The 69941-nt window shown below is 39.4% G+C and overlaps 3 protein-coding genes across 4 annotated transcripts; 1 reads left to right on the top strand and 2 right to left on the bottom strand.

Annotated features, from left to right (window-relative positions):
• Nucleotides 1-9614: 9614 nt before the first annotated feature.
• Nucleotides 9615-29356, bottom strand: rnf128b (ring finger protein 128b). The gene is made up of 7 exons (XM_039694116.2): nucleotides 28885-29356; nucleotides 19364-19611; nucleotides 19127-19198; nucleotides 18956-19038; nucleotides 15430-15517; nucleotides 15208-15337; nucleotides 9615-10790 (listed from the first exon to the last, which is right to left on the bottom strand). Exons 1-7 carry the CDS (start codon nucleotides 29354-29356, stop codon nucleotides 10660-10662), a joined length of 1224 nt encoding a protein of 407 aa, XP_039550050.2. The 3' UTR covers nucleotides 9615-10659.
• Nucleotides 29357-36900: 7544 nt separating this feature from the next.
• On the bottom strand, nucleotides 36901-39852 carry hmgn6 (high mobility group nucleosome binding domain 6). Of its 2 annotated transcripts, XM_039694225.2 has the most exons (7): nucleotides 39394-39596; nucleotides 39184-39257; nucleotides 38934-38960; nucleotides 38781-38810; nucleotides 38147-38194; nucleotides 37844-37957; nucleotides 36901-37660 (listed from the first exon to the last, which is right to left on the bottom strand). In XM_039694225.2, exons 1-7 carry the CDS (start codon nucleotides 39455-39457, stop codon nucleotides 37616-37618), a joined length of 402 nt encoding a protein of 133 aa, XP_039550159.2. In that variant the 5' UTR covers nucleotides 39458-39596; the 3' UTR covers nucleotides 36901-37615. The 2 variants fall into 2 exon arrangements, with proteins under 2 accessions (XP_039550159.2, XP_039550160.2); XM_039694226.2 differs by lacking the exons at nucleotides 39184-39257; nucleotides 39394-39596 and adding an exon at nucleotides 39690-39852.
• An 886-nt stretch (nucleotides 39853-40738) lies between these two features.
• sh3bgrl (SH3 domain binding glutamate-rich protein like) lies at nucleotides 40739-53453 on the top strand. Its single transcript, XM_039694199.2, has 4 exons — nucleotides 40739-40939; nucleotides 51411-51596; nucleotides 52084-52164; nucleotides 52385-53453. Exons 1-4 carry the CDS (start codon nucleotides 40895-40897, stop codon nucleotides 52418-52420), a joined length of 348 nt encoding a protein of 115 aa, XP_039550133.1. The 5' UTR covers nucleotides 40739-40894; the 3' UTR covers nucleotides 52421-53453.
• The last annotated feature ends 16488 nt before the right edge of the window (nucleotides 53454-69941 follow it).

Below are 69941 nucleotides of genomic sequence, written 5' to 3'. Positions count from 1 at the left end.
TAAAGTGGAACACGTTGGACTAGTTATAAAGATGTCAGGATGACCAACACAGTCTCATGAAGATGCGTATCTATACCACGAGTGTCATTTCTCGTGGCATTTATACGCCAAAAGTGTTTTTTTCGTGTATATGGTACGCACTAAAAAACCCTGGGTTAGGTTTAGGGGGGAGGGGGGTGGGGAGTTCGTGCGTATTATACGCAAAAAAGTGCGTATCATATGTACGCGAAAATCGCGTGCCAAATACACGCAAAAACTGTTTTTGGCGTATAAATGCCACGAGAAATGACATTCGTGCCATAGACACGAACTTTCATGAGATCGGGCTGGGATGACAGGTTATGATTTCTTGGTTAATTTCGAGTTGTCATAACAAAGACATTTTAAACAATGTCAACTTTGCATTAAAAGTGTCATAATTTACCGAATGACACTTAATGACAACAGTCATAAACATTCATAAAGACTCCTTCATGTTCATGACAGGTGTTATGTCATGTTTATGACAGTGTCATGTCAGTCTTATACATTTTTATATAGGTATTACCAACTGGCCAGAATTTTGAGATCACAATAGACGTGAAGGACTATAATGTGTTAAGAGCACGCTTAAGTACTGGGGCCCAAAACTATTTAGTGCTTTGTAAGTAATCAGCAATATTTTGAAATTTATACAATGTTTAATAGGCAGCCAATGCAGTGTTGACAGAACTGGGCTAATATGGTCATACTTCCTTCTGGTAAGAACTCAAGCTGCTGTGTTTTGGACCAGCTGTAGTTTATTTATTAAGCGTGCAGGGCAACCACCCAGTAGAGCATTACAATAATATAGCCTTGATGTCATGAAGGCATGAACTAACTGTTCCGCATTTTTCATTGAAATAAGCAGATGGTAAAAACGTGACTTTCAAATGAAAGATTAGTATCAAAGAGCACACTCTACATTTGCCTACAATAGCCTACATTTGCAGAATACAAATAATTTCTGCGTAAAATAAACTTAAAATGCAAAATAAAAAGCTAAATTTAGGATAAAGAGTCATTTTTAAGAAGTTTAAAAAGTTGTAATTTCTGTATACAGTAAAACAGCTTGGGAATATTAAATACAAATATAAAATGTTACATTTTTTTGTTAAATAGTTTTATTTATCATATATTTATGTTATTGTGTTTTTGCAAAGTCATAATTTTGTTATAATATTGTTTTGAACGTCTTGCTATTTTCAATGATAAGACTACTATTTGTCAGGGATCAGAGGACACAGACTGGTGAGTTTAACAGGTTTATTGCAAACGTGAACAATGGAGAATGGCAGGTGAGTAAATGGGTTGAAGAGTATTGTAGATATCTGGAAACCGTCTGTGATTAAAGTCTCTTATCTGACGTAGGATGAATGGAATCAGCAGGATGATGGCAGGCGGAACACTGAGGAACGGGAACAGGACTGAAGAGCAGGAAGACGAAGGATCTGAAGATGAACTGGAATCAGGTAGTTTTTGCAAATGGAGGGAGTCTCAGGTCATATGAGTCGACGAGACCAGACAACTGAGGAAGTGCATGGGTGAGTCCTTTATAGTGCTGGTGAATGAGACGGGGATTGGGTGCGGATGGCGGTGACAGGTGATGGTGATTAGTAATCCGGGGATGCCGATCGGGTGGGCGGAGTGAAGGAATCTGGCACTGAAGCAGATGTATCCGTGACACTATTAAGTTCATTATGTTGATTTTTATTCATTTTATTTTATTTTGTATTTTTTTGCGGATGCACTAAATTGTATCAAACTAATGTAATCAAACTAATTCATAATAATTATTGTTAATACTAATACTAATAACAATTAAAAAACATTCAAAGAATTACTGTCCCCGTTTTTTCATTAATAGATAATAACAAATGAGATTTCAGTGGTATTTTGACCATTCAAATAGGAAATATCCCCGGTTTCCATCTCCGAAATCTGGTCACCTAACATTGAGTGCAGCGGAATGAAAAAACCTGGTGGCCAGACTACTGATTTGGGGCCTGCGGCCTATTCATTTACTTAATCGAATTGTTATTACTTTACATTGTTGCACACCCTATGAATCCGCTACACTTGACTTGCAGCACTATAGTTACGTATTTAATAAAGCCTATCATCCACCTCATCTAATGGTGATGGAATGGCCTCTTCTAAAATCTAGGTGTGTTCGACCTGATGTAACGTGCAAACCGATCGGTGCATGACATCAAAATACTGCAAGAGCGATTATAGACCAAAGGTTTTGTATGCTTTCAAAACGCTCTCATTGTACTTTGATATCATAAACCGATCGGTCTGCGCAGCACCGCTTCAAGTCGAACACACATCGGCTGCGTCCAAAAACGTAAAAATGCTGCCTTAGGAGGACAGTATCTCTAACTCTGACTCTCCAAGATATCCATCACCACCAGCAGCCATCTCTCTACCAGCTCCAGACAGGATCAGATTGCATAAGACCATCATGCACCTGACCCTGACACCTGACCCTATACGTGTGAGAGTATAGGCCTCCACCCACGGAGCCAGAGCCTGTCCCGGAGCAACAGCGAGAACCCACCTCCATCTCAAACCCTAAGCTCACTGCCAGGTCCATCCCGGAGACCCTGTCAGAGCTCTGCCCTCGCTGCTGACTTCCTCTAGTTCTCCCGCTCCGCCCTGGTCCGTGGGATCGACTTGGACTTCCGGGCCTGGCAGCGCCGCTCAAAGCCAAAGTCCCGTTGGTTTCGCTGGGGTCTCCACCTGGTCAGGCACCACTTCTATCTCCTGTACCCCAGGCTCCATCCATTGCCAGGCTCAATAGAATGAACTACACACACACTTCTATCAATTAAGAAGGTTGAACAACAGAGAACAACAAAGTAGGCTCGGTGGAACAAGGGGGCAAACGGGGGAATTACCCCCTCAGTTCTGATGTGTGCCCCCTCATATGACATTTGTCTCTCTTATGACTGCTGTAATCCATCTCTTGATATTTTCTCTCTCTTTTGGAGACTCTTTTGGAGAGATTCCAGTTCACATGGATATGACAAAAAAATACTGTATTATGAACTTTTAAGGCGAGAAAAGCAATTTGGTGAGGTCAATTTGTAAAGAAAGACTACGCGCCTGCACACATATATATTCAAACTTGCATACCTATAGACTGAACATGTAAAATGCATGTGTACGCCATTAGCGTTTTCACAGATTGGCGTTTTTTAAAGGAGAACTCCGGCGAACAATTAACCTTTGGTCTAATAAAACATCGGTACCTAGTCAATCGTTCTCTGAGATTTGTTTTCATGATAATCGAATGTAAAGAGTTTTATCTCTAAAAACTGTTTAGCGTATATGCTTGTAATGGGGCCATTGACTAAGTAAAAAGAAATCGCTAGTTTATACCACTAACAAGGCTCAAAATAGCCCCACACTAACACAGTAACATAATGAGGGTCCATACATGCAAAACGAAGCATTGAGAACAACATTGTAAGTGTACAGACCGTTTAATAAGAAGATACTTTATGAAGACAGTTCACTTCACGTATACAGACAGGAGCCATCCTAAAAAATAGTCTCGATAAGTCGATCCCCGAACGCTGTTCATACAGTTCAGAAGTTCGTTGAACTTCATACAGTTCTGATCGGTTCTGATCACTCAGCGCGACATTCGTGGTTTGACTTATCGAGACTATTTTTTAAGATGGCTCCTGTCTGTATACATGAAGTGAACTGTCTTCATAAAGTATCTTCTTATTAAACGGTCTGTACACTTACAAAGTTCTCAATGCTTCGTTTTGGATGTATGGAGCCTCATTATGTTACTGCGTTAGTGTGGGCCTATTTTGAGCCTTATAAACTAGCGATTTCTTTTTACTTAGTCAATGCCCCCATTACTACCATTATACGCTAAACAGTTTTTAGAGATAAAACTCTTTACATTCGATTATCATGAAAACAAATCTCAGAGAACGGTTGACTATGTACTGATGTTTTATTAGACCAAAGGTTCATTGTTCGCCGGAGTTCTCCTTTAAGTTTATGCGGAGATGATAATGTTTTTAAAAGATTTTCAGTGCTTAAACCTTGAAACCAATATTGCAAATGAGCGGCCGGAGGGCATTAAGGGTTTTCTGTTAGAATGGTGTCGGGTTAGAGGCCCCTAAGTTAACAACTAATGATCTTTGCAACGGAAGTGAATCAACCAAAACTAACTTTAGCTGGACAATAACTTTATTCTAGAGCTGCTAAAGCCAAAACAATCTTTTGTTTGTTTCCGATATCCCAATCTATATTGTTAAAAGCGCTATATAAGTGAAGGTGACTTGACTTGAGAGTCATGGAAATGCTATGATGGATTTGTTTTTGTTTTGTTTTTTTGTTTTTTTTTGCTAAATGGTAATTAGAAAATTATCGATGCTGTAGTAGTCTACCGTTCACCACAAGAAGTTTAGCAAACTATGATGACATCTGCTTCAGAGAACCCTGGAAATGTAAAAAGGGCACATTGACTAAAAGCTCAAATTCAGATTTGCCTCTGTGGGTTATGGGTAATGAACTCCAAGATGAAAATGGCAATGAACAAGGAACTGCCCTCTGGTGGCTCTCAAGGGCACTCCAACACAGGACCATAACAATTGCCATTATGTCAGCAACCCCTCCCCTTACCAATGCTTGCTGTGCATACCTGCTGTATGTTACTGATCCCTATAGTAATGCATGGTTAAATTAGTGATGATTCATATAATAGTTAAAGTCTATTTGTAAGGAGTTGATTAGAAATGCAATGCTGAGAACACAAGAATCCAAATGATTTTTTTTTTAGATTTGACATGTAATCTTTTGCTGGAAAATTCAGAGCTTATACTGCACATTATTTTTTATTGCAGAGTAATGTTTCCTTTATAGAGAAATGACTTCTGGTCAAATGCTTTAGACTTTTTAGACTTTAACCTTTTATTGTTATATAGGGACAATTCTGCATGGAAATAACCACCACATACAAAACAAACAGTTACACAACTTCAGTAATGTGTTAAGAAAGTAAATAAAATAAAATAAAATAAAAAATATTTAATGATGTGCACCTCCATGCTTCTGTTTTTGGAACCAAACGTTGAGGTTATCCGTTTACTTATGTTGCATAACCTGCTTTCTGGAATACACAAGTAAAGGATTCAATTATTTAAGGATGATGATGTTTTGCTTTTTATAAAATAACTGTATGTCATCCATAGCAGGCTAGTTATAAACATGTAGTTTATTCATTAAGTTTTTTGAACATCATATTTATATTTCGGGTACATCGCATTGCTCGGTAAATGTGTGTAATCTTTTTGATTATCAGATAGCAGTAATGTTAATACATTTTTGAGAGCCTCGTTGCTTAAGAAAGCTTTAATTACAAATAATCCTGCCATACCTGAGGCAGCACAGCAGTGTCATGACCACATTTGGCCTTGGTTTTCTGTGACAGAGTCATTTTTTCTCTATGAGAAAAACTGAAACAAACACGTGCAAAGAGTAGACCTATGGAAATTGTTCAATTGTTTATTTTTATTAACTTTTTACATTATTTTTTAACAGAAGAGTGGGCATGGTCATTTTAAAATAGAATGTGTTAGGCTTTGTAATTGCTTATGTTGCTTGCTATTGCAAACTGGTATCTGTTATATTATTTTAATTTATTATCCTAATCATAAACCGAATAGTTTGTAGAAAAAAAAATTCTGCACTTACTTCTTCTAGTTATTTTCCTATAGCAAATAATGAAACAGTCTCTTACAAATACAATAATAGTTTACTTGCATATTGAAAATTGAATGGTAAGTACTAAAATATTATAGTCCTAATATATACAAAATAAAAAAAAGGTAGAAATGTGGTCCTAGGAGGTCCAATATGTCTGCAAGCTGAGACACAGACACTGCGTGTGGCTCTGCAGTTGGATATTTCTTTGCTATTTTACATTATGCCTGTCACGATTCATGTTTGTGGTTCCCTGTCCTTTCATGTTCAGCTATTTACCGTTTTGTTGATTAGTCTCCCCAGGTGTTTCTGATTAGGGTTGGGTATCGTTTGAATTTGAACGATTCTGATTCCGATTCCGATTCCTTGTTTCGATTCCGGTTCCTAACGATTCTCGATTCCGATTCTTTTAAGAGGCAGGGTCAAAAAAGTTTAGCCAACAGCCTTTCTGAAGGAAATACTCCTTCTGTAAAAATACTCCTTTTGTCACAAATTTTGCATTTTGCCGAGATATCGTTATTTTTAGAAAAGTGAAGCCACACTTTGCATCGCCGACGTAAGGTACTCATGTTCGACTCGCGTGATTATGCCAACACTTCCGGTAGACGCTTCTTCGTTGGTATTGTTCAGCGGTTTCTTCTTCCGCTCGGCGGACTGTGAATATCGAAACTAGGAATCGAAATTTTAACTTTTGAACGATAATTTAACTTTAAAATTCCTGCATGTAGATCCTCAACTTCGCTTTCGTTCCTCTGCACGTAACAGAACAACTGACCAAAACATGGATCTAGCAGGTAGTAGCCAGAGCTCACTGAGCAAACTTTGCGCAATTTATCAGGATAATCGCCGCATCGAGGATTATGTGGAAGAATTCCTTTTGTATAGCCATCTCGTTCCTGATATTGAAAATACATTAATGGACTGTTTCTGGAGTGGACTAGATCTAGACATTAGTTTAAATTTACCAGAGGAGGACCCCAGTTGGACCCTGGTGCAGTACATTGATTTTGTCCTGCAGTTTTGTGGATCTCCCTTCACTGTTGGAGAGTTAGAGTGGGATGTTATCACGACCATCATGCCCGCTGAGCCCGCACCGCTGTTCCACATCAGCCATGCCGGGCCTGCGCTCTACGTCAGCCACGTCGAGCCAGAGCTTCACGTCCAGCCAGAGCTTCACGTCCAGCCAGAGGCGTTCAACGTCCAGCCAGAGGCGTTCCACGTCACTTCTGCCGAGCCAGAGATGCTCCACGTCACTTCTGCTCATCCAGAGACTGTTCACATCACTTCCTGCGAGCCAGCGTCTGCGGACAAGATGGCCGCCTCCGAGCCAGCGTCTGCGGACAAGATGGCCGCCTCTGAGACAGCGTCTGCGGACAAGATGGCCACCTCCGAGCCAGCGTCTGCGGACAAGATGGCCGCCTCTGAGCCAGCGTCTGCGGACAAGATGGCCGCCTCCGAGCCAGCGTCTGCGAACAAGATGGCCGCCTCCGAGCCAGCGTCTGCGGACAAGATGGCCGCCTCCGAGCGAGCGTCTGCAGACAAGATGGCCGCCTCCGAGCCAGTGTCTACAGACAAGATGGCCGAACCAGAGACTCTTCACTTCCTCCGAGCCAGAGTCTATAGACAAGATGGCTGATTCAGAGACTGTTCACGTCACTTCCTCCGAGCCAGTGTCTACGGACAGGATGGCCGCCTCCGAGCCAGTGTCTACAGGTAGGATGGCCGCCTCCGAGCCAGTGTCTACGGACAGGATGGCCGCCTCCGAGCCAGAGTCTGTTCCTTTTCCCGAGCCAGAGTCTCGTCCCGCCGAGACCGCCCAGACAGAGACTGTTCGTGCCCCGTCTGCCCCTAATCCGGGGATTCACCCCAAATATTTTTTTTGTTGGGGGGCCCAATGTCCCAGCCACGGCCGCCCGAGGGGTCTTCACCGCCCTGGTCCCCTGCACAGCCTGCAACACCCTGGTCTCCTGTACAGCCTGATCCGCTCTGCCCCTCTTCTGCTCCACGGACCTGGCCCTCCATCCCGCCCTCCAGATCCGCCTTTGCTCCACCTCCCACCTGGACAGTTTTTTTTTTTTTGTTGGGGGAGGGCTATGTCACGATTAGACATGTGCCGGTATTCGGTAATGCGATAAATCGCGGTAATGAATATGCACGATATTGTTATCGCGGGCTCTTCAAAATACCGTGAAAAATAATAGATTCGAATTTAGACTTTTAAAGCGCGCATTAGCTGCTTATTTTCCTTCAACCGCTCAAACACTGCGTGCTGCGCAGAACACGCGCGCACTCTGATGTAAACAATCCCCATTATGTATAAGCACTGTGTGCATGCAGCAGTGCCCACTAGTCTAATGTAAACAGTCCTCACATGGATCAAGCATGGCGGAATACTCCCGACGATTTATCCCCGCAGGGCTGCCAAACTCTCAGACATTCCGCTTTAGACTCAAGCTTGAGACTTTCAGACAGGACGCGAAATACGCGCGCAACGCGCAGGGTTGTTTTGTTGCTGCGTTGACCTGCATCGACCACGCCGGTGTTAAAGTTCAAAATAGTTCAACTTTTTATTTGTAAAATGGCAAATCGCGTTGTATCTGAAGGGCAACGTTGAACCAAGCGGCCGCAGCGTCGCGCATTCCGCAACACGCTCTCCCACAGAGAAAAATCACAGGGCAAAGAGGACACTGACACCGACAGACTAGACAGAGCAGGTTACTTTTGATATGAAAGTTGTTATTGATAAATTGAAGTTGATAAATCAGCTCTTCTGATCACAGATCGTTGCTCCTCAGTTCAAGTAAACCGATCATCATGTTACTTTCGTTTTTATTTAAAGATACAGTATAACTTACCGAAAGGTATATTTACTTGTACATAATAACGATCAATTAGTGTTTTCAAACATGGAAAGAGGTCAGTAACACTGCAGGAGAACAGTTGTGTCACAAAACGTTACATTTACCTCAGGAAAGCCATTTAATGACCAGCACATTAGTTGACTAGAAAAAAATATCAAGGAGTATTTTGCTAAATATTATATTTAATTTCTCTCTGTATGTTTACAGCATTATGTGAGGTTTTTTTTTTCTTGAGAAACATTAACAGACTGGGGCCTACCTAATATTTATCCAAATGAGTCAATATTGAATTAAGACTGAAATCAAATCCAATAATTTAATTGAATAATACAAACAGTAACCTACCAGTCATTGTAACATGTTGTCACTAAACTTTAAACAATTTGGTTTAGTTACCATATGTTTCGAAAATCACAATTACACATTGTGATACAAGTTGAGGTTTTTTTAGAGACTCACAATGCATCTGTTTTTCTTAAACATTAAAATATAATTTCATTAAAATATCGTGATAATACCGTATACCGTGATAAAAGCTCATCAATTAACCGCAGCATGAAAATTTGATACCGGCACATGCCTAGTCACGATTCATGTTTGTGGTTCCCTGTCGTTTCATGTTCAGCTGTTTCCCGTTTTGTTGATTAGTCTCCCCAGGTTTTTCTGATTAGCCCTGCCCCCTTGTTACCTTGTTTAGCCTGTTTGTCTGTGTATTTATAGCCCTTGTGTTTCACTTGTTACTTTTTAAGTTGTTGTACATGTTATGGTTGCTTTCGTTCCTCATAGTTTTGTTCCTTTTTTCTGTTTTATTCTGTTATTATTTCATTAAAATTCCTGCATGTAGATCCTCACCTTTGCCTTCGTTCCTCTGCATGTAACAATGCCGTATTATTCTTAGTTCGACTAAATACCACTACATGGCCTAACCTATAATTAGATTATATTACAACATATTACAAACATTTTTACTTTCAGTAACAATAATACTTCTCCACTCAATCGTCACATAATCATCATACTTTTTTATTATCAATAATGAATGGCATCATCTAGGTATAGGTTTCAAACAGCAACCTACACCATGCATGATGAAAGAAAACAATTGTACAATAAAAGATTAAATCAGGGTATGCATGCGATCAACAACAGAAAGAATACAATCAGCAATCAAATGAGTTCAGTACTGTCACCCATCTTTCCAAAGTGTTCAGTGTGTGGTGATATCTTATCTGTATTCATAACCTCATGATGCATCAACAAGTTGAAATACACTCCATAGGGTGATGTACAGTACTATGACATCTGTGCAAATATGGTGGATCACTGTTCGATCATCCAAGGTCAACTCATCTCAATGGAAGAAAATCTAAATCAACAATGAACAACCTGCTCAAAAAGTAATCTAATTATGTTACTTGAATTACTTGTAAAGCGTTACCAGCAAAACTGGATTTTGCTTGTAAAATTTTAATTACAGAGATCTCTAATTGGAATGTTTACTAGTAAACATTACTGACTATACTGAGAACATCAAAAGATAATTTGGCCTTCCATAGTCACGTAGCTTTTCAGTCATGGGGCAGCACTGAAGCATTTTTTCTCTATACATCTTTTTGTGTGTGGGAGAAAGAGCTCAAAGTATATTTATGAAGAAAAAAAAAGAAATTGTCATTTTTATCCTATTGTCAAATTTACTTTACTTTACAAATTAAATTTACATTTATTTGAGTGTGTGTGTGTGTGTGTGTGTGTGTGTGTGTGTGTATGTGTGTGTGAACAAGCTTTATTGAGCTCATGACAGGTATACAAGCTGTCACAGAAATAAATACCTTTTTATGTTTTTGTTTTTATACTCTCTTACCTGTCTCTTCTTAAAAGTCATTAAATTTTACATTAATTAAACAGTGCTCAGTTATTAATAAATAGTCTGTCAAAATTTGAGAATCCCATCTTCTTTTTTATATGTCATTCTTTTTGACACATTTCACACAGTATTTTGGCTGTTTGTGATATTCAAACTTTAAAAAAAAAAAAATGTTATACTTTATTAATCTTGGCTGTTGACATCCTGCTGCGTCATTATCTCTGGTTCTTCTTCAAATGCTTGGTTCTCATAAATGTATTGTGTCTGGATATCCGGGTCATAATACACACGGTCTGAAGAATGTCCAAGATCTGCTGTCATAAAGAAAAATCAATAACTATGAGCCATCAGTTTACACCATATACTGTATACAGATTATTCCAGCATGACATTGATAATGACAAAGGGCATAGGTTACTGTTGAATTTATGTATTCATTTATTGTGTTTAATTTTATTCATTATTCTGAATCGGTATATCACCTTTACAATATTTTTTTTAGTGTTGCTGCTTAATTGTGTGTTTCTCTGGAATTTGGATTTCTAATTTTATTGTCTTTTTCTATATTTGGTTACTGTTTGGTATCATGCTCCTTTGGTTTCAAGCATCAGTACTCAATAGAAAGTGTTGCTGAGTCTCCAGCTGAGTAGATGAGATGTAGATATTGGATTGGAAAATTTAAGATTTAAAATTTCGATTAGGACATTTAAGTAGCTTTTATAAACAATGGCAAGATGCTTTCAGTTAAAACAGCTCAAACATGCATTTTAGTCTCTCAAGCCTCATCTGTGAAACCAGGGGTCAAAGTTAAGATTAGAACACTGCACTATTTGATGAGAACTAAACTGAGCTGGACGATAGCATCACTAAGGGGTGCCAGAGAACACGTCATCAGCCTCTTAATCTTCAGGAATCCAATTGTTTGTGTGTGTATCTCAAAGAAAAAGAAAGGAAACAAAATGAATGAACGCAGGTTTTAAAAATGCAGCCCATTCTCACCCCCAAGGCGTCACTTAACTGACGCCTTGGGAAGCATTTGGACATGCTTCAATATCTGACGCTTTAGGTGCCCTTTAGCGTCAGTTAGATGACGCCCTAGGATCGCGTGTACCCTACCCCCACCCCACACCTAAACCTAACCGCGTCCTCTAACTGACGCTTTCCTTTAGCGTCAGTTAGATGACGCCGTAGGATCGCGTCATGTAAGTGACGCTAAAGGGCGCCTAAAACATTAAATTTTGAAGCATGGTCAAAGGTGACGCCTTGGGGTGAGAATGCGTTGAAAAATGTGTGCCCGCATGTGAGAGATATATCACACCAAACGACATGCATGATTTGTATGTGATATGTCTAAGAACAGAGCATGCATGGTCAGATGTTGAGGTAGCTTCGTTCGCGACTGGCTGTATTAACGGGGAAAGGGAGCAGGACCCACTGCTGTCGAGGCAGTGCAGTATTTAGCAAGTGGGGCTCACAGATTCCCTTTCCCAATCCTCTGTCAGCAGTTTTGAGGCTCTTGTGCCGAATCCTAATGCCTGCTCTCTGGCTTATGGTTTGGTGGAGAGTATGATGCATGGCCGCTCTAGTTCAGAGAAATTAGACATAATGGGAGTTGAGGCGAATTTATTATATGAGCCAGCCTCCTCATCATCAACCGCATACAGGGAATTACTACACGTGACAATTTCTACCCGCTATGCCACTGGCTGCTCGCTTCATGCTTTTGTCTCATATATTAACATTTATAGCTTAACCTATCGGGGCTAAAGGAGAAGGAGAGATCATTCCTCCCTGATGCCCCGGTTGCGTCTTCCAAATTTTTTGGCACCGCTGTTAAGAATGTGGTCCGGATATTTAGGGAGGCGAGGGTTAAGTTGTCAGCGTTCAAGTGCTACTGTACTTTCCCCGCCACAGGCAATGTCCTTAAGTTCCCCCTTCTTAGCCTGTCGCTGGGTCCAGTTGGTGACAGGAGCAGAAAGTGAGTGTGGCCGCTACAGCTCCACCTTAGAGAGGTCAGGATCCAGGTGGCAACCTTGCTCAAGAACAAGTAAGGACAGATAATCGACTCTAAGAAGAAAGAGAGGTCTAAATGCTGAGAGTCCTTTTCAGCCTTTTTCTTAACCTCTTTTTCTTTTTCCCCTCCCCACCCCTTTCTGGGTGTTGGGGTTCAAGAGGTTGTTTAAAAAGAGAGAAAGAGTGTAAGGGAAAGCAGCATTTTTATTCCCTTAAAAAGAAAAATATTAAAAGACAGGGGTCTCTGTTGGTTCAGTTAAAAAATCTTTTCTTCTAAAATGAATGATGGATGATATCACTGTGTCTTCACAAATAAAGAGTACATAAACAGGTTTAGTTTACATCCATCCCCAGCCATTGCATTATGTCAGGGGAACGATAAAAGGTTATTGGCGATTGTAATCTTTTTGCTGTCACTTCCCAGTATGGGGTCGTATGCTATTTCATGTACAATAGACACCCGATGGAGCTTTGACCCAGTGACCAAGTTGTTTGCTTCCCATACACTTTTTGCTATAATGATTAATGATTACTGATTGATCCCTAACAGTATCTCGCTCCGTGGCACAAATGACTGTGCAATGCTAGACGAAGAGATCTGGGCACTCTTTTTCAGGCAGCTGGGAATGAAACAGTTTTCCTGAGATTATACAGTGATAAGAAGTATGTTTACTCCTTTTGCACAGGGGCTAGTGCACATAGGCTTAGATAACATCAGATAAGAAGATGAGAAATATCTTTGACGGACTTAGAGGGCAGTTGAAATCAGCTCCGATGCGGCTGCGAAACGACCGGAAGTCATTCATTTCCTATGGAGATTCGCAGACCGCATGCGAATGGGTCCGAAACGGGTCCGACCGAGTGCGGTGCGAAGAAAATCGTGTCCGTTGGTCATCCGGATGCGTTCAAAAATTTGAACTCTTGCGAAAAGCTACGGACGGTTCCTATCCGACAATTCCAGCGGAAGTTGACCGTTGCTATGGTACTGATAAACAAACCTGAATTAATAACTTTTAATAAAATTAATATTGATTTTATAACGATAAGTTGTGATGTCATTTTTTATTTTCATGACTTTCTAACGTTTATAAGGGCAGTTAATACAATTAAACTGAAGGTAGACATTGAACTATTGACCACTATATCACATTTTTTAGCCGACCTGACATGTCAACGTCCTGAGCAACTTTCCTCACGCAACATAACCCTAATCAGAGAGATCATACAGAACTGATAGAATCAAACTTTAATCTCTCCGCCATTTTTGTTCTACCCGCGTCCGACGCTTTTCACTGTGTAGTACGACGTCCGTTGGGAACGTATTGCGTATTACGGAGCTGATTTCAACTGCCAGTGTGAAGGCGGCGTAAACGCGACGCGACTGTTAGATGCCACACATTCAACAGCGTGTGAGCGGAGTCTCTCTGTGAAAGCGCACTGTTGGCCCGCACTCGCATTGGAAATGGGTAAGGACATAATCAAATCAAGAAATAACATTATTAAAAATCAAAACATTAACAAAATATACTCATTGACTAATTTTTTATGAAGTACAGTTGCATGTTTGCATAGAATTCATTTTGAACGCTACATGCTTTCAAAATCTGAGGTAAATTATCCGTTTTCGCATGTTGTGGCGCAGTGACCTATTTTTAACTAAAAATAAATAATGTATACTCATAACCACCAGTGTAATTTCTTCATTCTGTCAGCCGCGACGTCGCAGAAATAGGAACCGTAATTGACCCTTCGCTAAGCCCCGCCCTACGTAGTTACTGTTGCTACGCCTGTCAAGCTTTCGCGGCTGGCCCATCTATTATAGTGTGGATGCACCCGGTGTCAGACATTCCCAATGAGATAATTGGTAATTTTCGGCGAACAAGTGAAATATCTGAGAGAGCAAGACAAAATGGACTACAGTATGCATTCGAGGGATATATTCACGACATTATATGCAACCGATTAGAGAATAATCTCTTAAAAATTGAAGTTAAAGCCTAACGTTATAGTCCCAGCGCAAGCAGCAGCGCCTCATACGCTGACCGTTCAAATGGGAAACACAAATTGAGGAACAGCTATGTTCATACACAGCAGGGTATGTGAAAATAATCGTAATAATTATAAATCAAACAGCTTATCAATAAATCTTGTGAAATAACACTAATACCGGGAGAGCCGCGATCGGATTGGGTTAAGTTAGGGGTAACGTTAGTAGGACTCTCGATTAACAAAATACTGAAATATATTTTAAAGTAGCCTATGTCAGTGAGCCTTTGTCTTGTCTCTTTAATCGTCTTATTTTACGTTGTATCATTATGACCAAAGAACCGTCAATATTTCCAAGCAATAGAATAGGTGTTTTTGTTAAGCATGTCGACATTTACCAGAATGGGTCTCGCACATAGATGCTAGATCACGCCAATCATTTCTCCCCATGGCTTTTAGATTTTCTGGAAGGAAAACAACTCCTCTCCCCCGTCCAAACTTTTAGTATACCGGTATCAGATTTGCACAATCCATACGCACAATGCTTCAGCATGTTCCCTCGTTCGAAAGCTTGCCAGACCTCCCGCGCATAGTTACGGTTGCTAAGACATGATTGGCCAGTGGCGGTTTTCGGGCGTGGCTTAGCGAAGGATTTGTTTATGTCTAACACCTACATCATGGAGGAACACAATTTAAAGGACAGCAAATGTTTTTGCGGTAGCTTTTACTCACTTTCTGCAGTTTGAATGTTTGAGTCTAATGTGTTGTGTTGGTCTGCTGATGTGACTGTCATTACTGTAACTAAACAGAATGAGTTGTTTGATGGTGATGATGAGGGCTGCTCATCTATCTCCTCATCAATCTAAACACATAAAGCAATAAAAAATCTCATGTTAGACAATGCAACATCATCTGTCTGAATAAAGATGGTTCTGTGTGTATTGGCAAACCGACCTTGGATTTGAGGATATTATATTTGCACATGGGACAGGTCGGGTGTTCCAGGAGCCATGGCTCAATGCATTTCTTATGGTATAAATGTCTGTAAAAACAGAATGTATTTCATATTAGGCATTTCTTTCATATATACAAAAAATTTAAATAACTATGTTAAGTGTGTATTTCTTAAAGAGTTAGTTCACCCAAAAAAGAACTCCGTTCATCTTCGGAGCACAGTTTAAGATATTTTTGATTTATTCAGAGATTTTTCTGTCCCTCCTTTGAAAATGTATGTACGGTATACTGTCCTTGTCCTGAGAGGAAATAAAGACATCATCAAAGTAGTCCACGTGACATCAGTGGGTTAGTTAGAATTTTTTGAAGCATTGAAAATACATTTTGGTCCAAAAATAACAAAAACTATGACTTTATTCAATTTATTTAATTCTCTTCCGGTTCTGTTGTCAATTCCGTGTTCAGTGACGCTGATAAGACGCTGATGATGTGTTATCTGGCGCGCCCGAGCTTCGTTTACAGTCGGAGGGAGATGCATGCATGCTGTAAATAAAACAATTTTCGCAAACATGCACTGTTAGACCTTACCAGGTTTTTTTACAGTAAAATACTGGCAACACTGTTGCCAGTTATTTACTGTAGAAATCCACTAAAACTCGAGTTAACTAAAAAAAAAAAATACAACTTATTAGTTTTAGTGCAAAAACTTTAGTGCTAAAACTCGAGTTAACTAACTTAACTTGCAGAAACAAACTTAAAAGAATCAACTAAATATAATGCATTAATAATGTGAGCAAGGTATTATTGTGAACTTATTTAATTAGAAAGAATAAAAATTTACTTTTGTAAATAAAGAGATTTCCACCGGATTCTGCGACTGACACAGACAGTGCCTTTTAAATAAAGCAACATGCAGCGTATCATCAATGTTTGTAGATCTTCTCCTGGACTGAAGCTCAGGCTCTACTCTTCAGCACAATGGTTACCCAAAAACCAAGATTTTACAGTAAACTACTGGCAACAGTGTCATTAGTTTCATAACTTACAGTTTATTACTGGTAAAATACATTTTGTGGGAGTGTCTTTTTATCTTACACTGTTAACCCTTTCTACCCCACAGGAAAATCCACACTACAAAGAGTAAAAATTAACATTGATGCAGTGAGATAATTAAGGGAATATGTAAGAGATTGTTGAGCATGAACACCTGCTGTTAACAAGCAGAATCACTGAAGGAAAGAGGAACATCAAGAACAGAAAATAGAGAAACACAAGAACTACAACTGACTTCAGCCATTACACATTATTACACTTATTATTAACCAGTATGGCTTTATTTCTGTCATACATCTATAGAAGATGTTGTTGAGATGTTTAATTAAAAATGTTTGGTTTGAAGTTACCATCATAGAGATCAGTGTTTGCTTTAGTTGGTATGCTGACGCTGTAACACGAGATTTTCTTTAGACGCTGTGTTTAAGCAAGTCACACTTGTGCAGACACACAGTTTAGTAATGATTTGTCAAAACATGACAATCATCATATGGTCTGTTCATTTACTAAATAATTCATTTTTACTCATTCAGAGTTTAAACCTCAACCAAAAGTGTTACATTACCACCACCTTGAAACCACAGCAATTAATTACGACTATTTGTTTTTAACATATCATACATAAACCAAAACAGCGCTACAGTGTTGTTGAAACACCAATATATCAAAATTTAGCACATTAATCTCAATAATGGTGGCAATTTTTTTTTATTCATGCAGCAGTGCATGCTGGGAGTTTTATAAAATCCTGGAACCCAGCATGCACTGCTGCAGGAAAATTTTGAATGTTACCGTTGTTGAGATGAATATTATAATTGTTGATGTCTGTGTGTGTCTGAGTTTAGCAGGATATTATTTAAATGTTTTATATGATTAGAATATTATTCAGAAGACATGATTAACCAACATATTGATTTCATGTTGTAGATTCACAGATTTATTTTATAATCATAACTTAATGTATATTTCATATTAAATACCCATTTATTCAAAGAGTATAAACAGGAAAGATCTGAAAATCAGACATATCCAGAATGATCATGACATCATCACAGAAGCCAATAACACCAGATCAACTTCCTCTTGACTTTTTCTAGCTACAACAAATGTGTTTTAAAACTCACTGTTACAGCAGTCAGAGTGAGATAAATGTCTCAAGTCCAGGGATAAGAGGCCTACTAAAGCAAATACTGATCTCCATTATGGTGACAAAAAACTTTATTATTAATTAAATCTCTGTTAATTCTCAACAATAACTTTTGTACATGTATGAAATAAATAATGTTAAACTGGTTTGTAAACTGTTTTCACACTCTGTGTGTCTGGAAGTCAGTTGTAGATCTTGTGTTTCTCTTTTTCAGTTCTTGTTTCTCTGTCCTTCAGTGATTCTGCTTATCAGGTGTTCATCAGTGTCTCAATTTACTCACTTCTTTTCATTCAAGTGGACTATATTAGTGAACTAATGTAGGGAATAGTGAATGAGGGTATAGGGTGTGATTAGGAACACAGTCTCTGAGTGTTGACTTTGAGAGCTGTTAATTCACAGTATATTCCTGTAGGCTAGTTTTGTTTTCTACGATATATAACTGTTTTAATGGAAAATGGTATGATAGTGTCAGAATTTGGCCTGTTGCCAGTATTTTACTGTAAAAAACCTGGTAAGGTCTAACAGTGTGTCTAAAGATTTCCACACAGAGGAAGATTTTTTTGCCCAGCCATATTTATTTGAACCCGAATACACGGACACACCAGATAACACGTCAGCAGCGTCTTACATCATCAGCGTCACTGCGGACTGGTGAAAGCGGCTTGACAAAAAAATTGGAAGACAATACAATGCTGATTAAAATCGTAGTTTTTTGTTATTTTTGGACCAAAATGTATTTTCGATGCTTCAAAACATTGTAACTAACCCACTGGTGTCACACGGACTACTTTGATGATGTCTTTATTTCCTTTCTGGACAAGGACAGTATACCGTACATACATTTCCAATGGAGGGACAAAAAACTCTCAGACTAAATCTAAAATATCTTAAACTGTGTTCTGAAGATTAACAGAGGTCTTACGGGCTTGAAACGACATGAGGGAGAGTCATTAATGACATCCTTTTCATTTTTGGGTGAACTAACCCTTTAATGTTATGTTCTACTGTTTTCTCAGAATGAACCTCCAAAAAATTATACTTATACCTCTTTAATATGACAATATATTTTATGTTTTGCTACATTATGTCTTCTCTAAAATATGCTTTGTATGTGCTCAGACCTTTCATTGAACAGAATCTTTGCTTGATATAATATTCAATGGTCTAAGATAAGGAAGTTACAATAAATAAAATAAATAAGGATGAATAAAAACTTTTAAAATAGTCCAATGCATCGAAATTAACATACTATAGTTACACTATTCTAAATTTAGAAACGTCTGTAATGTTGAACTAAAATCATAAGTGGATTTCCTCATACTGCACCTGCAGGGCAGAACTGTGACCTGTTCGTTATGTGTGAATGAGTCAGTGCACACCACACAGCTCGTGTCCTCTGATCCCACCTCCTACAGACACACAGGCAAGATTCTTTTACTCACTGCAGTTTAAATGCTTCTGAAATGCTTATTTTAGGATTTAGCAATGGGCCAATACCGGGTCACCTGTCCGCAGAGTCCGCACTTGTAACTTTGCTATTGCTTTTTCGGTCACTTTTTTCATCTCCCTCTGCACAGAAATGGATGACAGAGCAGAATTATTAGCAATAATTAAAAAAAAAAAGCCTTAAGAGATTTTAGAATATCTGGAATATATCTGCGTATTTTATATTAAATATCCTAAATATTTGAGTAGATTTGACTCCTACAGTGAACCTTAACTTGAATACTTTACCTGTTGCATACGAAGTTGTCGGTTTATGTACATGCGTTTAGTAAACAGGAAAGCGAAGTAGAACAAAGTGATGGCTGTTATTCCAATGAAGGTGAAAGACAGTGCATATACCCATGTAGCATTGAGCCACAGGCCATATACATTGGCTGCAGTAATTGCCATATAGACGTCTGAGCCATTCTTGATCAGGTTAGTGATTCCTGTGCCTAGAATATTGCCAATCATTATGGCAACTATGTCATCAGCATCTGTGGAAATAAAACACTAACATTAACCATGACTGGTTATTTTTGAGATCAACAGCATAGCATCCCAAAATATGTCTGGATTACAGGGAATATCGCTTGGACAAATTTCCATCAGTTGGATTGCAGCAATGCCATATTGCAAAGTATTGCACAAAGTATAAAATCTTTGAAATCAACCTTGTTGTAAAACATCTTTCCTTAAAATTCTACTGTCAAGAGTATTTGAATAAAGAGTCAGTCAGAAGATTTTTTTTAAATTTCTGGTTTTAATAACAACTAATGGCATTAAACGAAAGATACAAATGTAGTCTTAAACATTTCTATTGAGAAAAATGTACTATTTCTATGACTTTGGCACTGTATATCATTATTTAAGATTTTAAAGTACAACATAATTCGAGAATTCATTCTGATTCAAAGGGGTTCCGAATGCCAAACGGACTGGCGAGAGGAGGAGCTAGGGATGGAGGAGGGTAATTAGCTCCTGAGAAACGCGATAGCTGCTGATAATACTGAAGGAGCTTATATATGCCACAGGTCGTAGGAAGGATGATGGAGATCAAAGTAGAAATAACACTTTCTTTAATAAACCAAAACTCAGGAACAGGTTAACAGGTGCGACGCGCGTGTTAAACACAAACAATACCGGACAATGAAGTGAAGACCTGTGGCAAAGGTCCAAAGAAGTCCAAAAGCAATATATGTATACAGTGATAGGTGTCATATTTCTATAGGTAGACGTGCATCAGCTGAGTGTCAGCTGATGCGAGCTCTACTAACTTGACTCTATTAAAGTATTCATTGTAAAGCATTAACTATTTTGAAGCGTAATTTCCTTATGGGTTGTGTTAATGCTGTGCTGATATTTATTTTCAAAGAAGTACATTGTCTATTAAAGGGTAACTAAACACCAAAACAACTTTTTTTAGTTAATGATCTGTAAGAATGGAGCTTCATAAATGCTGTTCATTGATTCGAGTACATTTTTTGACAATTGAGTATAAAGTGTTTTGATTTTCAAATATATGGTGTAAAAACGTCTGAGTGCCGCCCTCTTCAGGTTAAACGGAAAGCTCCTGCAGTAGGGGTACTTGCTGACGTAGCGAACTCTCAGACGCACTCTGTCACACCCTTGGTGCGAGCTCACCACGCCCTTGGCAGCCCCTGGTATAAAAGCATCTGGTTCCGTCAAAACTGCTGTAGCGAGTCAGGAGTTGGATTTATGAATATTGAAAATGATCAGGATACTATAGCATATAATAGCATCTAGTTAGCATAGCATTTATATAGTTATTTAGATTATTTTTGAAAACGACCAGGATAGAGTATTGTTGCATCTATTTAGCATAGCATTATATAGATAATTTAGATTATTTTGTGTAGCTAGTAGCATAGTACAGTTAGGATAGCTTCAAGTTAGCATAGATTTATCAGTGTTTAGTACAGTGATCAGGATAGTAACGGAGGTGGACATGGGCTTCTCCACACGCAGTGCCAAACACTGCTCGTCCTGCATGGACTCCTCCACCGCAGCGGCGTCTTGATGTGAGTGATCATGGATATTTTAATCACAATTTATGGTTAGGATAAAGTTAATCCTCTAGGGTCGACAAACGAGCCGGTGCATTTTGCTGGATTTTTTCATATAGCGGCATAATATCAATAGCGTGCGCTATTGAGATCAACTCGACGACATAACTCATCAGATGCCGGTCGCGATGCGGGAGTTAAGACCGCAGTTTGAGCCAGCAGCTCGAATGGATTTGGCCCTGTGTATACATACAATTCACCCTCATCCACTTCAGGTGAAGGTGAGGGAGAAAAGTCCTCGACTTCAAATGGCCGCTCTGTTGCAAAGGCAGCTATTGAGTCACTCCAGACTAGTCTCGCTCTATTTTAGAGTCTGACAGCAGCTGTCACTCACGGCGGGTCTCAGGTGCACGCCCCCTAGCCCCGCTGGGGTCTGCCCATTTTTTCAGCATTTTTCAAATATTGCTAGTGGGTGGAGTCAGGCTCTGACCAGGGGTTTAGTTACCCTTTAAAGCTGCAGTCGACAAGTCTGGCAGATTGAGTGGACTTACGCCGCCTTCACACTGGCAGTTGAAATCAGCTCCGATGCGGCTGTGAAACGACCGGAAGTCATTCATTTCCTATGGAGATTCGCAGACCGCATGCGAATGGGTCCGAAACGGGTCCGACCGAGTGCGGTCCGAAGAAAATCGTGTCCGTTGGTCATCTGGATGCGTTGAAAAATTTGAACTCGTGTGAAAATCTACGGACGGTTCCTATCCGACAATTCCAGCGGAAGTTGACCGTTGCTATGGTACTGATAAACAAACCTGAATTATTAACTTTTAATAAAATAAATAATGATTTTATAATGATAAGTTGTCATGTCATTTTTTATTTTCATGACTTTCTAACGTTTATAAGGGAAGTTAATACAATTAAATTGAAGGTAGACATTGAACTATTGACCACTATCACATTTTTTAGCCGACCTGACATGTCAACGTCCTCAGCAACTTTCCTCACGCAGCATAACCCTCATCAGAGAGATCATACAGAACTGACAGAATCAACTTTTAATCTCTCCGCCATTTTTGTTCTACCCGCGTCCAACGCTTTTCACTGTGTAGTACGACGTCCGTTGGGAATGTATTGCGTATTACGGAGCTGATTTAAACTGCCAGTGTGAAGGCGGCGTTAGGCAAAATTTTGAATGTTTACATCTCTCATGCCCCTCCCCCACAATCAACGAATACCCTCCCATAGAGTTCGTGCTCGAGTGCGTGTGCACCAGGTTATCTGTGAACGCGACCGTCTCATCAGCATCCATCAACACCATGGATTATAAAGTATGCTGCCCTGGCTAATCTACCAATATATTGCAATTGCTAACGTCATTTATACTCTAAATGAGCTTACTTGGTTTGTTAGTGTTCCGCCATCACTCTTCCTTACTGTGCGAACTTCAGGCATTTTCATGTGATTGTACCGTGCGATCTACAGTCAGATCTCACACCCCCCTGTGCTGATTGCACCCGATGATCCGGGAGCGGTGGATTTTTGCAAAACAAAAAACACTCTCCAGATGGAGTTAGAAGCTCGGGTTTTTTCTAAAACCACTTTATTTATGTTTTTCTGTCGGATTATAGTGTCGATTTCACTGAATATGAGCAAAAAAAATGTTGCCGACGGCAGCTTTAATGGGTAGACCAATAGCTACAGTAACGTCTTCTGCCAGTCAACTTGAAATTATTTCCATCTGAACTGGTTATATCTCTTAAGTCTAGAATGTTTTATGAACATAAATATTAATAATATAATATTATAATGTTATAATGTATAATATAATGTATAATGTGTGGATAATATTAATCCACACAGTCACGCAGAGCTGAAGCACAACCAAAACAATGTTCTTCCCCAGAATGGAGTTCTATTCCATAGTTCCAGACTGCCAAAGACGGATAAACATAAAAAGTGGAAAAGGTTCATAAACTCATGTATGATAAGAGAATCCCATATTGATTCAGTCACACATGACCTTGACCAATGACATAGCAGAGTCCTTTACATCATGGTATGTCTCTTTAACTTTCTCGTGGCGAGATCTCATATGACTGTGCACAGTTTGGGCTGGTATTAGCCCCCTTCTATATTTGTGTCTTAACACCTTTAAAACTTTAAAGCTTAACTTTTGAATGAACATGTCACTTGGTTTGTAAGCGATCCCAACAGGGGTTCAAGTAAGGGTTTTATAAGACTCGAGGGCCCATTGGTTATCCAAGGTTCTCAAAAGGATCTCCAGTGATATGCAGGTGAGTAGTATAGAGCTCATTGGTTAACCAGGTTTCTGGTAATCATTCTACTGCAGGGTTCCTCAAATCCAGTCCTAGAGGGCCACTACCCTGCAGAGTTTAGTTCAAACCCTAATCAACAAGCTAATCTACCCCTGCGTCCCAATTCGCATACTATCCATCCTAAATAGTATTCGAAAATAGAATTAGTACGTCCCAAATCGTAGTATGTTGAAATGAGTGTTTCAAAGATACCCGGATGGTCTACTTTTTCCGGTCAGAATCCGAAGTGTAGATCGATGCACACTCTAACGGCTGATATTGCCCACAAACCATTGCGCGTTGGACGAGGATTCGGTTAGAACTACAAACACGAGTAAAAAGTGTTAAAAAACTACAGACACGTAGTCGATACGGAGGACGCGCGAGTCCCCGCGGTTTTGTAGAGAGGTTTAGATAAAGAGCTTTGAGTGATTAATTATCAGTATCTAACCTGACGAAAATGAATTTATTTAATGTTGTCCACATTATACTGCATTTGCAGCAGCATTGTGAACTTTTATAAAGACATGTTTAGCCATTACGTTTAAAATGCATCATTATATTCAAATTGCAAACACACGAGGAGAGCATGAAAGACCCACAACTGGCAGATGAACGTGCTCTCCGAAACGGTAGGAAATAAAATTAGATAGAATGGAGGATTTTAACTGTGACAAGATGATTGACAGGGCAGTTTACGGTGACAGGATACAATGCAGCACGCGACAGAGCTGTCCGTCAAAGATGACGTGATAGTACCTCCCAAAGCTTGCCTACTCTTTTGCTACACACTCAAAAGTATGTACTTTTTCCTCACAAAAAGAGTACATACTTTTAGGGCGTAGTATAAGTAAGCGAATTGGGACGCAGCAAATGTCTTCAGAGTTACAAGAAAATTGCAGATAGGAGAGTTTGATTAGAGTCAGAATTAAACTCTACAGGACAGTGGCTATCTAGGGCTGGATTTAAGGAACCATGTTCTACTGTCTTTAATATGTTTAAGTCTAAGAGCACTAATTGGTTTCCAGAGTGTTTGGTGACTGATGAAGTGCTTGTTAGCTAAACGTCTCCATTAAATACTGTTTACCCCCTTGGCTGAACAGGGCCACGGTTTATTATTAATACTATTCTGTCTGCTCTGGGCCCATGAACATGATTGATTCCAACACCCAATGTTCTACCTGTTTTGACCACATCCAGGAGGCTCTAACAGAATCTTGTCCTGAATCTTGTGCTTGTTGAGAAAAAACTGACTTATAGGATTGGACCTTGAATTTCGGGGTGTTTCCCCTCAAACTGTTTTCTCAGCTCAGCCGCACAACAGCAAGCAATTAACAGGAAGGACTGAGGACTGAGCAGGAAGGAATGCTTCTTCGGCTCTTCTAGCCCACCAGGTGGCTTGGTTTTTGGTTTTGTTTTTTTTTATTTAATTATATCAAGAAAGCCTTAAACATAAAAATAAAAGGCATCGAAATATAATCTAGGATTAAAACACAATAAAGTCCAGGACTTATTTACATTGTGGTCCTCTTACAAGTTTTTATTGTTATTTTTTCTTTGTCTTTATTTTTTTTATATATTTTTGTAAATATCTTTTGTGGATTATTGTGTGCTGATTTTTGTTGTTGGATAAAAGCAGTGTTTGACGTAAGAGGCTAAGCAAGTACAGTCCAAAATCTCTCAGCTTAACTAGTGGGTGATGTTCCAGCCTCCAGAAAAGGAGGTGATGACAGTAATGTATGCATTTATTATGTGTATGCCTACCTCGGTCCATCAATTAGCTTTTCTCAAGAGGATCTGGATACTGTCTCACTGGCTGCTTCTCAATCATTGGCTGAGCCTGAACAAGGTCACTATTCCACTATTATATAAATGTAACAAATTATTATTATTGATCTATCTTGAGCACAAGGGAGGTTATTCTGATCGCCCAGCTGGCTGTGGCATTTTTGAATCCATAGGTGGTGTTGAGAGAGGGAATTCCCAATCAACGGGAGAGCAGTGACTGCTTCAATGGCGTGCTCTCCTCTTTTTTCCTCATGGCAGGATCTCTCTCCTTTTCTCTGGAGTGATCCAGTTTTTCATTGTAGTTTTATTTGGATTTTTGGTCATTTATATTTAATGCTCTTCATTGTTATTTTTGTCAGTAACGAGCAGTGGATTTATTTCCAGTTCACATTTTTTGTTAGAAGAAACGCCTGTTTTTTCTTATCGAGAGTTGAGAACAGGTTTGGTCAGGCACTTTCCACAGCTACCCAACCTTTTTATTGTTATTTTTTCTTTATCTTTATTTTTGTAAATATCTTTTGTGGATTATTTTGTATTGATTTTTGTTGTTGGATAAAAGCAGTGTTTGACGTCTTAAGTTTAAAGCGTCTGCGATTGATTTATATGTTCAACCCATATCCATTACTAATTTCTATAAAATCAAACAATGTATATGATATGTTGAACAATTGGATTTTACAGTTCAGGGAAGGAACTGGAATTTATAGTATGAACTCATGAACTTTAGAAAACTCTGAGTGAGTCATAAAAACATTCTTATGATCTCTACCCAACATAAAATTTTACAGTGCCATATATGTACTGTACAAATAAAAAGTCAGTGTCAGTCAGTGACAATTTCAAAGCCTTTCATAACAGCTTTAAGTACCGATACCACAATGATATTAAATCCTGCGTTTAACAACGTGATCTTATCAAAGATCAGTATGGTCTATGGGTTGTCCCCCGACTAAAGATTTTTCTAGTCGACTAGTAGTCCTTCATTTAAGCCATTAGTCGACTAATCGCATGTTTAAATGTATTTAATTACTATTATATTATATTTACGTAATTAAATACATTTAAATGTGCGATAAGTCGATTATTGGCTTAATCGGGGGGGGGGGCATGCTGCAAAGCACTGACAATTATTATGATTATGAATGTGTCTGAAAGTAGCAAGGATACATTGCACCTTTTATATAGATTATATGATAGGAGAGTATTTGTTTTTTACTCAAATTGGTTAATTTAAAAGTAGACATTTCAAGCTTCGATATATTTTTCATGTCTGTGAGGCACATATACACTGAGTTTCAGTTCATTTATGTGACGCACTGTAGTTCAAGGAGAAAGCTTGGTAGAAAGCTCATCCTATTTGTTTTCTTTATTTTACAAAAGTACAAATTTGTTGTAATTGTGAGTGTACACAAATAAAAGTAGACCCTTTACAGTATGAAATGATGTATTACTCCTATCTGTAATAAGAGTAATATATTATTTTTAGAATAAATATGCAGGTGATCACCTCCATGTCATGCAGTAACAGTGCATTCACACAGGGCGTCTGTGCTAACGCTTCTCATTTACTTTAAATGACTGATATCCTCCGTTGCCGAACTGGATTGTGGGTTCTGTTGTGTCGAGACATTTTGCCAGCGCCAATGCTGGTGACGGCTAATTACATTTCTTTAGATGTAGATGGCTCTTTTTTTCAGCCATTTTCACTGATCTGTGTGAACAGGATCATTTTTACAGTGTTGTTGTCTATATTCAAAACACAAAGGAAAAACATTTCCATTATCTTTGTCGTGTAAATGTGCCTTTAGATGTTCCATACATGGAATGGCGAATTTGAGTGTGACCCGGACGCACCAGTAATGTTGAGTTTTATTTTGCTAATAAAATGATCATGCCAGAGAACTATATCTCTGGTCTCTCGCTATGATCAATGAACTTTTTTTACATTTTATATTTGTGCAGTAAGATGATTTAAGCGTGGACAAGAAAATTAGTTTGGACAGAAAATGCTAGTGTGGATGGAGAGCACACAATTTTCATGTATACAGATTAAGTTTCACGGGGAGAACATACAAACTCAACAAAACATTAATGTGTCCACAAATCCATGATTGGCAAAAAGCCATTACATTACATAAAAGCCAAGCCATTTCCATTACAATATTTGGTAACACTTTATTTGAAGGGGTGTGCATAATACTAACATGACACCTTTATAATCATGACACATGTTATGAATATGAAGGAAGTTTTATGTTTATGACAACTGTCATTAAGTGTCATTCGCTCAATTATGACATTTGTATGACAAATATGACATTGTTTGAGATGTCCTGTTTATGACAACTTAATGTAAACCAATACATCATAACCTGTAAGTATCTTTGTAATGACAACTTGACATTACTAAGACAACACAACCTGTCATGAACATGACATAGCAGATTAATATTGGTTAACATTACATTAAACTTTCAGGTGGTTGGTTTTAACATTGGCTGTTATGAGGCCATTGTAATATTTTAATGACAAATTCAATGTGTACCACTGTAGTTGAGGTTACGAAAAATATTCATGACACAGTTATAATGGCTTCATGACAGCCAATGTCAAAACCAACCACATGACATTTTAACTTAATTTTATGTCAAGTTGTCATGACAAAGACACTGACAGGTTATGATGTTATGGTTTATGTCAAGATGTCATGACAAAGACATCTTAAACAATGTCTTATTTGCATTCAAAATGTCATTATTGAGCAAATGACCCTATTTCATATTCATGAAATATGTCATGTCATGGTTATGAAGGTGTTATGCCAGTCTTATGCACACCCCTTCAAGTAAAGTGTTACCCAATATTTAGACATTTTTAAGCAGCTTTTTTGCAACAACTGTATTTTTATCTGCCTGTTATGTGTTTCATATTGCTGAAAAGTGGTTAGGTTTAGGGTAGTGTTGTGGTTATGTGCTTAAAATATTCAATAAAATTATAAACATAAGATACACAATTGTTTATAAAGATAAAGCAAGCAATTAAAAGCAAAGACACCTAGAGGTAATTTTTGCGGCTTAATAGTCACATGCAATGTTTTTTGACCTTGGGAGTGGGAATGGGTTGTTTTTATCACACACACACACACATTTATATAATTACAAATATAGTTTTTACAGTTGTACTATTTTTACTTATATTAATAATGTAGGCTAATAGTAGCATTAACATTAAAAACTTTTTTTTTATTAATCACTGGCATAATGGCAGGTTTATAACTTAGTCATTTTGTATTTTGTTTATCAACATCTATCATGAACAGGTTTTAATATGAACTCAAACATGTATCTTTTTTTTTTTGTATGCAAGCAATGTAATTTCTTTTATAATATTTTATTTTATATCTCCAAAGACATTCTAAAGTAGATTGTTTTAGGCAATACAATTTTAGTCTAGGAAGAAATCAGTTTTGAAGTCAGCACATTTTTTAGATTTTACCCTCCACTATCCCCAAACTTCTTATGAAGTTGTTTCCTTGTCATATATATATATATGCCTTGGCTTGCTCAGTTTGTATTTTCTATAAAGCTGCTTTGAAACCAATTGAATTGTCTTGATTTGCCAATTAGAGAAACAGTCATACCTGAATGTGCCTTAAGGTTAGTCGCATTGTCTGTCCCATCAATATTGTAAATAACTACAGCAGAGGCTCCTTCTTGCTTGGCAACCTGTACCTTCTGTGAATTGGTACAGTTTCCTTTTTTTATCAGGGCAATCCATGGCTGGTGACTTGCGGTGAAAGTAGTGTTCCCTGAGCATGCCAAAGGATCCCCATTTGGAAGCACTATTAGTCCAGAAGCTGATTCCAAGGGTGAGCGATTTACGAACTCACCACACTCACATACACTCCTTACAGTTTCATTAGATCCTCTGTCAAAGTATTTAACATCCACATAGGCAGTCCAGTAAATAAAGGAAGCACTTTGTTGGAAACAGTACTGGAAAACCAATACTGTCAACCAGATCCATGAATGGCCATGTCCATGCATTGCTCTAAGCCTCACTTTCATTGCGTCAGGTAAACACTCCTGTGTCTTGGCATGCTCTGTGGTCATCAATAATAATAAGATGCCTTCTAGGTGGTAATATAAGATGTTTTTTTACGTCAAGGGAGGTGTTCTTATCACAGTGGACCTTGGACATTGCTTAAGATAATATTCACTTGAAAGGGATAGGCTTAAGTATTTTCTTAAGCTGCGACTTTAAGCCCTCAGTGGAACTCAGGTTCAGTTTTACCCTTTTGAATTTGTAAAACTAATTTACATCAGCTTATTTAGTGTTTGACCTGAATTTCATTTTATCCAGGTGATCCGAATGTGGCTATGTAATATTCTTTTTAATTCTGCCACAAAAAAAAAAACAAAAAAAAAAAAAAAAGGGAGCAAACATGAGGGGATTTCCCCCCCTAAAACCTTCTGTAAAGAAAGGCAGTGGCTACAAGGAAGTGTTTTGTGAAAATTTATTAAAACTGCCCACTTCAGAAAATATTTAGGTCTCCAAGGACCGCCTAACTATTCAACTACAGTTATACAAAGCTCAAAAAATGAGGCAGTTTGTATTTTTTAATATTTAATAAAAATATTTATTATTGTCAGCCACTTTAACCATTGTAAAAACCCAATTTGAACATTAACACTGCACTGTTCTGCTTACATACAGGTAAATAAAAAACTTAAATAATGATTAAATTCACGTGTATTGCACCTAAAAGTCTAATAAAAACTTGTACCCTACTATACTTAAAATATTGTCATTGACATTGTACGTTTTATTAACATGTTTAATTTAGATTTCCAATACAATAGTATTTTAGATGGAGAAAGTGCCTGTTCCAGAGCCAGTGCCTTTTACAGAGCCAGTGCCTGTTCCAGAGCCGGAGCCAGTGTCTGTTCCTGAATTGGAGTTAGCGTCTGTTTCTGTGTTTGTGTCTGTCCTAGTGGCCGTTGCTGTTCTGGTGGCTATTCCTGAGCCAGAGCCTGTTCCTGAGCTGGAGCCAGTGTCTGTTCCAGAGCCGGAGCCAGTGCCAGTGCCAGTGTCTGTTCCAGAGTCATTGCCCTGGATGCCCGAAGGGTCTTCACCCTTCTGACCGCCCGAAGGGTCTTCACTACTCTTCTGGCCTGGTTGCAAAGTAATTGAAGAGTTTTTGACTGCATCAATAATAATGTATACGATGGGCTATATATTAAATGTTCTAGCCTAAAAATGTTAGACAAGCTTTCTTCTAACTTACTTTCTCCATCACAACATCCGCACAATTTTGTTGGTTACCTAGTAACAACGTACGGTGGCCGAGAATGTTGCCTTGTAACGAACGAAATTTGGCCTAGATATGTGCTTGTGGCAGAAAACATCACTTTGTGTGCCTGTGCCTCATATAAAAGTTATACTGTATCAGAGCCCGTCTAACGGAGAACCTTGGCACTTCCTATTAGGCCCGTTGTGTATCATCCTGGTTGCAGTTCCATTAGAATTCCACTAGAGGTGATCAGAATAATGGGAGTCTATGGGGCTAAACGGGTAAAAGTGTCTCTTTCACCTGCTTGTCGTTAAATTACCATAGATTTTATTGTTGATTCCGCAAGTTCAATATAGATTATAGGCCAAAAGTCGAATGAACGAGTACTTATGTCCTTTTGATTTCTTACAGGTTAGGCCGTTGTTGGCCGGAACAAGCTAGCATTCTGCTATTGTGTGACGTCATCACATTTTTGAACGGATTTTTAGAACAGATAAGTGAACTTAAAAATGCAATTTTCTGCTGAGTGTATTTTCTTAGCCCTCCCTTCTGAATGCAACTTTCAAATTACTTGACAAAAAATTACATCCTGAGAAAAGGGGATTTATGGGGGTGAAATCCCATTGACTCCCATTCATTCTGCACTTGACCGCGAGCGCCCCCGCATGGACAGAGATGTGTTACTGCAGCCAGTCCAGAACCCGGAAGTCACCAGCCAGTGCCAATTCTCTTCAATTAGACATTCTCTGACTGTATATAAAGCTTGCAGAACAATTTGGTTGGCATTGCCTTTTCAGGATGAGAAATACACGGTGTGGCGTGTGAGCGTGTGAACTGATTGAATTGTGTGTGTCTCACGGCCAATGCATGAGACTTGAGAACCCTGGTTTTCCCTGGACCCTAGAGAATTTGTTTGTTTCCCAGTTGAATTGTCAGCGTATGAAGCGGATGCTGCTTACGTTGGGATCTATAGGCTTTAGCATTTAATTTTGATTAACCCTGGAGAACCCAACCCTTTTCTTCTTTGGAAAATTATGAACAATGCATTAAATTACTGCTATAAGTTCACTGAACACCAAAAATTTGACCCATTGGGCTTTCATTTGTTTAACCCATACACCCAGAGGGTCATTTTTGGCCCATTGTTTTTCACTAATTTGGAGTCACTAATTTATCCAAAAAGAATATAAAACATACTTCTAGGCATTCTGCAAGCTAATACTAAATAGATTAACAAAAAATATAAAATTTTACCAATCGCTGGTTTGCTGAGAAGACGATTTTGTTTGGACAGGTTTACAGCTCAACAAAACAGCATGTGGTCAGCCATCTTGTTACTACCACTCTGACACTTGTGAGTTCAATATTCATCCACTAGGTGTCTCTATGCAGAGGCCAGAAGTGGCACTCTGGGCTTTTGAAGTTAAATTAAATTTGTTTGTTTTTTTATTATTATTATTCTGGGTAGCAGCAATTAACAGGGGTCAAATTTGACCCCGTGGGTTCTCCAGGGTTAAATTATTAAAAATGTGTGGTCTGGGGTGTTCACTGATATGCTCACACAAAAATCGCTGCAAAATATGCTTTCCAACAGGTTTTATCGTAGTTTTTGTCCAAGTCCATTTTCTTCCTGTTTTTGGTGGAAGTCCACAGTGGTCGATTGTCGAGTTTGCGTGCGCGATCCTTAGTTATCTAGTTACCAATGATCGCGCACATGAACTCGACAATTTACTACTGTGGACTTCGACCGAAAACAGGAAGAAAATGAAGTCGGACAAAAACTACGATAAAACCTGTTTCATTTAGAGAGCTGGTCAACTCGGAGAGTGCCAGAACAAACTTCCTGTAATAGTTACACAGTCCAAGGAAGGCCTTTAGCTCATGCACACTTGTGGGGTTTTTCCAAGCTTCCACATCATTAATCAAAGCTGGATTGGGGTGTATACCCTCACCACTGACCACATGGCCCAGAAAAAGGATCTTTGAGTAGATGACACTATGATGGCTTCAGCTTCAACCTGTAACTGTCGAGGCATTGGAATACGACTTTGAGATGATCAAGCCTCTCATCTACCCCTTTACCCAGGATTATGATGTCATCCAAGTAAATTAGGTAGATCCCACTGAAGTCCTTGAAGAACAAGCTCCATTGCCCTTTTGGAAAGTGCTTGGAGCATTGCACAACCCGAAGGGCATACGATAGTATTAATAAAGACCACAGCGAGTGATGAAGGCCATCTTAGCTCTGTCCATTTCATCTACTACAATTTGCTAGTACCTAGCTTGGAGATCTAGAGTAAAAAAAACCACAAGCACCACCAAGAACATCAAGACATTCCGCAGTCTTGGGGAGAGGATAAGCATCTTTAATTGTCAGGCTGTTTAGGCACTAATAATCAACACACCAGCGTACACCACCATCCTTTTTACAGACTAGCACCACAGTTGATGCCCACTCTGAGGAGGAAGGTGTAACGACTCCTGTTCCAGCATAGCTTTGAGATGCATCTCCTCTTCCCCTTGAAACCCAAGGGGAGTCCGAATTACAGATGGCATACTGGCCTAGCCGCTTCAGTGTTTATCTTGTGCATGACAGCTGTTAAGAATCCAAGGTCATCAGGAGCTTAACAAGTCGTTGTTGCTGTTCGTTACTTAATGCCCCGATGGAAGCAGCATAAAGGGCTTGGAGGTGCTTGGGTAAGTCAATGGCAGTTGTCAGTCTTCTCAGTTCTGAATTTACTGTGTCATCACTCTGCTCTTGAAGACGACAGTCCTCTTGTTGCTGCTCGCAATTTGATAAGCACTCATCTGAATAAGTTTCATCTAAGAGACCAAGACAGGCTCCCTTCAGTAAGGTCTTGTGGCTGGAAAGATTGCAGAGCCGGACAATTACCTGTTGCTTCATGGTTGTCACAACACTTCCAGAAGCCACAGTTTCCGTGATCAGGTAGGGTTCCAAAACAGCACAGACCTGTTTTGGATTGTCAACTTCTCTCCAGACAAGACATTCACTTTCTAGAGGTAACATTGTGTCTGTCTCCAGAACCACTTCACCGCCAATGATCCTAGCAGGAACCAGCTCCTTCTCAATTAATACTCTGCCATTAGTGTGGATTTGCAGCTTGCAGAAGATCAAGGCCCAGCAGAACAGAGTCCCGTATCAGAGCCACAAAAACGTCCCATTCTGCACTCCCGGTACCAATTTGGAATTGAACTTTTAGTCCACCTTTGGCGCTCATGTCTTTCCCTGCTTCTGCATTATGGAGGCATGTCTGTGTTAAAGCCTTCTGCTTACTTGAGGGAAACTGCTGATATAAGGTTTCTGTGATAACTGTTGCTTCAGCTCCTGTGTCTACAATGGCTTTCACTGGAATGCTGTTCACAGTTGCATCAATGAGCAAACTTGGGCCTCTAATTGTAGCCCATCCCATCTGGGGTGTGGGGGACTGACTTCTCCAGCTTACCAAGTCTCTTGGAGCAGTACTGCGGTTTTGATCCTTACTACTTTGACCGGAGTTGGATGGCAGGGTTGACAGCCTCATGCACTCTCTGCGAAAATGTCCTTCTTCACCACAGTGTTAACACAAACCTGTTCCAGCACTACAGGGACTTGGGGAGTAGGATCTGGTTTTTGCTGTACCACGTTGTGTTGGAGACCGCCCTTGCTTGCTTTCTTGATTTGCTTCCTCCTGCTTTCTTGGCTCCTTAGCCACAGGGTTGTCTAGTTTCGATTGCAGCTGCTCCATCTTTTTCATCAGGAGGTAAAACTGGTCAACATTCACATAGTTCTTACTAATCCTCTCCACTGTCTCTGTCAAACACAATCCCGCTTCTGACACCAGTTGTCATGTTCTTGATATGTATTAATGCACATGGAAAGTTTTACTGAAGTTCTTCGCACACAGATGTAAGTTACTCTTCACAGCGCACTCACCAACAGTGTTACATTCATAAACACAGACTTATATCAGGTTTCTGCGGCTGATGGCAGTTTTTCCGACATGCGATGAGCAATCGAGCGAATTCCAAGAACTACAACTAAAGTTACCAAAGTAACTTCATGCTCTATAATAAGTAGCGTGTATCTGAACAACCAATGAGCTACAAGAACACAGTAGGCAGTTAAGAGACTTAAAGGGCCAGATTACAACAATATAATAATAAAATAATAAATTTTATTTATTTGGTGCCTTTCTGGACACTCAAGGTCGCCTTACAAAAAATACAATAAAACAAACTATAGTAAAAACTTGCATAAAAACATGTTAAAATACATCATACATACATAAATCATATAAAGCATCATAAATAATATCATACATACGTAATCACAATGAGTAGGCTTGTCTAACCAGATGAGTTTTGAGTGTGGATTTAAAGTGTTTTAGAATCGGAGTTGCGGAGGTCAGGGGGGTAGAGTGTTCCAGAGCTGGGGAGCAGAGCGACTGAAAGCCCTGCTCCCCATAGTGATGAGGCGGGCGGGCGGGATAGTGAGATGGAGAGAGGAGGAGGAACGAAGAGAGCGGGCTGGTATGGCGATATGAATGAGATCAGTCAAATATGAAGGGGCTAGGTTATGGATGGCTTTGAATGTGAGGAGCAGGATTTTGTATTGGATACGATATGAAATAGGAAGCCAGTGGAGCTGTTGAAGAACTGGGGTGATGTGCTTAGCCTTTATGGATGGTGTGTGAGTAATGATACGTGCAGCAGAATTCTGAACAAGTTGGAGTTTATGGAGGGTTTTTTGAGGCAGACCATACAGGAGAGAATTACAATAATAGATTCGGGAAGTGACAAGGCTATGCACAAGAACAGCAGTGGATAGAGGAGTGAGAGATAACGAAGACAATGAATGTTTCTGAGATGAAAATAAGCTGAACGAGTTAAAGCAGTGAAGCAATAGCATGCTTTCGAGTTCCACGCCATGTCATCTCTCTCAATATGTATCATCAAAACTTAGGTTTCTAACATTTGTGTAGGTTCCAAACATAATTAATTTCACAAGGAAAAGGTTTTTTTTTCAACATAAATCAGGATATCACACACACAGGTGATGCATATGATGTAGAAGACTTTTAACTCACGTGCCTTAAAAAAAAACGTTCTCTCTCCTCCTTGTTTAGACGTTTATCCTCCCGCATACTACAACAGCTCCCTCTAGTGGTGATTTTCCCATTCGGCAATGTACTGTACTTGACTGAACACAATAATGATTCCAGCTCTGACTCAGTCTCAGACACCAAGGTCGGCAAGGTTTTACACTCCGTGTATACATACATCCCCTATAAATTTGTCTTTACATGGTTAAGAGAATGAAATGCAACCAGCAAAGTCTGCCACTTCGAAGAGCAAAGTACTATTGAAAAGTTTCCCTTACCAAAAACGAGTAGGCCTATACTTAATTTTATTAAGTATACTTAAGTAAAGTTCCAGTATACTTTTAAGTTTACTTTATGAATTAAGTATACTAATATCAAAAAGTATATACTAGAAGTATAATATCTGTTTCAATACTACCAGGACTAAATTGGCCCACTTTTTAGTGTAATACTATTAAGTATAACTTATTTTAAGTGTAACAGTAGAAAACTTTGAGGACACAATTTTGAGCACACAAGTTTTTCGTTTATACTATACTAAAATTGAACTTAAAGGTGTACAGATATTTTTTTAGTTTATGAAAGTACACCTTGAAGTATACTCACAGTGACCTACTAGTTTAATAGTTTATACTACAAGTATACTTGTAAGTTTTGTTTTAGTGAACAAAACATAGTTATTGTTTACTATTTGTATATTATTTTTGCACTTTAAGTAGGCTATACTACTGCTATGTTCCTATTTAGATATTATTTTTTTATACTTAAAATATACTTTTGTCTGTATTTGACCCATTTCCATTTAAAAAATATTTTATTGCAGCTTCACACAAACCTACACAAAAATTCAGAATAAAAAACATCTTTTCTTTATAAATTAAAATTTGTATAAGTCCGTATGTAAAACTAGGTCAAAAAATAATAATAATAGGCTACTCAATCAAAAGAATAAGCACAACTACAAGCCAAGAATATTTAATTATACTTTTGAGTATATTTCGATCAAGAGACTGAGCACAAGCACAGTATACTTTCTTATTTTTATTTTTAAAAAGCACAATGCGCTCACAGCTGCAAATGACCTAAACAGTGACACCGACTCCAAATCTATAGGTCTAAAGCTAAGGGAATTGACACTAGCATGTCTAGCGTGATCAATAAAGCTTCCAGCTCATTTGAGTATTCTCATGCACATCAATTTAGTCTCAAACTTATTGCTGTGGGGTTCATCATTTTTGAAGAAGAAAGTAAGAGGCAAAAGTGAGGAAATTCCACCGTTTTTTATTAGCAGACACTGCAAAATCAGAGTACATAACAACCTGCGGACTTCAATAAATGTCTGAATCACATAGTAAAAAAATTACAATTTGCATGAAAACATTATGATCTTTAAGAAGCTGCCATTTTTAATTATCAGTTTGTTTTTGGGCCCATCAGGAATCCTTTTCAATAAGGAGGTTCAACCAACTCTGAGTCAAAACGTGAGTTCTTGAGTTGATTTACCCTGAAAACCCTCATTTCAGGGTTAACATACTCAGAGTTTTCACTGAGCCTCCTTTCTGAAACGGGCCACAGCTCTCTGGGGTTTTTTTTCTGTTTAATTTTTATTCCTCTAATGAATAATACATCAAAATCCAGGGCAAATGGATAAACAGCGAGGAAAGAATGCATGAGGTTAAAAAGTCAATTTCCCCCAGCCATGTAGAATCAACTTAAAAACGTGTGAGGAAGAAGAATGGAGAGCATGTGGAAACAATTTAAGAAAACACTCACTGCATTCTCACAGAAACAATCACTGCAAATCTACAAGGTGCTCAGTATTTAGCTTCAGTTTGTGCTAAAGATTTGTACTGATACTTATAAAACCATTGATAAAAATATTTCTTTGTTAACAATATGCCTTAGAGGTTGGACAATGACACAACACTTATAAGTGACGAGGAGTTGCAACGAGTTGTTGATGGGATGCAATAGTGCTACTCGGACTTTGCTTCCTTTGTTTCTTTTTGAGTCTTTGCGACCTTGAGAAAAATAAAGGGAGAATAATGAATTTTGCATGTCCATAACATATCCCAGAGTAACAGGATTTCATTACACAAAATCAAAAGTATAACAGACTCATTACAAAGATGCTGTGACTATACAGTTCTGTGTTGAATGCGTGATATGCAGCAGTGAAATTATAACACCGGCACCGCACTGACCTTCGCATCTCCATTTTCAGAGTGGTTTTCCTCGTTGGCTGCAGACTCTGAGGACTCCTTGGTCTTCATCTTGGTCTTTTTGTCCTCCTTTTTGACATTGACTGCTTTTTCTTTCTACAGGGGAAGTAAATGATTGGCAGCACATTGTGTTAACTAAATCCATAAACAAAAACTTATCCACTGAACATTTGGCACACTTGTAAACTCCCTCGCATACATTAACAGTACTTTGTTAAAGTACTGAAACAATTTTCTAATGTTACAGTTTTATTGTTGGTTTGTTAGGTTTCTGTTTCTATTTACCTTAGCTGTCGTTTTTGATTTGGATTCAGCCTTCACAGGATCTGGTCTCTATAAATGAAAAAAGAAAAAAAAAAACAGCTAAGAACACATTCACCATATTTGAGGCATTGTTCAAACTGAAATTATAAAACAAAGTTTAAAAGAAAAAGGTTGTAAAATGGAGAACAAAAAAAGTTAATTTGTTAAATATGAAGCCATATTCCTTTATTTAGTAAGTACAAAGATAAAATCAGTGTTCAAAATGTGTCCTTTCCCTAACATAATTCCCTATGGCAAAATATATATATTTTAAGTTTAGAGTCATATTTTGATGAATGATTTATATATTTGTATTTGATTTGGCAGGATTTTTTACATTTACATCATCCACAAAACCGAGAAAATGTCTGGCTACTATGGTGGCAGTTAGAGTATGCTACTTATTTTGCTCAAATGATATATTGGTCAGAATCAGATGCCTTTTATGTGTTGTAGTGTATTGCCATTGGTGGAGAATGACAAATCTGCTCTGATATGGTGATCAGACAACTACTGTATCAGCAAATGACCACAGAGAGGTCAAAAGAGAGGTCTAGTTGGCATTTTTAAGCATAAACATATCACAAACAACATCTGAAAATGGCAACATACGTACTGTCGATAACCGTGCAGATCTCCTCTTAGGCTGAAAAGAGTACAGAGATAAGTAAAATATTCACACAACTATAAATAAAGGAACACATTTCAATAAACAATCATATAAACCAACAAGTGGCATAAAAAGTTTAAATATATAAAATAAGTTCACCTCATCCTTTGCAACACCGTCTGCTCTCTGTGGATGACAAAAAAAAAGAGTTTAGCAAAACCTTTATGTAGAATTAAATGAAAATAATACAAATAATAATATATATTTAAAAATTACATTACTTTTATTATAATTTTACATTTGCACACATCCAAATGTAAGACCAATAATAAACATATCCAGTGGCCAGTATAAATAAACTCATTGGTTCAGCTCAACCATCCCTTATTAATAGCACAACAAAACCAACCCCTATATGTGAGCTGTGAGAGGAGGAGCTGACGACAGCGCCATCTTTCGGTACTTGAGCGCCATTACAGCCATCTGCTCACAAGAACAAAGACTATAAAATAATAACACTGTTATTGTCCATTTCAGTGCTTTCTTAATCTTAGTATTGTACAAGTCATTTTTAGTATAGGATGTTTCGTGATGGGTTTTTGTAAGAGTTTCTTCTTACACAGCATTGCTGACCCCACAGGAAACCAGCAAAACATAGCCTTCTTCAGCACGAACTCGCACATAGCGTGTAAAATGTAGATATATGCTGTGCAGATTTCAGTGTTAAATATTTTAAAAATATGCAATTATATATATATCAAAACAAATAATAAATAAACCACATAAATTTGGCTATATCGAGACCGAACAATGCCTCCATGATGTAGGCTTGTGTGTGTGTGTGTGTGCGTGTGTGTTTTTTTGTGTGTGTGTGTGTGTGTGCGCGCGCGCGCGCAAGAACAAGAGGATACGCACCTTTCTTTTAGGCATGTTGTATTCCTAAAGAGATTCAGTAAAACACAATGAAAACAGCTGCTTTAGAGGAGAACTCGGCATATACGTCTTCAGCTCACTACACTTAACACAATAGTAAACACAGAAACATTAGCAAGGGACTGAATGGGATAAAGGGGGAGCTTAGGCGGGACTGATGTGTAGTTAAACCAATCAGCGCTGAGAGCCACATATGACAAAGATCTGAGCCGGTATCTCTGACAAATGTCGACAGTACCAGAGAAAGATTGAGAATATATGCACACTCCTCCAAGACTCAAATGTGCCTCTTCATTAGTTTACTTTTTACCGAGAAAGAATTACCCTTGTGCTTTTGCAATTTGATAGCACTTTTGCCTTTTATGTATAGTTCAAAATGGCGCCCTGGAATTGTGTCAGGTTAGAGTTTGTTTCTCAAGCCTGCAGATGACAGATTTGCGTACAGCAAAAAAAAAAAAAAAAAAAAAAAAAAAAAAGAGAGAGAGAGAAAGAGAGAGAGAGAGAGCTGCGTTCGCGGTTAGTGTAGACAGTCAGTTTAGTTGTTTAAGGGCGTTATAGTTTGCTCTGTCGCACTGTTGTGAAATAGCATGCGAAGCAACCAAACAGAACTTTTTATTCGGTGCAAATTGCTGCACAGTTCATACGTCATCACCGCTACTTATTTTGCAGCATATACATGAATTTAGAATAATATGTGTTTTTCCCACTAAACGCCAATATGATAGAACTCTTTAAATATGTTCTCGATAACATGATTCATATAACATAAGCAGAGGTAACGCTCTGAAATTGTTCAAACCGCACACACAGGCAGCACGGCGATGGCTTTGTGTAGTCATATGGCTGCTGTGACTTTCTCATATTCAGTGCTCGTTTCTCAGCTGAACATTTTACACCAGTCCTGTTTTCATTTGTATACTCCATGGAAAACTCATTCTAGTTCTTAGATCACTGATGAATTACTGATAAAGCAACGAGATGCAAGCCATGTTTTGCTGTAGGCTAGAGGCGGAGAACGAGGAGGGGTAAAAGAGAGAAGGGCAATAATGAGCACAGATCTTAGCCGGAATGAGCATTCTCATCGAGACAGACGGGAGTGAATGTGGATTTTTACATCGCGGTAGTGCCGTTAACCTTCCCCCGGAGATTGTTGTTTGCATCCTGTTAGTTTTAAGGAATTTGTGATTATGGTGATTAAAGTTTACATCGCATCATCCTCCGGATCAACATCGGTAAGAACTTAGACACAAGTTTAAATGAGAACATGCGACATTATAAAGTTTTACCACTAAAGATAAACCAAAATACAACAACAATTGTTACCACAGTGAAGTCAAATAAATTAATGAGGGATCAAACAGTGTAAGAAAAGTCCACAATATTTTTCCTTTTTTTTTCTTAATTTTTTTCTTGAATTTTTATGATGTCGTTGATGACGCATTCAATTTGTTTTACATAGTGACAATGTGACACGAATAATACATTTGTGTGGAAATTATGTTTACCACGAAAATTATTCTATATTATTTTATTAAGTAAGCTATATTATATTATTATTATTATTAGTCAGACTGGAAACATGTTATTGATTACTGAAACGCCAAATGCTGCTCTAAAGTGTTCGTTTGTTTTCGAGCAAGTTTAACAGAGAAAAACACAAAAGTTGAATGATGTCGACGTTGAAGTTAACCACTTCCTTATTGGTATGCTAATCACCCCTGCTCGATTACTCAAAACACCAACGTGCATTAGACTAGATACTGGACCCAATGTCCCTGCCAGTTTCAATGAGTATGTTTTATTTGCATCTTAACTGTCGAAAAGTTTTAAATAACAGTATTCACACCGTGACATGAGCACGCTAGAGGGGGCTATTCCTCCAGCAGGTGATTTGACTGGAGCACTTCCTAATTTGGTGAGTTAGCGAAAACTTGTGCTCTAGATACGCTAAGTTATGTAACATTGGAATGACAGTGACACATCTCATGGTCTTGCTCATGCTCCAGCCACCAGTGACATGTGGGTTTTTCTTAAATGTGGAGGCAAATGCCACTGGTTTGTTTTTTGTTTGTTTATTTTTCAGTTCATTGCCAAATAATGTACCAATTTATTTTGATGTTGACACAGGGATACTCCACCCAAAATGAAAATTCTGTCATCATTTACTCACCCTCAAGTTGTTGCAAACCTGTATGAGTTTCTTTCTTCTGCTGAACACAAAGGAAGATATTTTGAAGAACTATTGAAGAAAAAAATACTATCACTGGTGCCCTACAACAACTGTTTGGTTCCAATCATTCTTCAAAATATCTTCCTTTGTGTTTGGCAGAATAAACACATACAGGTTTGCAACAACTTGAGGGTGAGTAAATGCTGACAGAATGTTCATTTTTGGGTGGAGTATCCCTTTAAGTGTTACATTTCTTAGACTAACACCAAGCAGTTTGTGTAAATCCTTTTTCAGAGAAGCTCAGGTTTTCATTATTTCCAACTATTATTTCCAACATTATTTCCATTATTAAGGTCAGTATTTCATTTTTTCCAACATTAATTTCCCACATGTCAAGTACAATTATGTGGTTTTGTTTCATTAATACAGTGTATCCTTTTTTTCTTGATTTACCTTGACAGAATGGAAGGGAAATACAAAATGCCACATAGTGGGAACTTTGTAATAATAATATATAAAATAAAAATAAAAAAATTCTCAATAAAATACAATTATAAACTTTTTCATATAAAATAATGGCATTTTTTGAAATAATGAAAATAAAACTCATTTTTGAGTTTGATAACAAACACACTGCAAAAAAACAGCTATACAGCATAGTTCAAATCAATGATAATTAACCATTTCTGAACATTGACTGTCAGTCTTTATTCAATGTTTTCTCATGGTTTCTCAATAGAATTCATACAAGTATAGAATATAATAAAATAGTTGTAATACCTGCACAATTGGGATTGAGCAAAGCATTAAAGAACTGTATAAAGATTGGAGATGAAAATAATATCAGATTTGTCTAATTTTAAATAAACACAAAAATATAGATGAAAAATTGACATAAGAGATTTACTTTTGCTATGCTTAAATAAATGTTCAGGCCTTTCTTCCAAAGATTTCTGAATTTTGGCACAATTTTTTTCTCTATATATAGTGTTTATATGGCAACTATGGAAAAATTTAAAACAAGTGTGTTACAGCTAGCCCCACGTTAGGTTGTGCCCTGCTGACCCCTATACCACAATGTCATGATGTATTTTTAAAATCACCAAGGGAATCACAGACCAGAAGCGACACGACCAGAGACAACGTTATCGGATTACATCATGTGTGTCATTCACCGATGAGAACTTTACAGTATGAGTGAAGGAAGACACAGAAGCATTAGATTGCATACATAAGTATGTGATTGTTAAATTACTCCAGTTCAGAAGTTGTTGTTGACAGAACCTGTTGACATAAAGTAAAGAATGCTCTGTATTTCAGCTTTATTCATATGTGATATCAGGACATAGTGGCAACACAGTCAAATCTCACTGAATTATCTGCATAGGGCAAAGTCCTAAAGGGCAAAGTACATAGAACTGTACTGTCAAACCTGAAATGTAGATACTTCCCGCTTGTTGCCGATTCAGATTCAGAAGGAAAGTTAGGTTGTTTGCCTGCCATTCTAACTCTGTCTGCACAGCGTACGTGAAACGTGCTGATGGCGAATGATGTGTGCAGTGGCTTGCAAACACACATTGACTGACACATGGTATCATGGTATCATTTCATTCGGGCCTTGGGGTGGTGTTGATTGTCGGAATCCGTATCCACAAGTTTCCGGGGGCGCTACTGTAAAAAATAAAGTGGGTACAACTTCCGGTAAGGCGGCAGAAGTAGCATTCCAATGGTATTTTGTGTGTTATTTAGCAAAGAGGCTAGCTGTTTTTCGGATAATTATTTTACTATTTAAAGTCGCAAATCTTTATGAGAGATGTCGTTACGGAGCTTAAAGGGTTAGTTCACCCAAAAATGAAAATTAAGTCATTAATTACTCACCCCCATGCTGTACCAACCCCGTAAGACCTTCGTTCATCTTCGGAACACAAATAAAGATATTTTTGATTGAATCTGAGGGCTGGATGACTCTTCCATAGACAGCCTGAGGGACTGCCTCTTGACGGCCCAGAAAGTCATTAAAAGAAAAGGTTTAAATATTCCATGTGCCTACAGTGGCTCAACTATAACTTTATCAAGCGACGAGAATACTTTTTGTGCGAAAAAAAACGTAAATAACGACTTTATTCGACTTTCCATTACTTCCTTATGGGCGCATGCGCGAGAACTGAGACGAGACCGTTCTTCTTCGACTACTTTTTGTTACCGGCTGCTCACCGCTTAGGGGTTTTACCGCCCCCTACCATATAAGATGACGTACTGATATAGCCGGAGGCGCAAAACGTTCTGTTTACAAGCAGTACGTCATCTTATACGGTAGGGGGCGGTAAAACTCCTAAGCGGTGAGCAGCCGGTAACAAAAAGTAGTCGAAGAAGAACGGTCTCGTCTCAGTTCTCGCGCATGCGCCCATAAGGAAGTAATGGAAGTCGAATAAAGTCGTTATTTACGTTTTTTTTTTCGCACAAAAAGTAGTCTCGTCGCTTGATAAAGTTATAGTTGAGCCACTGTAGGCACATGGAATATTTAAACCTTTTCTTTTAATGACTTTCTGGGCCGTCAAGAGGCAGTCCCTCAGGCTGTCTATGGAAGAGTCATCCAGCCCTCAGATTCAATCAAAAATATCTTTATTTGTGTTCCGAAGATGAACGAAGGTCTTACAGGGTTGGTACAGCATGAGGGTGAGTAATTAATGACTTAATTTTCATTTTTGGGTGAACTAACCCTTTAAGTGGCTTAAACGTGATTGTTTTGAACATAAGCCTAAAAGGAAATCAGAGTGCTCCTGCCAACGTCTGTAGTTTCCATCACCTCCCAAAAGACGACAAATCTTCCTGTGTACATTAGTTTAGATTCTTAATATTTTATAAACTCTCTCAGCATGTGATTGGCTGTTCACTACTGATGTTACACCTAAACTCAGGATCAAAGCCTGATTTAACAGATTCAGACAGAATACCACTGTTAACCAAATGTGCCAGTTAATGTATTCAAGTGGCACATTCATTTATAATTTTGAATAAACTCCAAAGCACAATGACTAAGTGTGTATTTTTTTTATTTTATTTGTTTGTTAGCTCACACAACTGTCTGTCACCATGCCTTAATGAGTATTGATTATTAATAATATTATTATAATATTAATGAGAACAGTGTAAACTTTCCCCCAACAGACTAATCTTATGAAGTAGCGTGTGTATGACACGCCAATTCGTATTTCCATTTTTGGCGTGCTATCAAGACGCATAATTGCTTTTCAGCGTGTTTATGAACGTCGTTGACTTTATACGTTTTAACGTTATATAAATATATGACTTACCTCAACCCCGTCCCTAAACCTAACCGTCACTGGGGTTAATGGCATTTATGACTGGAGATTTGACGTCGTGTACAGACACGCGGAATGACGCGGACGTTAATGGCGTAGACATACACGCAAACACGCGCATAAACGCGGATAGCTAAAAATGCGTAGAGATAACACGCCACTTGACTCGAAAGTGGCGTGTATGTTTACGCAAAAGTCATGATGTCATGTTGCCCCCAACTACCCATTAAAGATCTTCAGGTATGCTGGACTGAGATTTATCTTCTTGTCAGTAAAATCATCAGCCAACCTAGGTAGCATGCCATCCATTCGCTCAGACATTTAACGGCGTGTACATAACACACGCGTACACGCAAATAGCTCAAAATGCATGTAGATAACACGCCATTTGACTTGAAAGTGTATGTTCACGCAAAAGTCATGACGTCATGTTGCTACTGATATGCCTCCGAGCTTTTCAAATTGCTCATCGCCTTACTGTCACAGGCTACTGAATCTACAAAATAGCCATAAATACTATACTGTACACGTGAACACGAGGCCACTTCTTCATGTCATCCTCTCAACCAACTACTGTGGAGGAGGGTAAAGGTACTGTTATTTCACCCTTTTTAATTTCATTGAGGTTGTGTTCCCACATCGTTAGCTAGTTTGGATCGCTATAACTTGAATGACTGTCAACTGTTGAATTAATGAGTGTCACGCATGTCAAGTCGCGCTTTATTTACTTCGAACCGGAACACGTGCCCACTTTTGACGCAAGGCCTCATGGGGCGTAGGAAATTTCACGGCGATTCATTGGCTCAGTTCAGCGGTGCTCATCACTCACTCTTAATTCTGTGAACGCGTCATCTGCTCCTCAGATTTTCTTCTTCTTCAGAAGTGGTTTCTCTGGCCCTTGCTAGTTAAGCGATTTTGTTTTGGATATTCTCTTTTTGTGCAACCGCTAGTGGAACTTCCTTCATTCTCCTCTCGATGAAGCACTGTGGAGCTGCGTCATTGCCAGCCACTGTCTTCTCATTTCACTGCAAGAGATGCCCCGCATGATGTGTGAAATGCATGCATGGGAGGCTATTTATGGAAGTTTTGCCAGAATTTCAAGCTTAAAACATTCCACGCTAGACTATGCGTGATATTGATATTGCCTGATATTGTTCGTTGCTCAGACTCGCTCTCCCAGTTTAAAACTAGACTAAAGACGCATTTATTTAGCCTGGCATTCATATAAAGTTTTTATCTTACAGTTACTGTAAATTTGGCCTCTAGTTCATAAACGCCAGAGGAAAACTGGCCCCCGACTCAGCCTGGGTTCTCCCAACGTTTTTTTTTTTTCTCCATTGGGTCATCTGATGGAGTTTTAGGACACCATCGGGTCACTTGATGGAGTTTTTCAGTTTCTTGCCACTGTTGCCTTTGGCTTGCTCAGTTGGGGATATTCAAATTAAATGACCCATCATAGCATTGATCAGCTACCAAACTTGATTGTCTTTTTCATGAAGAAACAAACACTGCTAAGTTGTCTTGATTGATATTGTGAAGCAGCTTTGATACAATCTGTATCGTGAAAAGCGCTGAATAAATATATTTGACTTGACTTGACTATGCTTGCTTTGAGAAGGATTCGTCTGCTCTTACCTGTCGTTCCGTGACAAATGAAGCGGCTGAGGCCCTTCATGAATCTGAGGCCTGGGTTAGGCTTCTGATTTGAAGGTTTTTGAGCTCCTTAGCGACCAGAAAGAAGCTGCCATTTTTCAGCGATCTGCATACGATATATCAAGCCCGTGGAAGCAGCACAGATCTGGTTCTGTGGATCAGGGCTATACTTGCATTCCAGCAGTTGAGGACATGCTGGCCACTCACCTTTCACAGATGCTCTTCTAATCAAAATCTGTTAAATCCACACCCCCATGCATGCTTTGAGATACAGAATTTAGTGACCAACACCATCTCCTGTATTGATGGACGGAGCCGCTTCAGGCTATCTCCCCTCAATACCTCTTCTCGCTCGAGCTGCTTCACCCCTGATGAGAGATGCATCTGGCTTTCTCCCAGAGACGGATGCTCCAACCTCTACACCAGACCCCAAAATGAGGAAAACCTCCTCATTAGTCATCATTAGCCTCTCTTCGCTCTCAGAGGATACCTTGGGTCAGGGCTATTCAATTAATTTGGAATTGGGTTCATTAAACTGAAGCAAAATAAGGGGCCGGAGAATATGAGTAATTGTGGTAGCAAATAAAGAAATTACAACAACATACTGAAGGAATCAATATATTCTATTTTGTAAATGCAGAACAACATAAGCACATTGTGATGCACTAAGACACACAGGCCCAAGGCATTGTTACATTTAAATGCAAATACAATGTTGACAGGCAACATCAAATGTATCTCCACCAACAAAATAAACGCCCAAAGTGCATAGTGTCGTATTACGGAAGCATATTGCATTCACTTGAGGAAAAAAAAATCGACTCTGTTTTTCTGAATTGAGTTAATTATCTCAGAATTACAACATCATTTTCATGGAAAAAAGTTTTTGCTCTGTTTTTCCTGAACTAATGACTTGATTATCTCAAAAACTCAGAAAAAAAGCAAAACGTTTTTTTTTCCGAAAAATTATCTTAAAATTCTGAGATAATTAACTGATTAATTCAGAAAAACAGAGTAGATTTTTTTCTTCAAGTGAATGCAATATGCTTCCTGGTACAGAATAGAATTAAAACAACATAAGTGCATGGTTTTTTATCAATGCAAATTATTCAAAATTGCATTACTCAGTTTAGGTGAGCCATAGCACACAGCATTCGTATCACTGACAATAAACTAACCCTAACCCTAAACTTTTATATAAAATTTATATTTATATAAAACTTACTTCGTGCTTGGCTTGAAAGAAAGTCTAGAGCGCACCGCGAATAGGCGATTTTGATTGGTCATGTACCTGTTTTGCCTACATGGCTTAAAGGGGTGCATACCGCCTCATACTGCACGAAAGAATTTACAACTAACCATAGTCCTGCGCTGTATGACACTACCCATATGTAGTAGCTAGCCAACTAGCCAACACTAACTAAATTTGTTTTAAAAAGTTATTTAATTTGTCGTTTAATGAGGACTAATATATGTTGTTAGTGGCGAGAATTTTCATGTGAATAAAAACATTGATCCGACTATTAGAAGTGTATATTTAAATGGTCAAGTGGTAGAACTATTGCCAAGCGTGTCAGAGGGTTTGGGTTCTAATCCGCACTTGAATAGGTTTTTTTTTTTTCTCATCAAAACCGGTTATGTTTATCAGTGGTTGAATATCAGGCAGGGATAAGTTTGTGTGTATTTTGTTTTTTAATTTCACCGTAACGAATAGAGGAGAGTCTCCACAACGGATTGAAGCGCGTGTCCGTCTGAAAACCGCGCGAGCCACAAGAGAACACTGTATCCGGGGCACTGATCGCTGCGGCAACGAGCACTTTGATCACTTGATTTCAAAAACAACACATTTCAGCGCTAGATCGCCACGTATTAAACGAACAAAATGAATGCTGTGCTAGTTAACTGGATATTTTTTTTATTTGTATTGGTAGGCTACATTCGTGCCGCGTAATGTTTAAAAAATGATGTGGACAATTTCCACCCGAAAATTACGCCTAAAGGACCAGTTCAAAAGCCCTTGGGGGCCCGACCTGATTTGAATAGCCCGGGCCTTAGGTCCTCCTCTAGCAATTTTAGCTTTCTGTCCACAAACTCTCGCTGGCAACCACACAGAAAGTCTGGCAGCCAAGCTCCTACTAGAGCCCATTCCTATGCAACCCTTGTCAATCCTCCTGAAGGTAGCGATAGAAAAGGTTCCTCCTCTGACTTTAACCATGGCTTTTTCAGCCACTACTTCCTCGTCCAAAAGTAGGAAGGGGATCTGTCAGGATCATGTTCCGTTCTGTTAAGTTTCATTATGTTTTGGTTTCATTTTCTTTGTTCTTGTTTTTTTTTCTGTGTTCCTGTTCATTGCTAGTTTCCATAGTTATTCATTAGTTCCACACCTGTTCTTAGCTCTGTTCTCAAGAATTATTTTTCTTCTGTATTTATAGCTGTTCACTGTTCCGTCTCGTTTATGTTAATGTGGTTATGTTTTACTGTGATTACTCCTGCATGTTTTTATGTTGTTTTTTTTTTGTTTATTAAAGGACAACTCCGGCGCAAAATGAACCTTTGGTCTAATTACACATTGCTACCTAGTCAACCGTTATCTGAGATTTGTTTTCATGATTGCCGAATATAAATAGTTTTATCTCTAAAAACAGTTTAGCCTATAACGCTAGTATAACGCTAGTATATGGGGCATAGAGTAATGACAAATAAAAATTGCTTGTTATTACCACTAACAAGGCTCAAAATAGCCCCACACAAACACGACAGCATAACAAGGGTCCCTACATTCAAACCGAAGCATTGAGAACTTTGTCAGTGTCCAAACAGTTTAATAAGAAGATATTTTATTCACACAGTCAACTTCGCGAATACAGGAAGAAGCCATCTTTGAAAAATAGTCTCTACCAGTCGATCTACGAGCGCCGATCCATGTGCGCTGAACTGTGCAGAATCTCATATGGTCCGTTGTTTCCAGAAGAAACACAAACACAAACCGTTTACTTGTCTTCAATGTACACGTAGCCTACTGTTCGCGCTCACCTTATCACCTTATTGACATCTCACCGGCGCACATGGATCGGTGTTCGTAGATCGACTGGTCGAGTCTATTTTTCCAAGATGGCTTTTTCCTATATTTGCGAAGTTGACTGTGTGTATAAAATATCTGCTTATTAAACTGTATGGACACTGACAAAGTTCTCAATGCTTCGGTTTGAATGTAGGGACCCTTGTTATGCTGTCGTGTTAGTGTGGGGCTATTTTGAGCCTTTTTATTGGTAATGACAAGCGATTTTTATTTGTCATTACTCTATGCCCTATATACTAGCATTATGCTAGCGTTATAGGCTAAACTGTTTTTAGAGATAAAACTATTTATATTCGGCAATCATGAAAACAAATCTCAGATAACGGTTGACTAGGTAACAATGTGTAATTAGACTAAAGGTTCATTTTGCGCCGGAGTTGTCCTTTAATTATTAGGGCTTTCAGTTAAACGTGTTATTAACGGCGTTAACGCAAACTAATTTTAACTGCGTTATTTTTTTTATTGTGAGATTTTTATTGTCTTTTTGGCCTAGCAAACTTTGTTGTTTTTTACACATGCTTTTGCAACAGGACGCGCCATGTGTGTGCTGCGCTATGAAACCCACTCATTCCAATGGCTTGCGTCACGCAAGGACGTTTTTTTGCTTCGTCAACCAAAGCACAAGCGGATCTAGCTAGACTAGAAACAAAATAACAGGCACACCACACACACTTGTTTAGGCTTGTGAGCCAGTCAAGTAGTAGCTTAACGTTACGTTTTAAGTGGATGACGAGTGCGAGACATAGAAATGATTGCCAATAAGATTCTGAATGGAAAGTTTACTTTTTAAGTTGCCAAATTGTCCCATTGACAAGACCAAAGTGATCTGTGTGTTTTGTTGTTGTTATCGTATATAACTGAGCTATCTTCATCGTGATTGCAGCAGGCCCAGTCTTGAATGCCACTTGATGATAGCCAAACACACACACAGCTGATGCGAATTCTCGCCAATTGATCGCCAATCCACTTTTCCATGTTGATAAGAGAATTAAAATAAATAATGGGACAAAAAGAAATCAAGAGACATTTAGAATAGATAAAAATGTCCAATTAATTGTGATTAATTGCAGGTTGAGTATGACATCAATGCGATTAATCGTGATTAAATATTTGAATCGTTTGACGGCACAATTAATAATGTTTTTTCCTCTCTTTTTATACTTGTCATTGTGTGCTTTATACAGCCATTTGTTACATATTTATTTTAGAAAATAAATAGAGTAAATGTTTATTTCATGCCTTTAAATGATTAAAGCTTTTGAACACGAAGAGGTATTTTCACAGTCTGACTACACATACTTTTAAAGGGCTTAGCCACAAAGTTTGAAATTTTTTTTTTCAAATAAAACAAACAAAACTAGGAAAACATGTAAGAATTCATAGGTCAGTAATTATCAAAAATATAATTTTTGATAATTACTGTTTTTGAGGACATCATAATTAGTGTCCATTCAATTTTAATCTTCTATTTCCCTCAGATCAAGAAACAGCAACAGGATGTCATGGGCTTCTTGGCAGCCAATAAGATTGAGTTTGAGGAATGTGACATTGCAGCTGATGAAGACAACAGAAAATGGATGCGGGAAAATGTTCCAGATGATTTCCGACCAACCTCCGGAAACCCGCTGCCTCCTCAGATCTTCAACGAAGAGAGATATTGTGGGGTGTGTACATATAAGAAATATCACATGTTGGGGTAGTACAGTAGCTCTTAACAGTAGTCAAACATTGTGGATTATTCTGGGTTAACATAACCTAAAGTCTTTGGACAGTATTTGTGACACGCTGTCAATAACCGCAGAAAATATTTTCAACTCATTCATTTAAAAGCAAAAGCCCTAAGTGCACTATGCAGGGTTTTCAGTTTGCAAACAAGATCCAAACTTGGCCTCTTCCTCTACATGGCCAGAAACCACGCCCTCTCCCCAGATACCATATATCATTGCACACGCAGTTGGCAATATAACAACAAACAACTGAAAAATTATTCATAATATCTCGTTTTTCCCAGTAGAAAGAAAGTTTGGAACAACATGAGGCTAAATAAATTATGGATGATCTTGTGTTTTGACTGGTTTACTCAAGCACAGACTCTAAGAATTGAGTAATGCTTTTGCCATCTGCTTTCTAAATGATGCTTCTGTGCTCCAGAACTATGAGGCATTTTTCGATGCCCGTGAAGACAATGCTGTGTATGCGTTTCTTGGCTTGACTGCGCCTCCAGGTTCAAAGGTGGGTGTTCTGACAGACAAAAGGGTCCTTTATGCCCTCCTCATCTGTACGTTGTGTGTCCACTCTTGGAATGTTTTAGTGCTAATGTTTAGCTTCATGGACAGTGTCCCGCCTGATGGCCTTCGCTTCATAGACACACTCTTCTCCTTCTTCTACTGTACAGAACAGGTTCTCACTGCTAATTTGAACTAATCTGAAGGCTTTCTGTGTTTCTTCACAGGAAGCAGAAGCCCTATCTAAGAAAAGCCAGATGTAATCTAGAGAATCCGCTCCAGCACAGCTGCTGAACTTCTGCACTTTCTGATTTCTGATGGTTTTCTTTTATTTTTCTTATCGGTTCATATCTTTTTCTTTCTTTTTTGCACCCATGAAATTATGTTATGAGATGGAATTATGTGTCCACTCAAGAGCCATTTTCATTAATTCACTGTTAAATGGCTATTTAACTTGAAATCAATTTCTGTAGCCGTCCAAATAATGGTTATACAGGTTTATACTTAAATGTACTTAATGTGGTTAAAGTTACATCCAGTTAGTGCCCATATATTGCAATGATAGTTTGCTCTTTTGTGTTTAAATATATTCTTTTTAGTATCTAGTATTTTTAGTAAAATGGATCTTTACTTTTTTTCAAATAATTGATTTATGTGTATATTTCATACTGCATGTTTTGCATACTCAAGTATCCTCCATGTCTTAATAGAGTACTTTTTTTTCTATTTTTAAGTTTTAAAACAAGAGAGAAATATAACAGGCCTCCCACTTTGTAACACCGCTAGTCATTCTATCAAATCCTGATCTCATGCTTTCATTAGTTGTACATATTTTCTTTTTCAAGATCATTGTAACATGTAATAAGAACATTTGATATGAATGTATACTGTAGTGAATCTTTTTAGAGTTACAGTAATTTGGGCCTCTACCATGGTAGGCTTTTGCTTTTGTTTACATTATTACATGGCATACTGTATTGTACAGTGCCTGTATTTTATATAACAGTTATCATGCCATCTGTCTCTCTCCATCTGAATCTTTACCATCCCTTTGATACTAATTCAGAATCTTGATGTCATTTTTCAGAGCTCTAGACATAAAACCCAAAAGTCTTCAGCTGTAACAGGCTTTCCAGGGTTTACAGCATTGCATTGTGCTTTCATTTATTTTTTACATTGCACTTGCAGAATCATTTGTTTATCATCATTAAAATGCCATTGAAACATGCAACCCCACAGTTTAATGAACTGTGATTGTTAAATTAAAACTTTTTGACTGTCATTTCAAAAATCTAATATTTTATTATTATTCTCTTTTGTAAGAATCAAACTTTGGCCTCAAATGACACACAAATCATAACAAATACACCTGCCCAGTTAACATCAGTGAGATTCATTCGTAAAATGCGACAAAACCCTCTTATTGGAAAGACAACATAAATGAAAGAGCGCAGTAAAATACATCAATAAGATTTTTGAAAAACTATACTGTAGATAAAAAAGTAGAAGAAAAGTTAAAATACCAAAGAATGTGAACCCGGTATGCCGTGAATTATTGAACAGTAACATAATGAGGGTCCCTACATGCAAAACAAAGCATTGAGAACTTTGTAAGTGTACAGACCGGAGATATTTTATAAAGACAGTCCACTTCGTGTATATACAGACAGAAACCCTCTTTGGAAAACAGTCTCGACTAGTCAAACCACGAACGACGTGCTAAGTGAGCTGAACTGTATGAAGTTCAGCGAACTGTATGAATGGTGTCCGTGGTTCGACTTGTCAAGACTTTTTTCCAAGATGGCTCCTGCCTGTATACACGAAGTGGACTGTCTTTATATAATATCTTCTTATTAAACGGTCTCTACACTTACAAAGTTCTCAATGCTTCGGTTTGCATGTATGGACCCTCATTATGTTACTGTGTTAGTTGTGTGGCTATTTTGAGCCTTGTAAGTGGTATTAACTAGCAATTTCTTTTTACTTATTAAATGCCCCCATTACTAGCGTTAAACCCTAAACAGTTTTTAGAGATAAAACTCTTCACATTCAATTATCATGAAAACAAATCTCAAAGAACGGTTGACTAGGTACCAATTTGTTATTAGACCAAAGGTTCATTTTGCGCCAGAGTTCTCCTTTAAGTACAATAAACATAAACTGCAGTGTTCCTCACATGGCTTAATTTTAAAAGCAAATTGATAACTAATACATCTATTGAAGCTGTATCTACAGAAGTCTATAGATGTACCAAACGATTGATTGATTGATTTATTAAAATTTAATATCAGTTGGATTAAATGACTGACCGATGTATTAACGGAAAAAAAAGATATGTGAAAGACATAAAATGTTTGATAGAATTACTAGTATTATGAAAGGCTGTTACAAATGAAAATATAGATGAACCACTTCTTATCTGCAGTGTAAAGGATACATTGTGACTTTATATAACATAATTGACATAAATTTGCTCAAATCAAACTGTTGTTGTGTGATTGAGTTTTGAAAATTCACCATTGCTTGTGAAAATAGTACCAAAGCGATAAAAAATGTAAGACATCAATGTCAGTGGAAAGAAATGAGAATGGTTTTGTTATTTTCAGTTTGTTTTCTTTATAATTGCAGACTAATGAATAGTACTACACAAAATACTGCATACAAATATAGTAAAACAAATAAATAAAACGATATATGGGACGATACATAATATCCAAAAATAAACGTTTTAAACTGTTAACTGATGACTGAATTGTATTACCTGGATGCAATCTCTTATACTCAATTTAACTAAAAGACCTGATGAAATCCTATTGACTTGCTTCCGTTTAAACGTCTCTGGTTACGTATGTAACCCTAGTTCCCTGAAGGGAACGAGACGCTGCGTGTAAACGCCGTGGGAACGCCTCTGCGTGACGAGTCATGAAGCACGTATGAAATCTGTCCAATGGCGAGACGGAACGTCATAGGCGGGGTGACGTATCGACCAGGAAACTATAAAGCATCCCCGAAACACAAGCGCAACAGCTTCTGATAGGACTGAAGCAAGCGCTCACGGGCATGCTGGGAGTATGGCATAGACATGCAGCGTCTCGTTCCCTTCAGGGAACTAGGGTTACATACGTAACCAGAGACGTTCCCATTCAGGGAACTTCGAGCTGCGTGTAAACGCCGTGGGAACGCTAATACCAACGCCGCCATGCGAGCAGGTGTCCGTTGTATGAAATCAGGCACATATTTAGACGAAAGCACCTGCGCCCCTGGAGCGGAGCTACCATACCCCTGGTTGAGTGAGCCCAGACAGCCAAAGGAGAAGGCTGACCGGCGGACTCATATGCAAATGAGATGGCCTCGACCACTCACTTACTCAACCTCTGCTCAGATGCGGGACAACCTTTCTTCGGAGGTCCAAAACAAACAGATAACTGTTCAGGCTTTCTCCACAGGGCAGCTCTGTGGACATAAGCATCTAGAGCCCTCAGAGGGCAGAGCAGATTAGTTTCTCTTGGTCTGACCTCACAATACCACGAAGAAAAAGAATTACCAATGGGTATCTCCCGTGAAAAGCTCCACTCAAAGGGACGTGGTAAGCAGATAGGCCACCACATACACCTTTAGTGTGGAGTGGGATAACCCTGTGGAGAAATGCTCCAAAGGAATTCCAGCACCGCCACACCGGGCAGTTAACTGGGTCCAACTGGTGTTCTCCCCACCAAGAGGTGAAACATTGCCACCTCAAGGCATATAATCTCCTCGTGGACGGAGCTCTGGATTGGAGGATGGTCTCCACGACCTCAGTCGAGAGACCCGATTCTATGAGCCGGGCCCCCTCAGAGGCCAAGCCACAACCTCCATAGATCTGGGCGGGGGTGAAGTATCGACCCGCATCCATACTCGGGCCGGCCAACGCGGGGCTACTAACAGTAGAAAGACCCCGACTCGGTGAACCCTCTCCAGAACTCCTGGGAGCAGAGCAATCGGGGGAAATGCGTACAGGGGTGACCTCGGCCACTCCTGTACCATCGCATCCAACCCCAGAGGGGCTGGTGGATACAGAGAAACCACAGCATGCAGTGTCTCAGTCCCTGGATTCAAATAGGCCTACCTCGGTATGACCGAAATGACTCCATAGGAGCTCCACCACCTCGGGGTGGAGTCTCCACTCCCCGGGCCTCGGCCCCTGCCTCGACAGGATGTCTGCTCCCCGATTTAAATATCCTGGGATATAAAATCGCCAAAGAAGAAGCTTCCCCTGGGCCCACAGAAGGATCTGGCGCTAGCCTGAATAATGGACATGAGCGCAGACCCCCTTGATGGTCTATAAAAAGACCCCCGATGTGCTGTCTGACCGGACAAGAACATGGTGACCCCTCAGGTCTGGGAGAAAGTCCACAGACCCCGGGCTGAGCGACCACTCTTGATCGCCCCCAGCCCGTGAGGGAGGCGTATATCGTTAGCTTCTTTGGAACAATGAAGTAACGGCTGTAATACCCCAACTCTCTGTCGGGGGGAAGAACTCGTTCTATCGCCCCCTTCAGTAACAGAGCTTTCACCTCTTGTTCCATGACCAGAGCCTGCTCGGGGGATACCACTGTAGGCAAAATCCCCCGAAAACGAGGCGGACGTGACCTGAACTGGATCGCGTACCCGCGTTCGATAGTCTGCAGGACCCATCGAGATATATTTGGAAGACTTTCTCATTCTGCCAGAAATTCCACTAAGGGTACAAGTCTCTCGAGACTGGCCTCTGGAGTAATTATAGAGACAGAAACAGTGCCCTGTGACCGCGCACAGGCAGTGTTTAACGACTGTTCTGTATCGCTCCTCGGAGCAAACGAGCTTCCCTCGGGAAACCACTCGCTAGGACCGTCTGCGCCCACCCTCACAGGCAGGTTCAGCAGAACGGGTCCCTGCAGACCCCCCTGGTGGTTTATGTAAGAGACCACAGACATGTTGTCTGACCGGACAAGAACATGATGATCTCTGAGGTCTGGGAGAAAGTGTTTCAGAGCCTGAAACACCGCCATCATCTCTAGACAATTTATATGCCATCGGAGATGATGGTCTTGCCACAACCCGCGGGCCGAGCGACCACTCATGATCGCTCCCCAGCCCGTGAGAGAGGCATCCGTCGTCACCGTTACCCGGCGACACGGGGCTCCCAGCGCAGGTCCCAGGGACAGGAACCAAGGTTCTCTCCACATAGCCAGGGCACGGAGACCACGTCGCGTGACCTTGATCTTGCGGAGCGGCTTTCCCCTCGGGGAGAACCCCTTGGTCTTGAGCCACCACTGTAGTGGTCTCATGTACAGCAGGCCGCACGGTAACACGTTGGATGCTGCTGCCATCAGACCCAGAATTCTCTGGAATTCCTTTACAGTGAGTGACTGGCCTAGCTTCACTTGCTTGACAGTCGAGATAATCGAGGCTATACAAGCCGGCGACAGACGTGCCTGCATCGTCGTCGAATCCCATACCACGCCTAGAAAAGTGGTCCGCTGAACTGGCGAAAGCACACTCTTCTTAGCGTTGAGTCTCAACCCCAACCTTCTGATGTGGGCGAGGACGGCATCTCGATGCCGAATCGCCTGATGCTCCGATTGAGCCAGAATCAACCAATCGTCGATGTAATTTAAAATGCGAATGCCCTGGAGACGCAGCGGGCCAAGGCCGCGTCCATGCATTTCGTGAAGGTTCGAGGAGATAACGCTAGGCCGAATGGAAGGACCCGATATTGGTACGCTTCGCCCCAAAAAGCGAACCTCAGGAACTTCCGATGTTGCGGAAGGATGGAGATATGGAAGTACGCGTCTTTTTTTAGGTCTATCGTGACAAACCAGTCCTCGGACCTGATCTGTGACACGATCTGCTTGAGAGTCAGCATTTAGAACTTGAGCTTCCCTACTGACCGATTTAAGAGGCGCAGGTCTAAAATCGGACGCAGCCGCCCATCCTTCTTTGGAACAATGAAGTACCGGCTGTAATACCCCAGCTCTCTGTCGGGAGGAAGAACTCGTTCTATCGCCCCCTTCAGTAGCAGAGCTTTCACTTCTTGTTCCATAACCAGAGCCTGCTCGGGGGTCACCACTGTGGGCAAAACCCCCCGGAAACGAGGTGGACGCGACCTGAACTGGATCGCGTACCCGCGTTCGATAGTCTGCAGGACCCAACGAGATATATTTGGAAGACTTCCCCATTCTACCAGAAATTCTACTAAGGGTACCAGTCTCTCGAGACTGGCCTCTGGAGTAGTTTTTAAAAACAGAAACAGCGCCCTGTGACCGCGCACAGGCAGGGTTTAACGACCGTTCTGTATCGCTCCTCGGAGCAAACGAGCGTCCCTCGGGAGATCGCTCGCTGGGACCGTCTGCACCCCCCATTACAGGCAGGGTTGGCAGAACGAACCCCTGAGGGCACCGAGAGAGAGCGGGCGCCGGATTCAGCGGCGAACACCTCTGTCTCACAGTGGGGACCACCCTCAGTAGCCTGACACCAGTGGCGTCAGGACTTCTTCGACGAAGCCTTCCTGGCGACAATAACCGTCCTCAGATCGGTTCTATCCCGGGAAGACCTCGCCTGAGAACGCCGCGTCTCAGCCCAGTTTTGCTGGGGAGGAGCCCGAGACGCGACGCTCTCTCGACGGGCGGGGCTGCTCTCGCCCAGCAGCCCCCGAAGGATGAGTACGGAGGGGGAGACATTTCTGGAGCGCCGCTGCCTGTTTTTTTTTTTTTTTTTTTTTCGGTCGACAGCGGCGCATCCAGGAGAAACGCTTTATCTTTCTCCTTCATATTAGCCAGATTTAGCCACAGATGCCTCTCCGTGGCCACCAGGGCTGCCATAGAGCGGCCGACTGATCTGGCCGTCTCCTTGGTGGCACGGAGAGAAATATCTGCCGCCTGACGCAGTATCTCATTAATCACGTCAGTGCCGACGACCTCCCCCTCACTCATATCTCCTAGACCCAGCAATATTAGCATACATAGAGGTCTGGTGTGTCAAAATTCTAGCTGACACTGGTTTGTTCCACGATCTACACACCTCGGTGTGTAGATCGGGGAAGAAGGGCAAACACCGGCATGGAGGTAGTGAGTGTGATATTAAAAATCTCTCATCCATTTTACTCTCTCGACTCTTGTTTCTCAACTGGCCATTCAATGGTTAATTTTTCCACAGCCCGAGTCAAAAACCTCCATTTTTTTTTTTTTTTTCCTTTTATTTTTACTACATTCGCGGGAGACTGGGATGGCAAACGAGCTTCCCTCGCTCTCCACTGAGTCCATAGACTCTGCTTTTTTTTTTTTTTCATCCACACTTTCAACATCCAGCTCCTCAGAACCGGATAATTGAAGTGATGGCGCCTCAGCCCGGGCAGGAAAAACCGCAACGCGGACTCCCGCAGCGAGAACTGAGGCACTGGATCTACCAGGTAAGGGCAGAGAAAGGGCGGGGCCCGTCTCAATCCCCGCTGATAGATCCATCTGCGATCCCCACGACGCAAGCCTTCGCTGTGCCTCGGCAGCAGCGGGACCCGAGCCGCGGGGAGCGCGCACCGAACCACTCTCCTCGAAGAGTGCCCGGCGGGAGCGAAGTGTCTTCATGGGCAGACACTCGCAGTGCACAGCCGGCCCCCTCGAGAGCCGACTGAGCATGCTGCACTCCCAAACAAACAACACACAGATCGTGTGTATCCCCACCCGTGATGAAGCGAGGGCAGGGATGAACACACTTTCTGCTGTTGTTTGCTCGCCATATCAATATATATAAATATACAATATTAGACAGACAGACAAAATTCATACATAGAGCGCTTGTGAAGACTCAGAAGCTGTTGCGCTTGTGTTTCGGGGATGCTTTATAGTTTCCTGGTCGATACGTCACCCCGCCTATGACGTTCCGTCTCGCCATTGGACAGATTTCATACGTGCTTCATGACTCGTCACGCAGAGGCGTTCCCACGGCGTTTACACGCAGCTCGAAGTTCCCTGAATGGGAACTACTACATTCCACTATTTTGCAGGCTGATAACCAATTTATTCAATGAATTCCCTCGTCATAATAGATAACTTATATTATGTGTTCAAAACACAATCTAACGTTAATCTTAATGATTGCGTGCTCCCTCGATCTTTTGCTTATTTGATTGTGTGAAGCGGATGAGCGTGTTCATTCAACGGCCTGGATGCTCTAGTAATATCTAAGTTTTGCAAAATGGAAATACACAACTTTAATTTATAACACTGATAGACTATAAAATATAATAGTAAATAGAAACGACAATCACGCCACGTCACGCGAAAACGCAATTGCACTCTGTGAACTCACTTGATGATATAAAAGTGATAAATTGCCCAGAACGATGTGACTACTGTGCTGCAGCTCCAAATACTCCATATTCCCACTAGCAATGGCCTCTATCTTCTGACCAACATTATATTCACATAATTATCTTGGTGTGGTAACGTTACTGAATTGATAAACTGACGTTAGCTTTATCGTCAGCTTTCCAGACTTCCTGCTAACGGTTAACGTTAGCTAGTAATTAAAGGATAATGTTAGACTGATTCTCACCTTTGATCAATCGGTACTTTAGTGGCTTCGTGACTTGGTGTGGTCGTCTTGGTCCGGGCCATAAATGTGGTGAGACTTTGTGTGGTAGATGCAGTGACCAGACGACGATGCTTTTGACCTAGCATATGGCTTACAATTGCCGCCTCCCCCATGTTGGAGATGTCAAATGATTTGACACAAAGTTTGCAAATAGCTCTCTTTGTAAATTTTAAGTCTTTGACTAACCAGGCTTTATATTTAGTGTTGGCAAGCCAGCCCTCGGAAAACTTGCATTTTCCCATTTTGTTTACCGTGAAGTCCACACTCCAATGTAATAATCAAGTATATAACGTTTAGTCAGATGTTTAGTCAAACTCTGTTTGAGGTAGGGGCGCTGTCATGGCAACTGCCGCCTAACAACGTAAAAACCAATCATTGCAGACCTAGACTCCGGCAGATCAAGTGTAACGATCTGGCAGCGCTCGCTGGCAGCCTAATCCAAACGCCATGAAAAAGACTGTTGCATATTATATACATTTAGAAATTTTGAATTTTATATTTAGAAAACGAAATAGGTACAAGTCTGGAAACATCAATATTTTTCCATACTCTGATTTATTTTTTCCATACTTTTCCTGGAAATTACTCAAATCAAATTCCATACTTTTCCATACTTTTCCAAACTGCGTAGGAACCCTGACAACTCTGGCATTAAGTATGTACTCTCAAAGTTTAAAGAGAAGTTAACTATGTTGAACCTGCAGGACAGTGAAATTAGTCAGATACTAGAGGATGTGTCAAAGGAAGATCTCTTTAAAGAGTGCCACGAAGGGCCCATGAAATCTAACCAAACAAGAAAATAATTTTTCAAGAAGTCTTTCAACTATTGAGCCCACTAAGGTATATCTAGGTGCCGATGAAGCTGGCAGAGAACGTTTCTTTCAGTATGTACCAATCAAAGAGACACTGAATTCTCTTCTTAGTCAATCAGTAGTGAAAGACCAGTACAGACAGTCAAATTCTCAGACAGATGTTTTGACAGATGTGTTGGATGGAAAAACCGTCAAAGACAATATGTTGTTAAATGAATCCCCCTTATCTTTGTCAATAATTCTGTATCAGGATTCATTTGAGGTTGACAATCCTCTTGGATCTGGTAAAAAGAAGCAAAAGATATTGGCTGTGTACTTGACTCTTGGTGAAATATTACCCCACAATCGCTCATGTACTGATCAAATGCAGTTGGTAGCTACTGCTTTGCAGGGAGGAAGACTTTCGTTTCTTTGGACAACAGAAAATTTTCTCCCCTCTTATAGCTGATTTGAAAGATATAGAAGAGCTGGGTTTTGAAACCAATGATGGTAGCAGTCTGAAAGGAGCACTGATAGCCATATGTGGGGACAATCTTGGATCACATTGTATTGGAGGATTCACAGAGAATTTTAGCAGAAGCAATTACTTTTGTCTTTACTGCTTGATAGACAGAGCCACATTTCAGGAACAACTTGAAAAAGTTGGCCCCGAAAGGACAATTGAAAATTACAGAGAGAGTGTTGAGCAGCTCAGTGATGGCCAAGCTATGGTCAACGGAATCAAATTTGATTCTGTTTTTAACAACCTGAAACACTTTCATGTGTGCAGTCCAGGTCTCCCACCCTGTTTGGGCCATGACCTGTTTGAAGGGGTAGTCTCTTATGACACGACACTGTACATTAGTCATCTTGTAAATGTTGAGAAACACTTTACATACGTCCAGTTAAACAGGTGCAATTCCCAGTTCACGTATTCAGGGAGTGATCAGAACGACAGGCCTTGTGAAGTTAAGAAAGATAGGGAGAACCTTGGGGGTCACGCAGCGCAGAACTGGTGCCTTTTACGATTGCTTCCTCTTTACATTGGGGATCGTATTAAGAATCCAGTTGACAACCAAGTTTGGCAACTGAGGGAAATAGTTGAGCTGATCTGTGCACCAAAAATCAGCCATGACCAGATTGCGCACTTAAAGATTATCATTGAAGAATATATACACTCCAGAAGTGCCATGTTCCCTGACTGTTCACTAAAAGCCAAACATCACTACTTAATGCACTATCCAGACCTCATTCTACAGTTTGGCCCTCTGATTCGGCTCTGGACTCTACGTTTTGAAAGCAAGCATTGCTATTTTACACAGTGCGCAAGGAGACTGCACAACTTCAAAAATTTGTGCAGCTCACTAGCAGAAAGGCACCAATTACCGCAGGCATACTTGAGCACAGGGAAGCTGTTTTTTCCAAATATTCAAATTGTCGGACTAGCAAGCAAATTTGAAGAGAGGCTCTAAAGTGATGGGATTCAGCAGGCGGGCAGTGGGACATTGGCGGTCAGCAGGACAAACACTACAGAGTTGTCTGCTGTAGTGTACACAAGAATACCAAATATTGTAAGGGTCAGGTTGTGGCAGTGGCAGATAGTGACAGTGGAATTGTGTTTGGGAAAATTGCATTAATTTTACTTGATCAAAGCAGAATTCACCTGATTGTGGAGAAGCACCAGTCTGTTTTGCTGGTTGATGTTGGGGTTCATTACCTGACTCTACAGGGGGACTACATATGTGTGGACATAGACAGTCTAGTTGACTACTGCCCACTACCAATTTATGACTTAAGTGGTGTTTCAGTGGTTGCCCTTCATCACCCTATCTGTGTTTAATTTTGCAGGTGTTGATGCCTGAAACAATTGTGGACAGTATCACAGCAGTACTACCAAACCTGGATGAGGATCGGATGAAATCTTTAGTTGAGCGACTGCTTTTGGTTGTTGGAGTAGAAGAAGTTTCAGATCTGATTTTTGTGAAGGAAGATTACATAAATGACATCTTGACACCTCTACAGTGTCGCAAACTCATAGATGGCTTTCAGAGGAAAGGTTTGTTCGATTTCAGTTTTGTAGTTAAATATAACAGAAATTACATAAAATTACCTTCTTTGTGTCTTATGTATTCACCACAATATCAGCTTAGTTATAATCACTGTTATTTGAATGCAAGTAGTTATTTGAATGCAAATTAATTTTTCATGAGAAAAAAAATATTTTGCTCTGTTTTTCTGAATTAATGAGTTAATTTTTCATGAGAAAAAAAATATTTTGCTCTGTTTTTCTGAATTAACGAGTTAATTTTTCATGGATTTTTTTTGCTCTGTTTTTCTGAATTAACGAGTTAATTTTTCATGGAATTTTTTTTTTTGCTCTGTTTTTCTGAATTAACTCGTTCATTCAGAAAAACAGAGCAAAAACTTTTTTCTCACGAAAAATTAACTCATTAATTCAGAAAAACAGAGCAAATTTTTTTTTTTCTCATGAAAAATTAACTCATTAATTCAGAAAAACAGAGCAAAAACTTTTTTTCTCATGAAAAATTAACTCATTAATTCAGAAAAACAGAGCCAAAAAAAATTTTCTCATGAAAAATTAACTCGTTAATTCAGAAAAACAGAGCAAAAAAAAAATTTTCTCATGAAAAATGAACTCATTAATTCAGAAAAACAGCAAAATATTTTTTTTTCTTCAAGTGAATGCAATACGCCTCCGTACACAGAGGACTTAAAAACGGCGAGCTGGCCAAGATAAAACATCAAGGAGCAGACACATAAAGTTACACATAACAGACAATACAGTGTAATACAGGTATACAAGACAGTAGTTAAAATGGTCAAATGAACAGGACTAACAGGACTAAGAGCATAAAGTACATTTTAGCATCGCCATCCTGCATCATCCACTATTGAGAAATTGAGGTAAGGACAATATTAGTATCAGACCATCATTGGGGTACATCATGGTAAGAATATCATGCCTCCCAAGAAAACTACATCATGTGAGGATGTGTCTGCTGCTACCATGGCCATGGTTACACAATTGTTGGAGCAGCAAAAAGAATTCTACAAGGAAATGCTAAACCTGCAGCAAGAAAACAAAGGATTCATTAAGTGATGATAGATGGAACTAATAAGAGGGTGGATGGCGTTATAGGCTAAAAGACGTTCAGGAGCTGAAAAAATTTTGGAGTTCACACAAATCAAAATGGAGGAGATCTTTAAGAAGTTCAACCCAGAGTTATTTATATTAGACATTAATAATATGCAATGGTCAGATGTTCTTGAAGAACAGAATGTCAACACTGCTTTAAATATGTTTATGGATAAATGAATGAAATTGGTTGTGAAATTGGAAATATGCATGCTCCCCTTAGGAAAAGGTCAATAAGAAGTAACAATGCTCCGTGGCTGGACAATGAATTGAGATTGTCGATGCTTCAAAGGGATAAAGCCAAAACAGTTGCTCAAAAAACAGGGAAACCTGAAGATAGGAAGACATACTGCACATTAAGAAATAAAGTCACAAAACTAAATCATAGTGAAAAGAATGGTTATTTTAAACAGAAAATGTTATGTCCTGTCATGTTATGTCTTGTTTCTGTTCTTTCTCTTTACTCTGTCTCCCTCTGCTGGTCGTATTAGGTTACTTTCTCTTTCTCTGCTCTCCCAGCTGTTCCTCATCTCCTCTGACTACCTCGTTCACCTTCTTCCCACCTGTTCCCTTTCTCCTTTGATTAGGTACTGTAGTTCTCTATTTCTCTCTCACTGTGTCCGAAATCTCCACTCAAACTCCTACTCCCTACCCCCTATACAGGGGCGTCATGCAAGCCAAAATTCTGGGGGGGGCACAATCTGAGATGTTGCAATTGTTTCCTGATGAGTGATGATCATGTTAGGAGGGGTCAGGGGGTTTCTCCCCCTGAAATTTTTTTAAATTCTGGCTCCTAAACATACCATTTCAATGCAGTTTGGTAGGGACAGAAATACCTTAACGGAGCTAGCAACAACCCTTCTCTATCTGAGGACTAAGTTAAAGTATCTTATTTGTAAGTTTATGTAAAATACAGGTTGATGAAAGAACTGTAAGCTCAAATTCAAAAGCTTTTGAAGTCTACTTCATTAAAGCATATAATTTACACACACACTTACTGTACACTTAGGCCTTCTACACATGTTTTTAAAAACAGTACCATTGCAGTTTTTATGTTATGATTTTAAATAGGTATATGACCTAAGAACGATCTTACATTAAAGGTATATAAAGGGGCTAAGGTCTGACTTTGTGGTTCTCTGAAATTAAGTTATTTTAATATCAATATGTGATGAAGGACTTTGAAAGAAGTTTGACAGATTTCAGTGCTGAATAAGGTTAACACTACCCCGTTTATTTGAGCATATGATTTTGTCGCACCTTTTTTTTCTTTTCTACATGCCATGGGATAAATCAGTGCATGCTGATGAATAGTGGTCTTAATCTGCGTACCCTAGTTTTGCACTGATGTAAAAAGACTGACAGTGACACAAAGACCTCATGTTAGCAAAAAGTTTTAATCCTTTAACTCTCAAAAAAACTATTAAAAAACATGTTCTTTAACATTAGATTATAATTTTACTGTCTTACCATATGGATGGAATTGATAAGATTTTAACAATAATAATGCCAATGACGTTCTGTTTATCGATCCGATTCTTTAGAATCAGAATCAGATTCTTTAACGATTCTCTTATTGATTCTTGATAGCATTGTGTGGAAAAATGTAGTCATGTTTTTTTTTTTTTTTTTTTAAATCTTAAGCTTGAGTAGCCTAAGCAAACTGTACTTTTTATGTAATTCAAGTAATAAATAGAACATTATTGTAAAGTGTTACTGATTGGTTATACACCGATTCAGACGTCGAGTTCACTGTTTGAAAGATCAGTTGTTTTAACCATAGATACAGTCGGCAACGCGTCATAGTTGGGGGGCGTGGTCGGCGTGGGGGAAAGCAGCGCGACCATCCTATGTATTTGAATGACAAAAATGTCATATTGCGAGTCATTTATGCCTGCCGACCGGCAACGATACATTGCAAATTTAACTGTAATAGGTTATGATTGCCCTTATTTAATTAAAAACTGGGCCAATGACCCAACCAAATGGCCGGAGGTGTCGTTTCCAGACTATTATATCTGGTTGAATCTTCAGGTAAGACATCGCGGAAGCTACCGGCAACACAAGCCTGTAACTCAATCAACTTGCGTATAAGTTACTATAAGTCCATAAAACCATGTCACTTACCAATTGTACGTATGCTTCACTCCAAACTAATCCTTTTGTAAAACGGTGATCAAAGTAGTCGCTACGAAGTTGCAGAGGGACTTTGCTGACAGTTATCCGAATTCTCACAGACTGCAGTCTGATAACCTTCAGCTGATAACGCTAATAACATCCCTTATGAAAAACAACTAAAGGAATCTTGTAGTATTTTAGGACAAACTATTATAGTAACGTTAATCCTATAGGAATACTATAGTATTTTGGGACATAGCCTAGAAGTATAGGTATTAATGAACATCACAGAAGTATTATACACTACTATAGAATACTAATAGCCATAGGATTACTATAGTTCTTTTTCGTAAGGGACGTAACGTCAGACAAATCTGGCCCACTGCCTAATACGAGTTAAACATCTACTACTATATCACACAGGGACCTCTACTCACACAGTAATCTAATAAGATATGATTAATTTTGCCATTTTGTCCTCCTATCCGGTTCTGCATGTATGTAAGAAAGGCTGTAGAACTTCAATTTGTAATTTGTTAGTTTATTGGTGGTACAGAAAACGACACCGCAACCCTTCGGCATGATTGTCCCATGTATTTCAATGAGCGCCAAGGCAATGATTTCCCCCACGGGCTAAATTCACACCACGTGACGGGGCGTTCCCGGGGGCGTTCCCAGACCAACCGACTGTATCTATTCATTAAAATGAATCGGTTCAAATGAGTCATTAGTTCGCGAATTGGACGTGTTATGCGCGTTGTGTGATTATCCTAGCTGTTAGGACATGGATGTCATGTTTATGTCAACTGAATGTCCAGAACGCTTCTCAGAGAAGATAAGGCAACTTATTTAGCACAATTCACACCCAGCGGGAAATAAGGGGGAAAAACACAGAATGCTCCACATTAAACTTTCATCTTCCGACCTTTTACCACCGTGTCGATTTATTTTGATTAATAATAATATGTGCGAGGGTGGGAGAGAGCAAGTTGCAAGAGTTTTGTATGGCAGGCAGTAACGTTAGCCAACTACTTTACGGTTAGACTAGGCTATTGATAACGTTACACTGACATATTGTGTTAATGCTCTTAATTCGCAGCTAATATCAATTCCATAACTTTTGATCAAGTTAAAATGTCCAGGTCAACCATAAATAATCCCACTACCTTTTAATATCATCCGATAACTAATTCAATGCCGATTTGTTGCATTTCCAACTTACCACTCGTAAAACTTTGCCAGTTCAACGTGCGAGCTGCTTGTACCGCCGGAACATACACAGCAAGCGTAGCTCTACGCGCGTAGATTTGATACACAGACAACCATATTAGGAAAAACGGGCGGGCTAATGCGGACCGATTTATTATTACACATCAAGAAAAATAATATATTTGAGTCGTTATAGGCTCTGGTAATTATGGAGCATAATAGGAATAAAGGAATCAGGAAAAAAAATTAAAAGGGGCACGTGCCCCCTCACTTTGAATGGGCATGACGCCACTGCCCCTATATATGGGGGTATATAGGGGGCATAATAGAAATGCTCACCAGCATAATAGAAACACCACTTTCGGACACTACTCGATCGTGTCTCGGCGCCGTTGATTACATCACCTGTCAGCTGGTGCCGAGCCGGCTCTGGCTAAATAGATTTTTTTTAAATAAATACATTACATTATATTGAGCTTATTTCTCCAAAATTTCAAACTAAAAGTCATTTCTGGCCGTTTCTGTTATAATGCGCTACTCCACACATGATTATAACCTATTTAGGGACATTCTAAAACGCTTAACGTGAAAAACGCTTAACGTGGCTTACTGTAGCTAGACAGTGATATTAAAAGACCAAATTCAGTACACATCATATTAATAAACCATACTATGTATAAAAAAAACAAGATGTCCAGGATATCAACGCAACACGATTAATAACATGTTAAGCATTTTCTTCCCATTGAAACCGTCATGAGAAAACGCTTAACGTGGCTTACTGTAGCTACTAAGACAGTGATATTAAAAGACCAAATTCAGTACACATCATATTAATAAACCATACTATGTATAAAAAAATAAGATGAGTCCAGAATATCAACGCAACACGTTTAATTACATGTTAAGCATTTTCCTCCCATAGAAAACCATAAGAAAACGTTGCGGAGTAAAAAAAAAAAAAAAACAATTCCCCTTCAATGGCCTTTTGTGAACACGCCCCATTTTAGAGGACAAGGTTGCCTACAACCAATCACAAATCTTTGTTTTTGAATGTCCAATCACCACACAATGTAATCTTTTGAAATCCGTGTAACTGTCATCTGTAGGTATATATAAGGCAATGTCAGTGGCACTGACACCACAAACTGTCATTTGTGCAGTCACCTTGCTAGTCGCTGTATAGATCATTAAGTTCAGATTTTTGGAATCGAAATTTCTTTATAAAAAGCCTTTTTAAAGGCTACAACTCATTTTCACTGGTGTCATTCTAATTACCAGGGTATTCTTAATATACATATATTATATAATATAATATTATAGTATATTATATTATTACTAATATTATAGTATATTGTATTATAGTATAGTATTTTATATTTTGTTGTATTTGTTTGTTTTGTCTTTTTTTCCCCTTTATTGTATATTCACATTGACACAGGTGCATATAAAAAATGACTTTAATGCAAAGACAGTCAGAGTTTACACTTAAAGAAGCAGAAGCAATTCTAGATGATGTTGAAAAATACAAGGAGTTAATTTCCACCGAACCACCATTACATCCAAAGGGTGGTGATGTGTTCCTTTACACAAGTTCACAGTCAGATAAACCTAACATGGACTTTAGGTTTGATCAAATGATGTGGAAGCAGAAGGGTTCAAATTATCACAACATCAGAAAGTATGGGGGAAGGGTTTTGAAACGCTACTATCACATTAGAGCTGGTGAATGTGAAAAAGGCACCTCCTCAGAATTCAGGAAGTGCGTTTACTCTCTTGTTAATGAGGAAAAAAAAATCCTATTTGATTCATTACCTGGGAAATGAGACCGTATATGTACCACGAAAGCATGGAAATGCCAAAACGGACAGAGTATTTATTCCCTCCAAAAAAGAAGTTTTT

This window comes from Pimephales promelas, chromosome 9 (genome assembly GCF_988280905.1).
Source record: "Pimephales promelas chromosome 9, fPimPro1.hap1.1, whole genome shotgun sequence".
Classification (NCBI taxonomy): domain Eukaryota; kingdom Metazoa; phylum Chordata; class Actinopteri; order Cypriniformes; family Leuciscidae; genus Pimephales; species Pimephales promelas.
Note: the sequence above shows the minus strand (reverse complement) of the source record. Positions and strands in the feature narration are given on the sequence as shown.

Coding starts and splice junctions, on each gene's coding strand:
- rnf128b (XM_039694116.2), bottom strand. CDS start 29,356: ATGACCACAGAGCATGCCAAGACACAGGAGTGTTTACCTGACGCAATG. Junction 19,612..28,884: donor TAACCTTAAGGCACATTCAG/GTATGACTGTTT, acceptor TTATTTCCACAG/ATGCTGATGACATAGTTGCC. Junction 15,518..18,955: donor GTCACAGTTCTGCCCTGCAG/GTGCAGTATGAG, acceptor CTGTTTTTACAG/ACATTTATACCATAAGAAAT.
- hmgn6 (XM_039694225.2), bottom strand. CDS start 39,457: ATGTGCGAGTTCGTGCTGAAGAAGGCTATGTTTTGCTGGTTTCCTGTG. Junction 37,958..38,146: donor AATCAAAAACGACAGCTAAG/GTAAATAGAAAC, acceptor CTTCCCCTGTAG/AAAGAAAAAGCAGTCAATGT. Junction 37,661..37,843: donor CTGAAAATGGAGATGCGAAG/GTCAGTGCGGTG, acceptor ATTTTTCTCAAG/GTCGCAAAGACTCAAAAAGA.
- sh3bgrl (XM_039694199.2), top strand. CDS start 40,895: ATGGTGATTAAAGTTTACATCGCATCATCCTCCGGATCAACATCG. Junction 40,940..51,410: donor CATCCTCCGGATCAACATCG/GTAAGAACTTAG, acceptor TATTTCCCTCAG/ATCAAGAAACAGCAACAGGA. Junction 52,165..52,384: donor CTGCGCCTCCAGGTTCAAAG/GTGGGTGTTCTG, acceptor GTTTCTTCACAG/GAAGCAGAAGCCCTATCTAA.